Source organism: Rhinoderma darwinii, chromosome 10 (assembly GCF_050947455.1).
Source record: "Rhinoderma darwinii isolate aRhiDar2 chromosome 10, aRhiDar2.hap1, whole genome shotgun sequence".
In the NCBI taxonomy this organism is placed as follows: Eukaryota; Metazoa; Chordata; class Amphibia; order Anura; family Rhinodermatidae; genus Rhinoderma; species Rhinoderma darwinii.
The window spans coordinates 97,863,753-97,935,841 of record NC_134696.1 but is presented as its reverse complement, the minus strand read 5'-3'; the positions used below and the strand labels follow the sequence as shown (position 1 = coordinate 97,935,841).

General features: G+C 44.6%; 3 protein-coding genes across 3 annotated transcripts in view; 2 read left to right on the top strand and 1 right to left on the bottom strand.

Moving 5' to 3' along the window:
• LOC142661617 (sialic acid-binding Ig-like lectin 16) overlaps positions 1 to 1,851 on the bottom strand; it is a 19,791-nt gene extending 17,940 nt beyond the window's left edge. Inside the window, exon 1 of the mRNA XM_075839036.1 lies at positions 1,791 to 1,851. Coding sequence (XP_075695151.1) covers positions 1,791 to 1,851 — 61 coding nt within the window. The remainder of the gene's footprint in view (positions 1 to 1,790) is intronic.
• A 26,479-nt stretch (positions 1,852 to 28,330) lies between these two features.
• Positions 28,331 to 51,006, top strand: LOC142662254 (uncharacterized). Its single transcript, XM_075840381.1, has 15 exons — positions 28,331 to 28,452; positions 34,854 to 34,944; positions 35,150 to 35,250; positions 35,336 to 35,568; positions 36,628 to 36,775; positions 36,859 to 37,014; positions 37,144 to 37,258; positions 40,054 to 40,124; positions 40,377 to 40,511; positions 42,463 to 42,636; positions 45,191 to 45,251; positions 45,787 to 45,941; positions 47,113 to 47,255; positions 49,067 to 49,158; positions 50,139 to 51,006. Exons 1-15 carry the CDS (start codon positions 28,375 to 28,377, stop codon positions 50,153 to 50,155), a joined length of 1,770 nt encoding a protein of 589 aa, XP_075696496.1. The 5' UTR covers positions 28,331 to 28,374; the 3' UTR covers positions 50,156 to 51,006.
• A 20,970-nt stretch (positions 51,007 to 71,976) lies between these two features.
• LOC142661616 (putative G-protein coupled receptor 33) overlaps positions 71,977 to 72,089 on the top strand; it is a 4,472-nt gene continuing 4,359 nt past the window's right edge. Inside the window, exon 1 of the mRNA XM_075839035.1 lies at positions 71,977 to 71,997. Within this exon, the coding sequence (XP_075695150.1) occupies positions 71,977 to 71,997 (21 nt within the window). The remainder of the gene's footprint in view (positions 71,998 to 72,089) is intronic.

The following is a 72,089-nucleotide window of genomic DNA, read 5'->3' as shown; positions in this document are numbered from 1 at the left end:
TGGAAACAGCAATGCTGTTCATCCCCTGACAAAATCTTACTAAGGCCTCATGCACATAACCGTAACTGTTTGCACGGTCCGTGATTACGGCACAGACAGGCAGCGGAGTGTCATCCGCGGGCCGTCCGCAGGCACGGACCGTACACACGCAAATGTGCATTGACTTCAATGAGTCCCGACCGCAATTGCAGTCTGTAAAATGACATGTCCTATTTTTTTTTGAGCTCCGGGCAATGCACGGACCGTGGAAACCACGGTCATGTGCATTGGCCATGTGATAAAATGTGTTCTATACTATCCGCATTTTCGGACGTGTGCATGAGGCCTAAAGGATCCCGAAGCTTGACTACTGCTCCACAGCTTCCCACTGCAGGCGCTGGATGTTTGGGTTGGCTATGCCCACCTCATGGTTGATGCCCGGATGACCTCCTGTCTTCTATGCCCTGGCTAACAGTGACATAATACCACAACGGGCGCCACGTTTTAACATCAAACCACTGATTAGATGAACTTTTTGCCATGACCATATGCCAACCCTACCCATAATCATATGTTCTTATGTCTCAGTTTTGTCTTGGTTTTCCCAGACCAGCCTGACTAAATTATGACAGACCCCAGACCAGACCCCTATTCACAGACCTTTAATATAGAGGAGGTTCTCCAATAATATGTTAAAATGTTCTAAGTAAGAGGTTGTAAAGGTGATGACTGAACGGGACTGAAGACACAACTAGCCCATGGCCAATATCACCAAGTACCCCTGACCCCATTACATATCCACTGACTGTTTCCTCATAACGGGGGGGGGGGGGGGATCCTTGAAGGCCTCATCTATATATCCGATCCACTTTAGATGGGTTGTCTGGTTCATAAAACAAATTTTGAAATACCCTTCTAAGAAATTCTGGGCTAATAGAGGTGGGGGGGGGGGGCGGGGTCAATATTTTGGGATGTTCATCAATTAGCACAGGAGAGAGTAGCAACAAAAAGTGTCCCTGGCGGACCCAGCACATCCATTACACAGACAGTGCATTGACTTCAAAGAGATCCGGGTAATAGTTCAGTACCCCTGTGGTGACACTGCATTCAATAACAGCAAGCAGAGATCTTGACTATGGTAAGGAATAGATCCAGAAAGTATAATAAAAAGTTGCAGAACTTTTTATTCATTTACAATGAGAAAATGTGTTTTTCCTTCAGACAGGCCATTATTATATGAAACCTGGAATTACCTACGCAAGTGACTTGCAGATTGTGCATCCTTTTCTTTCCCTCTTTGCTGCTTTATGTAAATTTACAATTTCTCTCTACATGATTGCTGAGTGGTTGGTCTCTTCCTGGTGTTTTGCCAGAGCTGCGCTGTGTGCTCAGAGCCAATCAGATGTCTCCCCTCCCCTATGTGAGCGAGAAGCTGCAGCAGCATCCCCCTCCTCGCCCTCCTCCCTTCCTTCTGTTTATTCTTCATAGGAGAGCTCTGAACATTTACAGGGAGACTGCACGCAGGGAAAGCGGAAGTACAGGCTGCCGGAACGTCAGGAGATAACACTTTTACCCTAATTAGCTATAGGAAAATATACAGTCCACAGAATAACTAACCATGGTCTCATATATAGATATATATATAGTGTCATCGTTCAAGACACGTATAGAAATGGTGGGGAGTGTAAGGTCTCAGATGATGCTATGGGAAATATTTCAATAGAAAACATAAAGCAGCCGCATGTCACAAAATATTACACTGGATTTGGAGCTCAGCTATGTTTTAATATCTTATTTTATGCAATACTCACCCCAAATTTGTAGTACCAGCAAGGTAAGACCCAAATAATACTCAAGGTAACATAAAATCATTCTGATATCTAGTCTTGTTTAGTCGGGATTTACTGAAGCTCCATCTAGCACAACGTCACTGCAACAGAATCTAAAAAATGTATAAAAATCATAATAAATATAATATAGAATAAAACACAATGCTAAAAAGACAGGGAGGTAACCCCCCCCCCCCTCCCACCATTTAAGATTAACCACAAATCGGGACTATGGATGGCACAATTTCCAGGAATTTCTTTATTAATTTCATCCTTGGCTGAGCAGTATTTAATGTCACAAGTGTGTTTAAGGCTTTAATTAAAGAGTTAATAGAGGGCGTCCCTCAAATAGCCAGAGATGAAAGCTGCAACAAAAAGTGTCTATTTTGTTGTTTTTTGAGGACCCAACACATCCGTGTATTGCAATTCATTTGAATTGGCACCATGTAATGCCTATTTTCCCCTGTGGCGGCACTGTAGGGGAATTAAACACTTCCTACTGCAGATTACAGCTCATCGCTGGGGGTCTCAGTAGCAGGACAACCTGTGGTCAGCTAGTTTTTTTTTTCTTGTTTTTTTTTTTACAGCGTTAACCAAGTAGGATAAATAATATTATATTTTAATTGTTTGGATCGTTACAGACTTGGAAATACCAATTTATTTATTTTTTATTTACATTATTTTATGTAAAAAATTTGAAAAGCGTTGTTTTTTTTATTACTTTTAATATTTTTTTTTTCATATATTCTTAAAAAATTTGTTAAGCCTCTATAATTTTTCACCTATCCACTAAATAGTTGAAAATGTTAGATTGGTACTGGAACCCCACCGATCGCCAGAACAGGGGTCCCTGGTACCTTGTTCCTCCTAGCCACAGGACCGCCAATCAAATAGACTGCACCAACCATACCTGGCTTCTGCTCCATTCAAATTCCTCCTAGTCGCCATCTTGTGGCTGGGGGATCGAGGAAGAGGGGTTCCGCCTTTCTGGCGATTGGCAGGAGTCCCAGCAGTCGGATCGCCACCTATCTAGCATTTTTCCCCTATCCATGTAAAAAATTCTGAAGGCTGGAATACCCCTTTAAACTATTTTTTACATATTTTTTAAAGCTCACTAGGGGACTTGAACATATGACGGTTGGATTACTTGCCCAATAGGCTTTGTATTGCAATGTATTGTGCGTTTTGCATACTCCTATTAATTAAGCCTCGGCCAGGTCTTAATAGAAGTCCAATATGGCACATATGGGGCCTCCATTGCATAACAACCCATTGCCCCCTCCCCCATGATCGTGTCGCAGGGGGGGGGGCAATGAGGTAACAAAGGGGGGACTTCACTGTCTCTAACAGCCTAGATGTGGCATCTAAATAGTTAAACGTCCGGGGTTGAAGTTATCTATAATCCTGGTCGTTAGAGCGATAATATATGGCTGACACATGCTCCCCTCCACTTCCCCCTACTATATGACATACTAGGGAAGGGATTAAAGGTTTTGTATAGGATTAGATAAACATGTCTGATTTCTTCAAGAAACAGCGCCACACCTGCTCTGGAGTTACGTCTGGTATTGCAGGTCAACTCGATTGAAGTGAATAGAGCTGAGCCCAATACTGCACAACCTGCGCACCTTCTGTACAAAACCCTTCATGAGTAAGAACTATCAAGTTCCACTTCTTATGGAGAAATAAATCCTGTAAGGAATGTTATGGGTTATTGCATATGAATGCCCGTAACTTGACCAAGGAGGACTCTTTATAAATGCACCTGATACATGATATGTGCAGCTGAAAACTCTTAATTCACACACAGGCAAGACGGAAATTACATTAAGAAAATCCCATAAAAAGCTATTCTTTAAAGCATACCGGTCCAGAAAATCCCAATCCCCTACATATAGTAGCCAGAAATGATGTATCTAATCTGTAGATGTTGAATTTTGTAGTTGTACTGTTTTGTTTTTTTCGGAGACTACAATAAAAGGTCCCACCAGGGACCCCCATCTGTTAGCCAGAGTTGGGAGCCACTAAATAAGAACTGCTTTCAGATCTGGTGGACCTGGCACGTCCATGTTTTATATGGTTGAGAATGCACTTGAATGGTTAGCATGTAATACTACATTTCCCCTGTAGTGGCCTCTGCAGAGAAAATGTATGGCTGGTAACAAGACAGCTGATCGCTGGGGGCTTCAGAAGATAGACCCATGGCAATCAGCTAAACAGCTAAAGAGGGGTTGTCTTTAGGCTTTTTAGGTCTCTTTCACACGGCAGTTTCTACTCCAAAACCAGGAGCAGAAAAAGTATAATGGAAAGATTTGCGCTTATTTCGTGTTGTGGACTCACTCCTGATTTTGGCTTTCAATTACTGATGTAAAATACTGTCGGGTAAAAATTGCCTTAAAAATTATTCAGAACTAGGAATTCCTTTAAAAAAATGACAGTAAAAATTGCTGGTGTTATCAAATGTATGGCCAAAACATATATCCCCAAAAACATCAGTTGATCGCCAGGGCTTTACACAATGATCAAATGGTCACTGGAGCAGTTGATTTTAGATGTGGTTGTGTTTGTGAGATAACTCCTTTACCAAAAAAAGCACACAAAAAAACCCCATAAAAAACATGACAAAATTTAATCAAACACAAAAAATGCTCCAAAAATACAAAAATTCACATATATATCATCATGTCACAAATCTCGTTACCTTTATTTCCATGAATGTTCTGATCTTGATGTGTTTCTTTCTCGTTCTCTCAGTGCAACTGCCACAAGTTCTCTGTCTGCTCCGTTTACATTACAAGCAGAGGTAATGAGCTACAAAAGCAGAAGTTCCAACGAAAGAAAGGACAATAAAGAAAAGTCTGAATTTGTTGCTCAACGTACCATATAAGTTTACATGTCAGTAATCTCGCTGCCAGCCCTTCCTCCTGACAATATAGAAAATGTATGTGTTCCTTATACAGCAAGTCCAGTCACATAGAAAAAGTTCATAGTAATCAGTTATATTCTTATACTTGGGGGCAGTATTATAGTAGTTATATTCTTGTATATAGGAGCAGTATTATAGTAGTTATATTCTTGTATATAGGGGCAGTATTATAGTAGTTATATTCTTATACTTGGGGGCAGTATTATAGTAGTTATATTCTTGTATATAGGGGGCAGTATTATAGTAGTTATATTCTTGTATATAGGAGGCAGTATTATAGCAGTTATATTCTTGTATATAGGGGCAGTATTATATTAGTTATATTCTTATACTTGGGGGCAGTATTATAGTAGTTATATTCTTGTATATAGGGGGCAGTATTATAGTAGTTATATTCTTGTATATAGGAGCAGTATTATAGTAGTTATATTCTTGTATATAGGGGCAGTATTATAGTAGTAATATTCTTGTATATAGGAGCAGTATTATAGTAGTTATATTCTTGTATATAGGGGCAGTATTATAGTAGTTATATTCTTGTATATAGGGGCAGTATTATAGTAGTTATATTCTTGTATATAGGGGCAGTATTATAGTAGTTATAATCTTGTATATAGGATGCAGTATTATAGTAGTTATATTCTTGTATATAGGGGCAGTATTATAGTAGTTATATTCTTGTATATAGGGGCAGTGTTATAGTAGTTATATTCTTGTATATAGGGGCAGTATTATAGTAGTTATATTCTTGTATATAGAGGCAGTATTATAGTAGTTATATTCTTGTATATAGAGGCAGTATTATAGTAGTTATATTCTTGTATATAGGGGCAGTATTATAGTAGTTATATTCTTGTATATAGGGAGCAGTATTATAGTAGTTATATTCTTGTATATAGGGGCAGTATAATAGTAGTTATATTCTTGTATATAGGAGCAGTATTATAGTAGTTATATTCTTGTATATAGGGGACAGTATTATAGTAGTTATAATCTTGTATATAGGATGCAGTATTATAGTAGTTATATTCTTGTATATAGGGGCAGTATTATAGTAGTTATATTCTTGTATATAGGGGCAGTATTATAGTAGTTATATTCTTGTATATAGGGGCAGTATAATAGTAGTTATATTCTTGTATATAGGGAGCAGTATTATAGTAGTTATATTCTTGTATATAGGGGGCAGTATTATAGTAGTTATATTCTTGTATATAGGGGGCAGTATTATAGTAGTTATATTCTTGTATATAGGCGGCAGTATTATAGTAGTTATATTCTTGTATATAGGGAGCAGTATTATAGTAGTTATATTCTTGTATATAGGGGGCAGTATTATAGTAGTTATATTCTTGTATATAGGGGACAGTATTATAGTAGTTATATTCTTGTATATAGGGGGCAGTATTATAGTAGTTATATTCTTGTATATAGGGGACAGTATTATAGTAGTTATATTCTTGTATATAGGGGGCAGTATTATAGTAGTTATATTCTTGTATATAGGGGACAGTATTATAGTAGTTATATTCTTGTATATAGGGGGCAGTATTATAGTAGTTATATTCTTGTATATAGGGGACAGTATTATAGTAGTTATATTCCTCTGTATAGGGGGCAGTATTATAGTAGTTATATTCTTGTATATAGGAGCAGTATTATAGTAGTTATATTCTTGTATATAGGGAGCAGTATTATAGTAGTTATATTCTTGTATATAGGAGTAGTATTATAGTAGTTATATTCTTGCATATAGGGGCAGTATTATAGTAGTTATATTCTTGTATATAGGGGGCAGTATTATAGTAGTTATATTATTGTATATAGGGGGCAGTATTATACGAGTTATATTCTTGTATATAGGGGGCAGTATTATACGAGTTATATTCTTGTATATAGGGGCAGTATTATACGAGTTATGTTCTTATTAGGAGCAGTATTATAGTAGTTATATTCTTGTATAATGGGGCAGTACTATAGTAGTTATATTCTTGTATATAGGGGACAGTATTATAGTAGTTATATTCTTGTATATAGGGGTAGTATTATAGTAGTTATATTCTTGTATATAGGAGGCAGTATTATAGTAGTTATATTCTTGTATATAGGGGGCAGTATTATAGTAGTTATATTCTTGTATATAGGGAGCAGTATTATAGTAGTTATATTCTTGTATATAGGGAGCAGTATTATAGTAGTTATATTCTTGTATATAGGAGTAGTATTATAGTAGTTATATTCTTGCATATAGGGGCAGTATTATAGTAGTTATATTCTTGTATATAGGGGGCAGTATTATAGTAGTTATATTATTGTATATAGGGGGCAGTATTATACGAGTTATATTCTTGTATATAGGGGGCAGTATTATACGAGTTATATTCTTGTATATAGGGGCAGTATTATACGAGTTATGTTCTTATTAGGAGCAGTATTATAGTAGTTATATTCTTGTATAATGGGGCAGTACTATAGTAGTTATATTCTTGTATATAGGGGACAGTATTATAGTAGTTATATTCTTGTATATAGGGGTAGTATTATAGTAGTTATATTCTTGTATATAGGGGTAGTATTATAGTAGTTATATTCTTGTATATAGGAGGCAGTATTATAGTAGTTATATTCTTGTATATAGGGGGCAGTATTATAGTAGTTATATTCTTGTATATAGGGAGCAGTATTATAGTAGTTATATTCTTGTATATAGGAGGCAGTATTATAGTAGTTATATTCTTGTATATAGGGGACAGTATTATAGTAGTTATATTCTTGTATATAGGGGGCAGTATTATAGTAGTTATATTCCTGTATATAGGGGCAGTATTATACGAGTTATGTTCTTGTTAGGAGCAATATTATAGTAGTTTTATTTTTGTATGTCTGTTGCAGTATTTTAATAGTTGTATTAATTTACATAGGGGCAGTATTATCTTGATGTCACATGTTACTGTATGTAATTACACTGCCCTTTATACGATTCATACTTATTTGTGTAGCATATTATAATGTGATTACATCTTTATACATTAGCAGATTGTGTCTTTATGCCCTTATAATTGCCAATATACATTGTCACTGTTTCCTTACATAGCAGGAGAACCTATGCTCGTGCTTTGATGTCCGGCTTTAGTGTCCTGGTGTCCTGTCACTATCCGCTTTTTATCTATCTATCTATCTATCTATCTATCTATCTATCTATCTATCTATCTATCTATCTATCTATCTATCTATCTATCTATCTATCTATCTATCTATCTATCTATCTAGCCACATGTAACAAGTACAGAAAAAAAATCAAACCCTGTGGGCCCAGCGCTGTTGACAAAGAAGATGACGGATGAAATGGGGAGATGTTTGGGAGAACGCAGTTGGCCCTATAACACCTCCCTACAGTATCTGCTGCTATTAAATGTCAGTTAAAAGGTTATTCAGCAATTTTCCGCCTTCTTCTTCTTTTTCTTATTTCCTCAAACTTCTAAAGTAAAGACCCCACATCTGTTTTCTCCACTGAGAACGGCCCAGGCCACTTTTTCACGGTCGCTTTCCTTTACATATATACAGCTGTGGCTCCGCTCGAATACAGATTGACTTGCAATTGGTGGCAACAGGTAACTAATATTTTGACCACGGCTCCTTCATTCTAGCAATCAAAGAGGTCACATCGTCGGACCCCTATCAATCAGCCGGTAATGGCGTACCCTTTCCATATGGGGTGTCTAAGGCGGGATTCACACGACAGGGTTTCCCGGCCGGGTGCCGGCCGTTCATAAATTGGCCGGCACCCGGCTGCATTAGGAATAATAGACCCCTAATGGGGCTATTCACACGACCGATTTTTTGACGGCCGGGAAAACCGGCCATCAAAAAATAGGACATGCTCTATTTTCGGCCGGGTGCCCGGCCGCCCGGCTCCCATAGAAGTCTATGGGGCCGGGTAATACACGGCCATCACCGGAATGTGTCCCGAGTGATGGCCGGGTCTACCGTCGCTCGCGCACTCTCTCTCCTCCTCCTCACAGTGCAGAGTGCATGTGAGGAGGAGGGTCTTCTATTGCTCGCTGTAGGAGTCGGAATCCCCAATCCCCGGCCGGGGATTGGGGATTCCGCTCGCTACAGGAGAAGTGCGTGACTGCACTGTCCATATATGGACACAGCGAAGTCACTCACTTCTGCAGCAGAATCCCCGACTCTATGGCTGGGGATGCCGCTACAGGAGAAGTGAGTGACTACACTGTCCATATATGGACACAGCGAAGTCACTCACTTCTGCAGCGGAATCCCCGACTCTATGGCCGGGGATGCCGCTACAGGAGAAGTGAGTTACTACACTGTCCATATATGGACACAGCGAAGTCACGCACTTCTGCAGCGGAATCCCCGACTCTATGGCCGGGGATTCCGCTACAGGAGAAGTGAGTGACTACACTGTCCATATATGGACACAGTGACGTCACTCACTTCTGAAGCGGAATTCCCGACCTGTGGCAGGGAATTCCTCCTCAGGAGAAGTCAGTGACTACACTGTCCATATATGGACATTGAAGTCAGTGACTTCTCCTGGAAGGGGGGGGTGGGTGCAACCTACAGGGGGCTGTGTGACATCGCCTACAGGGGGCAGGGTGGCATCGCCTACAGGGGGCTGTGTGGCATCGCCTACAGGGGGCAGGGTGGCATCGCCTACAGGGGGCAGGGTGGCATCGCCTACAGGGGGCTGTGTGGCATCGCCTACATGGGGCAGGGTAGCATCTCCTACAGGGGGCAGGGTGGCATCGCCTACAGGGGGCAGGGTGGCATCGCCTACAGGGGGCCGGGTGGCATCGCCTACAGGGGGCCGGGTGGCATCGCCTACAGGGGGCCGGGTGGCATCACCTACAGGGGGCTTGGTGGCATCACCTACAGGGGACTTGGTGGCATCACCTACAGGGGACTTGGTGGCATCACCTACAGGGGACTTGGTGCCATTACCTACAGGGGACTGGGTGGCATTACCTACAGGGGACTTGGTGCCATTACCTACAGGGGACTGGGTGGCATTACCTACAGGGGACTGGGTGGCATTACCTACACGGGGCTGGGTGGCATTACCTACAGGGGGCTGGGTGGCATTACCTACAGGGAGCTGGGTGGCATTACCTACAGGGGACAGGGTGGCATTCCTACAGGGGGCTGGGTGGCATCGCCTACAGGGTGCTGGGTGGCATCGCCTACAGGGGACAGGGTGGTATCGCCTACAGTGGGCTGTGTGGCATCACCTACAGGGGGCTGTGTGGCATCACCTACAGGGGGCTGTGTGGCATCACCAACAGGGTGCTGGGTGGCATCACCTACAGGGGGTTGGGTGGCATTACCTACCAGGGGGGCTGTGGCATTATCTGCAAAGGGCTGTGTGTGGCAACAAATTTAAATTCAATTCATCCGATTTTAAAACGGACAGGGAAAAAAACGGATGCAAATCGGGTCCAAATCGGCCGGTAAAAACGGCAACTCGGCCCGAACGGAATCGGAACGGATGCAAACCGGATGCAAACCAGCCGGGAAAATCGGCCAAAAACGGCCGATTTTCCCGGCCGACACTCGGACCCTGTCGTGTGAATGAGGCCTTACTATGATTGGTGTACCCCTTTAACCCCTTAAGGACCCAGACATTTTTCATTTTTTCTTTTTCGTTTTTCACTCCCTGCATTCCAAGAGCCATAACTTTTTTATTTTTCCCTCAATAGAGCGGTGTGAGGTGTTTATTTTTTGCGGGTGGAGTTGTAGTTTCTATTGATAGCATATCAAGTACCATAAAATGTACTGGGAAACTGAAAAAAAAATATTTGCGGGCTGAAATTGGAATAAACTGTGATTCCTACATTGTTTTTTGGTTACCGTTTTTACGGTTTTAACAGTGCAGTAAAATGACAACTTAACTTTATTCTGCGGCTCAATACGATTACGGTGATACCAAATTTATATAGATTTTTTTTATATGTTACTACTTTAAAAAAAACAAAAAACTTTTTGTTCTAAAAAAAAAAACCTCTTTAGGTTTCACCACATTCTCAGAGCCATAACTTTTTTATTTTCCGTGGATTGACCGGTGTGAGGGCTTATTTTTTATCACTTTATATTACATTTCGCTACTAATACTTAACTAAATTTTTTTTATTTGCACAATTTATTAGTCCCCCTAGGGGACTTGAACCAGCGAACATTAGATCGCTGGTACAATACTCTGCAATACTAACGTATTGCAGAATATTGTCATTTTTACAGGCTTCTGTTAAGCCGTGCCAGAGACACGGCTTAACAGATGCACACATAAGGCAGCCCTGGGGGCTTTCATTAGGCCCCTGGGCTGCCATGACAATCATTGGCAATTGGTCGCGATTGACTGTAGCATTTGAGGGGTTAAACGGCCAGGAACAGCGCGATCACAGTTCCTGGCCATTAGTCCCAGGTGTCAGCTGCAAGCGCTCCATACTTCCCTATAATGCTTATCACGTACATGTAAATACTATGTACAACTTTGAAAAACTTTTTATTTTATTTTTTTTAATAAAAATGTCTATCAGTGTGTTTGGTGCAACTTTCTAAATACTTTTTTTTTTTTTAATGATTTTTACTTTTTGAGATACAGCTGCTTTGGATCCTGTATACAGAGCAGCTGTATCTAGCACTGAAACCTGAATCCGTCAGATCAGCCGGACTGACGGGTTCAGTGTCAGCGGGTCCTGCGTGTATCTAACACGCAGGATCAAGCTGTTACCGATCACATCTAATTTATGAACTTAGATGTGATCGATAACAGCTTCATTCTGTGTGTCAGACAATGAACCCGTCAGTCCCGCGGATATGACAGATTCAGGTTTCAGTGCTAGATAAAGCCGCTCTGTATACAGGATACAAAGCAGCTGTATCTCAAAAAGTAAGAATAATTAGTAATAAAAAGTAATTAGAAAGTTGCACCAAACCCACGGACAGACATATATATATATATAGTTTTCAAAGGTGTACATGGCCTTTAAGTGCATGTAACTTATCACGAGGAATACATTAAAGACTGATATGTATATCTATCTATCTATCTATATATATACATATATACAGCACACAAAAAATGACGACAGCACTCTGCGAGCACCAATGTCACCTAAACCGTTAATATAAATAAATATGCATTACTGCTAGATCTACTTACAATAGGGAGGTTCTTAGTGCATATTTTGATCAAATTGTGTGAGCCCACCTGCCACGACAAGGCGACCTCTATGAGGTAGGAACCTACGCTGCACATATACCCAGAACTGGGACTTATCCTAAATATTTTTGGGGATGGTAGGAACCAGCAGTAAACTAATTAAAATCACCCAGGGCAGAATGTATAGGTGTGTGTATATATATATATATATATATATATATATATATGATATATATATATATATGTGTGTGTGTGTGTGTTAACACAAGCACAATTACTGTTCCTGTCAGCTTTTTCTGGACTTCAATATCAATGTACTTTATTTTCTAGTTCCCCTTTCTGATGGACCTTCATTTCTCAGTTTGCCTGACGACATCTGTTGAGGGGAAAGTATTGTTGTCAATTCTACTTAATAGAAGTTCTGAGGTGACACGAATCTCTGCATCCGTCAGACAAGTCCCAAGGGGCAATTTGTCTAATTTAAAATTTTATAGAATATGTCCTCATTACCTGGAAATATCAGTTGTTCCAGAGACGTCTTCTTGTGTGGAGTGTAACATGCATGGCCGCGGACTGCCGGAATTACTCACCCCTCGACAGCCGCAGACATGGTCCGCTAAGCGCTGGCCCGCATCTCCTCCACTCTGCAGTGTCCCGTAGGGTGCGCGCCCACGCTCGCGCCCAGCCTTAAAGGACCAGTGTGCACACATGTAAAACATCAGCAATTAGCCCATGATCACCCTGGACTATAAGAAGGGCCCTGCCCCTTTTGTTCATTGCCTGAGCGTTGTTAGTATTCCCATGTTAGTCTTTGCAAATGGTCCCTTAGTGTTTACCTTGTTCCCATTGTACCCGTGCCCTGCTACCTGTATCCCGTGCTTTGTCCTTGTTCCCGAGCCTGTTAGTATTTGGAGTTGTGTCCTACTGCACCTGCTGTCATCTGCCATGTCTGGCGGAACCTGCTGCACCTGCTGTCATCCCCCACGTCTGGGCAACCTGCTGCAGCTGCTGTCATCCACCACGTCTGGTGCAGCCTGTTGCACTCACCTCCATCCGTGCTAAAGCCTCTGCCACTGTCTGGACTATTCAGTGCGGGACTTTGTATTGATTGGGTGCTCTATTGTTTGGCCAGTTGCCTCCCCGCTATGGCGGTGCGGCCTAATGGGTCCACATACCCACAGACCGTGGCATGGAGTCTTCGTATATTCTATTCATCTGTTTCTCACTTGCCTTGGTCTTCTCCATGGATGACGGATGTTAGGTGACAACCACTAATGGCCACAAAATGATGGACAATTCTGCAAAACCCAATGGAACCAATTCTAAGTCAATAAGGTCCATCAGGCACCACGGTGATGTCTGTCATGTTACAGAATCGGCAAAGCGTTGTGGCTTTTATCTGCCACAAATCTGATGTAAGCAAAGCCTAAATCTGCAGTGTTATGGATTAGAACCAGTCATACCACGTAGATGAAACCTATATCGGAGAATAAATTAATTTAATTAATTTAATTTTAGCCAAGTGGATGAACTAGTGACTCATGTTTTTAGGAAAATTTCACAATTTAGGAAGACATAGTGTTAATAATAAACCATTCAAGTTATTTAAAGTGTAAGTTCAATTTTGAAGTTCTGCAGGGGGCGCTGTAAGGTATCACTGTGGATGGTATTGACAGTGGGACACTGTGGCTGGCATTTTCTGGGGCACTATGGCAGGCATTTTTGGTGGGTACTGATTGTGGAAGGCATTGTCAAGGGCAGACAGTGTGAGATGACACTGGCTGTCACTGTCATGGATGCATGGTAGCAGTCATTGCCACGATGTGGGACAAGGGTACTCTGGCTGGCATTGTCAGAGAGGGCACTGTGGATTGCATGAGCAGGGGGCACTACAGATGGCATTATCAGCGGTGCACTGTGGCTGGCATTGTTGATGAGCTCTGTGGATGGCTTGGGGGGCATTGCAGCCAGCACTGTCGGGGATGACGACACTTTAAAGCGGAATAGGTCTAAAAGGGGTGGCATAGACTGGGGACTACCGTGAATCTGTTTGCCCACATGAGGCTGGGGCCAGCTACATTAACATTACTAGTCGCAGTTTATATTCCTATGATAAGTGAATGCAATAAGACATGCAGAACTGTCCTCCTCTTCATGTAACACCCTGGATGGTGTTAGGGGAGGGAGAAACGATCAAGTCCTGACTCCCCAAGTTCAGCTTAATTATAAAATCAACCTTCATCATTATTTCCTGGGACTCGCTGCACTTATAGGAATAATAGCAGTGACATCTGACACTTCTGAAACCCAAGATTATTCTAATTCCGGTGTTGTTGTAGATCAGCATTTCAAAAGTTCTTGAGCTCAGTACCCACTACTCCCAAAAAATTACGTCAAAGTACCCCCAAGACTATCGTTATACACTGTTATTAGACGCCTAAACACAGTATGAGTACATCTTAGAGACATGCCGCGTACCCCATGGGGAACATGTATCACAGGTGGAGGTCCTAGGTTGTAGTTAATGCTAAGCACATACACCAGGGATCATCACATGATAGTCTGTACATGTAGCGTGGGGTTACTTGAGTGGTCCTGCTTAAAAAGAAACAAAATCGCAGGCCAAATAAATGTTGAACAAGTATCTCGACCGAATACACAACTGATATTACAGTGACACTAGCATTTGGTTACTTTCTCTATAAGAGGCACGGCGAGCTTTATGGTTACAAAACTTTAAGTCGAGCAGTGGCTTAAATGTTACTAAATCGTTAAACAAAGAAATTTTTTTTAAACAAACTTTCTCCTTGCACGGGTCTCTGTCTATCATTTTGAGACCATCCCCGGCTGTGTTACTCCACACCACTATCCGCCTTCGCCTCAGCTTCCAGTCTTTTTGTCTGTCGCCTCTCTGTCCGGGCTCTGCGCCTCTCTACACCTTCTGACTCTTTTCGTAGAGACGTACGCAACCTCGTAGCTTCAATCCCACCCTTCTAGGGCAATGTTCCACAGGGCACCACTGTTCACTCCTTACATTTCACACCCGATAGGCACTTCTACTAGTCAGTCTCCAGATCCAAACCAGGTCTCCTTCCTTACACTTCTAGTCACTCTAGGATCCAGGTAGTCTACCCACCAGGACCCTACTCTCAGGCGTCATCTACCGTCACCTACTCCGAACACTTCTCAGTAGTGCAGCCTTTCCCAGGACTACAGTCACCAGGCCAGATACTTAGTTCTCTCTCCATACAGATGTAGCAGAGCAAGATGCGGCCAAAGTTCATATAACCACTCTTATTTGCATTGCCGGTAATCACTACTGTTGACATTGGAATAAATGTCATCAGATCGTTTCCATCATGCTCATCATGTGTGGGATACAGGTACAGGTGATCATCATGTGGGGGATACAGGTACAGGTGATCATCATGTGTGGGATACAGGTACAGCTGATCATCATGTGGAGGATACAGGTACAGCTGATCATGTGGGGGATACAGGTATATTTGCTCATCATGTGGGGAATACAGGTATAGCTGATTATCATGTGGGGGATACGGGTATATCTGCTCATCATGTGGGTGATACAGGTTCAGCTGATCATCATGTGGAGGATACAGGTACAGCTGATCATCATGTGGAGGATACAGGTACAGCTGATCATCATGTGGAGGATACAGATACAGCTGATCATCATGTGGAGGATACAGGTACAGCTGATCATGTGGGGGATACAGGTATATTTGCTCATCATGTGGGGAATACAGGTATAGCTGATTATCATGTGGGGGATACGGGTATATCTGCTCATCATGTGGGGGATACAGGTTCAGCTGATCATCATGTGGAGGATACAGGTACAGCTGATCATCATGTGGAGGATACAGGTACAGCTGATCATCATGTGGGGGATACAGGTACAGCTGATCATCATGTGGGGGATACAGGTACAGCTGATCATCATGTGGGGGATACAGGTACAGCTGATCATCATGTGGGGTATACAGATACAGCTGATCATCATGTGGAGGATACAGGTACAGCTGATCATGTGGGGTATACAGGTATATTTGCTCATCATGTGGGGGATACAGGTATAGTTGATCATCATGTGGGGGATACAGGTATATCTGCTCATCATGTGGGAGATACAGGTACAGGTGATCATCATGTGGAGGATACAGGTACAGCTGATCATCATGTGGGGGATACAGGTTCAGCTGATCATCATGTGGAGAATATAGGTACAGCTGATCATCATGTGGAGGATACAGGTACATCTGATCATCATGTGGGGGATACAGGTACAGCTGATCATCATGTGTGGGATACAGGTACAGCTGATCATCATGTGGGGGATACAGGTACATCTGATCATCATGTGGGGGATACAGGTACAGCTGATCATCATGTGGGGGATACAGGTACAGCTGATCATCATGTGGAGGATACAGGTACAGCTGATCATCATGTGCGGGATACAGGTACAGCTGATCATCATGTGGAGGATACAGGTACAGCTGATCATCATGTGGGGGATACAGGTACAGCTGATCATCATGTGGGGGATACAGGTATATCTGCTCATTATGTGGGGGATACAGGTATATCTGCTCATCATGTGGGGGATACAGGTATATCTGCTCATCATGTGGGGGATACAGGTACAGCTGATCATCATGTGGGGGATACAGGTACAGCTGATCATCATGTGGGGGATACAGGTACAGCTGATCATCATGTGGGGGATACAGGTACAGCTGATCATCATGTGCGGGATACAGGTACAGCTGATCATCATGTGGAGGATACAGGCACAGCTGATCATCATGTGGGGGATACAGGTACAGCTGATCATCATGTGGGGGATACAGGTATATCTGCTCATCATGTGGGGGATACAGGTATATCTGCTCATCATGTGGGGGATACAGGTACAGCTGATCATCATGTGGGGGATACAGGTACAGCTGATCATCATGTGGGGGATACAGGTACAGCTGATCATCATGTGGGGGATACAGGTACAGCTGATCATCATGTGCGGGATACAGGTACAGCTGCTCATCATGTGGAGGATACAGGCACAGCTGATCATCATGTGGGGGATACAGGTACAGCTGATCATCATGTGGGGGATACAGGTACAGCTGATCATCATGTGGGGGATACAGGTATATCTGCTCATCATGTGGGGGATACAGGTATATCTGCTCATCATGTGGGGGATACAGGTATATCTGCTCATCATGTGGGGGATACAGGTACAGCTGATCATCATGTGGGGGATACAGGTACAGCTCATCATCATGTGGAGGATACAGGTACAGGTGATCATCATGTGGAGGATACAGGTACAGCTGATCATCATGTGGGGGATACAGGTATAGTTGATCATCATGTGGAGGATACAGGCACAGCTGATCATCATGTGGGGGATACAGGTATAGTTGATCATCATGTGGAGGATACAGGTACAGCTGATCATCATGTGGGGGATACAGGTACAGCTGATCATCATGTGGGGTATACAGGTACAGCTGATCATCATGTGGGGGATACAAGTACAGCTGATCATCATGTGGAGGATACAAGTACAGCTGATCATCATGTGGAGGATACAGGTACAGCTGATCATCATGTGGAGGATACAGGTACAGCTGATCATCATGTGGGGGATACAGGTACAGCTGATCATCATGTGGAGGATACAGGTACAGCTGATCATCATGTGGAGGACACAGGTACAGCTGATCATCATGTGTGGGATACAAGTACAGGTGATTATCATGTGGAGGATACAGGTACAGCTGATAATCATGTGGGGGTTACAGGTACAGCTGATCATCATGTGGAGGATACAGGTACAGCTGATCATCATGTGCGGGATACAGGTACAGCTGATCATCATGTGGAGGATACAGGTACAGCTGATCATCTTGTGCGGGATACAGGTACAGCTGATCATCATGTGCGGGATACAGGTACAGCTGATCATCATGTGGAGGATACAGGTACAGCTGATCATCATGTGCGGGATACAGGTACAGCTGATCATCATGTGCGGGATACAGGTACAGCTGATCATCATGTGCGGGATACAGGTACAGCTGATCATCATGTGCGGGATACAGGTACAGCTGATCATCATGTGCGGGATACAGGTACAGCTGATCATCATGTGGGGGATACAGGTACAGCTGATCATCATGTGGAGGATACAGGTACAGCTGATCATCATGTGGAGGATACAGATACAGCTGATCATCATGTGCGGGATACAGGTACAGCTGATCATCATGTGGGGGATACAGGTGCAGCTGATCATCATGTGGGGGATACAGGTACAGCTGATCATCATGTGGGGGATACAGGTGCAGCTGATCATCATGTGGGGGATACAGGTACAGCAGGTCATCATGTGGTGGGCATAGGTAAAGTTTTGACAGTGGGGCACAGAAAACCTAAGTTATGCTTCGAGCCTATGGACACTCAATGGAAAGTTCATGTACAGGGAATTATAGAATGATCTAGAACAGGAACTTTTGGTCAATTTACATTTCTGGAAAAAATAATGTTTCGTAAGACTTATGTAAAAGGCTCTTTGTCTGTGCAGTCTTGTGTATTTACATAAAATCAGACATTTTAACAATATATCACTTTACACTTGAAAAAATAGTATACAGAGGAAGAATATTGGGCAACTTTCAAAGAATGTCTCAAGAGTGACTGTGAGCTGCTTTATGTAAGTCTTGTCCCTTACTGGTATGTATTACACTTGCCGGATTTTAAGAATCAGTTTCTGGAAGACATAAGATCCAGCGTGTAAATTCTGGTTGATTGCGGCCACCACTAGAGGGAGCACGTAGCAGACAGATTTAATTATTGTAGTCAATGGGGGCAATATAAATATATATACCACAAGCAGCCTCTAATAGCAGCCTTTTGAGTCAGACGTATGTGCTCTACCAGGAAGGAAGTTATCTATTAGATGGACTTTGTCACGTAGGGTACGTGGACCCACTGGGCCATACCGCCTTGACGGTATGGCAGCTGGCCAACAGGACACAGGAGGAGTTCTATAGGTGTACCTGTGTTAACTCTCAGACAGTAGCAGACAGGCTCAGGCGGGACTTAGGCAGCAGGCAGGCACCAGGCTTGGTGTAGCGGAGCAGGCATAGACTCAGTGAAGTACAACTCCGATACCACACGACACTTTAGACCAGGATAATACGGGATACAGGTTACAGGTAGCAGGAACGGGGAGCACTGGGAACTGGAAGACACTTAGGAGACCATTTGCATAGACGAACATAGGATAACGACAACAAAGCACAGGCAAGGCAGGAAGGGGCTGGGCCCCTCTTATAGTCCAGGGTGCTCATGGGCTAATTTTGTACTTTAACTCAGGTGCGCGCTGGCCCTTTAAGAGCGGGCACGGGACCCGGCAGAGGGAAGCGAAAGTGAGCGCTGGCGTCTCCTGTGGAGTAAGTAATTAATAGGTTCCTTTTATTACAATTTTCTTTCTTCTTCTTCGAAACAATTTGCTTGGGAGAAGGGGCAAGGAATCTGGTTCGCCCAAACTAGTGTTTGTTAGTCTATATCTAGTATACAGTGTTTTTGGTTCATTGCAGGGACTTGCCTACTCTCTTTGATCAATGTAAAAAATAAATCAGCTGTCACTTGACAGCCGCTCCACTCTCTATGATTAGAGCCAGCCACTTCCTACTGTGTTATGTCAATGTGTTTGTTAATTCGCTTGGGCCTGCCATAAGAATCTTCCAAGAACAAGTCTATGATTTGACGCTTCATGAAGGAGGACCCCTAAACCTTGCACAGGCTACATGTCCACACCCTGGAGTACTATTGGTTGAATACCCATCTATATTGCACAGGGCTGATATTGATGCCAGCTTAATCCCTTTAATCCATGTTCTCTTTTTTATTTTTTTTATGGGAAAACTAATTTGGCATTACTGATAAAAATGAGGAATTTATTCATGGTCAAGAATAACATTAGTGAAGTTGCGAATAACTCCCCCCATGTTCTTTCTTCTGTAACAATGATTGTACTACTTATACTGTAGCAATATTAGGGAACTGCATTGTGTTCTGTTTCCTAATGCTTTGTGCACTTTTATTTCTGGTCAGGGGCTTCGGTCAGTGAACAAAAACCTCGGATTGCGCCTTCATCAGGAGGTTCTGGCTGCGCAATCACGAGCACACAATCGGGTCTGATTCTTGGCTAATTTTGAAGTACAGGGTATTTCATTGGTCATAATTCCCAATATGACGTACCTAGAATATCCTAACTAGTTAACGGGTTAAAAGGATAGTCAAGTCATATGTAAATAAAGCTTAAAGGGGATGTCGACTTTAGATAATACCTTTTATGTTAGATCGTTCCTTGACATTAAGCTGATCATAGCGTGACCTGTTGCTGGGACCTTCAGTGATCAGTCGTAATCCTTGGGAAAAAACTGCCAGCAAGTGTTGAATAAAACTGCAGCTCCCCCACAGGCAAACTGAGGCATTACACAATTCTCATTATAATCAATGGCCTGTCCATGTAACGTACCGAAGTCCTGAGTCCTCCAGAGAGAGAGAGAGACGCACAGTAGCTGCTTTCTTTTCTGGCTGGAAGATGAGGATCCTAAAGAGCGTCTGTCACTAGGTAGAGCTTTAGTTGTTAGGAAATCTAGGACATGCCCTACCAAGATAAATCCACACCATGCATTCATACATACATATCTACCCCCACCTATGACCCCCAATTTTCTAGATTGGAGAACCATTTGCTCTGCTGGGTGGCAGAGGGCCAATTGGTGGGTGCATATGCCCCCAGGGGCTTCACAACGAGGTCTATGTCTAGTGATAGATGCACGTTCATCATTGTATATTGAACATTTCTGCACCTTTCTAATATGCTTTGCATTTTAATTACCATGATTAAGATCTCTGCTTGCTGTCATTGAATAGGAACATTGTTATGTACATCTAAAAGCTAAAATCCTATAAGGTCTAGTACATCTCACAGCTGAAGGTTTGCTACCTGTGTACTCCTTAGAGGTGAGTTTTTGGGTTTGTCTCATAGCACTTGAGATGTATTTCGTTCAGATTAACCATCCTTTGAAAGGGTCAGAGTTAGGATAGGTCTCAACGACATAACTTCATACTGAAGTGTGGTGATCGAAGCCGGAGAACTGAGACGCCTCTGTAGTTTTCCATTGAGTGCCACATTGGGCGCTGCGGTCAAGTGGCACTAATCTGTGACCCAATCATGATAGTCGGGATGACCCAACTCAACAGATGGGTTGCCCATGCCGGGGTCGAGAGCCACAGAGTCTACAGAAACATTGCAGATGACCATAGCATGGTATTATATTGTATTTGTAGGGTGCTCCAAATATTTTTTTTCTCATCTACAGAGGGGCGTCTGGCCAGATGTCACCCCCACTTTCCTCTGTAGCAGCAGTTTCCTAAAATTTAAGAAGATTTGAGTTATATTCAGTGCAGGCGTGGGCCGATTGGTTTGGTTTTCTACTGAATAGTTATTATAGCCTCCTGGGACTTATCACATTTCAAGTAACATCTCTTTTCTTCAACACAACGACACGCATGATCTCCGTGTTCCCCTAATATGACATGCATGATCAACTTCTTCACCAACACAGTTTACACCAAGGGTTTCCTCCCTCAACTACTGCAACCTTATATTTGCAATTTGTGCTAAGCTGAACCATTACAAATGTGATGACCTTGGTCAAAAGATGAAGAAAATGTATGACCAGCGGTTTTTGGACTGGGGTCCTCAGGGTTCACTAGAGGAAACCATTCTGAGGACCCAAAGCAGGTTTTGCTGTCGTCATTGTACAAATTTATTATTACTGTCTTAAACTTGACAGCAAAATTAGACCATGCAGACAGAAGGTTCACCAAAAGACCCATACAGGTTCGTATTATAGAACTGTAGGGACCCTAGGGCGCCGTGCACAAGCATGAGAAATGAACAATATGTGGGTGGCCTAGAGGACCACATAGAGACTTTCTGGCACTATTGTAGACTCACTCAGTCATATCGGGTATCCCCTGAGTCACTTTACTTCCTCAACATCTTCAGACTTGGGGTTTTGAGTGGGCAGAATGTGGGTACGTGTCTCAGAGAAGCACTGATTTTAGTTCCTTTATCCCAATTTTGTTATATTTCTCTACATATTAAATTTTTATGTTGGGGGGTTGAGTGTTATTGTTTGTCATGAGTTTTACATTGTCTGGGTTCTTGGTAGGTGCCTCCTTCACATGTTTTCATTTCTTCTCACAGGAGGTTGTGTTAATGTATGAGGGCACTAACAGGTCTTTTTACATATGTTGTCCCATCATGATGACCCCCATTCATTCAGTGGTTCCTCCAACAGTGGGTTTATCTTCAGAGGTCTGGTTGATGGCAGTCATGAAGACCCTCTTTCATTTGGAAGCTCCATTAAAAGTGAATGGATTTACAGTGGTCCGGCTGTTTATAGTCGTGATGACCCCCTTTTAATTTAGTGGTTTTTGCAATAGTTACTTAACCCTCAGGGGTCCGGCTACTGATTGTCATGAAGACCCTCTTTCATTTAGTGGTTCCTCCAACAGTGAGTTGATGGTCAAGGGTCCAGCTGGTGATTGTCATGAAGACCCTCTTTCACTTAGTGGTTCCTTAACAGTGAGTTGTCAGGGGTCCGGTTGTTGATAGTCATGATGATCCCCTTTTCATTTGATAGTTCCTCCAACGGTGGGTTGATCTTCAGAGGTCTGGTTGATGGCAGTCATGATGACCCTCTTTCATTTGGAAGCTCCATTGAAAATGAATGGATTTACAGTGGTCCGGCTGTTGATAGTCGTAATGACCCCCTTTTCATTTAGTGTTTTTTTGCAATAGTTAGTTAACCATCAGGGGTCCAGCTGGTGATTGTCATGAAGACCCTCTTTCATTTAGGGTATGTTCACATGGCTTATTTACAGAGGTAGGTCGGGCGTTTTACGCCTGGATTTATGTCCGAAAATGCGGCTTGATAGCGTTGGTAAACATCTGCCCATTCATTAGAATGGGTCTTACGATGTTCTGTGCACACGCTCATTTTTTTTACGCCCCACTGTCGAAAGGCGGGGCGTAAAAAATACGCCCGCGTCAAAGAAGTGCCTGTCACTTCTTCAGACGTAAATGGAGTAGTTTTCCATGGAAAACCAGCTCCATTTAACGTCCGTAATGGACGCAGCAAAAAGCGCCTCAACATGCCATTACGGCTGAAATTACGGTGCTGTTTTCTCCTGAAAACAGCCCCGTAATTTAAGCCGTTACGGACGCTGCCGTGTGAACATACCCTTAGTGGTTCCTCCAACAGTGAGCTGATTGTCAGATGTCCGGCCACTGATTGTCATGAAGACCCCTTTTCATTTAGTGGTTCCTCCAAAACTGAGCTCATTGTCAGGGATTCGGCTGCTGATTGTCGTGATGACCCCCTTTTAATTTAGTAGTTCCTCCAACAGTGAGTTGATAGTCAGGGGTCTGGCTGCTGACTGTCATATTGTCATGATGACCTCCTTTCATTTAGTGGTTCCTCCAACAGTGAATTGGTTGTCAAAGATCTGGTTTATGAGTCATGAAGACCCTCTTTCATTTAGTAGTTCCTCCAACAGTGAGTTGATCGTCAGGGGTACGGCTGCTGATTGTCATGAAGACCCCCTTTCACTTAGTGGTTCCTTCAACAGTGAGTTGATTGTCAGGGGTCCGGTTGCTGATAGTCATGATGATCCCCTTTTCATTTGATAGTTCCTCCAAAAGTGAGTTGATCGTTAGGGGACTAGCTGCTGGTAGCTGCCGGTGTGTCTACATTTCGCCTGTAGCGTAGGCTTGTTCCTGATTTTATCTTTTGTTGAGCTGTGCCTTTGTGACCTCTGACTGGTAACTGATTTGACCAAACATGGCCAGCTCCTGTCTACCAGACTGCACAAGCTCAACTTTCCTAAACTTCTGTTACAACTGACTATGACTTTGCTGCACGACTTGAAACCCAATTTTGGATGCCATCCTGTTCATCAGCTGTCATCTTCTTTTCCGCCTGTGAGGCATGAACGTTCCGAAATTTTTGGATGTTAGAGCTAATTGCTAGAGTGCTGTTAAGTGGCGAAGAAGTCACAGAGTGAAGGACAATATGGGCTCCTTACCCCGTGGGGCTCACTATTTAATAACTAGGCATTTTTTTTTTATTAGACCCAAATGATGCCAATAGTTGAAATGCTCTTCTTTGGAGTAGTAAATCCGGATAAAATCATGATCGTGTTGCAATTTCAATGTTTCCCTATGCGACTATCTGAAAATTTCTGACATACATTTTTGTGATGGTCATGAGGATGCTTGCAACTTTTTTCCAATTGGAAAACATTAAACTTGTGATGTGATTTCAATCTTCCAGCCACACAAAGGCGATGTCATTTTACTGCGTAACTTTACTGATCGGTGCAGGGACCCCTAAAATAAAGACTCTGAGACTCAATGAGACACGGTGTCGGGTTTGAAGTGTGGATGTGCAAAAAAATAAATCTTAAGATGATTTAGAAGTGAACAGGAGGGCGTGAAGAAGAGTGAGAGGGAACAGGGCACAAAGTTAGATGGCCAAGCCTACCTGGGGCCATCAAAATGGGAATTTGCCACACACCCTATGTCCCCTCCCCCCCTTCCCTAGGGCAGGTACTAGAGGACAGTGCAGGGGAGGGGGGGTAACATAGGCTGTGTGGCAAATTCCCATTTAGATGGGCCCAGTTAGTCACGGGGGCGATCAATGGCTATATGGGAGTGTCAGCTGGCGGGCTGGAGAGTAGCGGTGAAAATGAGGGCAGGTGTCTCCCAAACCTTCTGAAGTTTTTTGTTAAATAAAAAAGTGTCTGATGCCGAAAAGTTTTGGTTGAATAGGTTTATTGTGTTCGTATATTGCTTGTTGGGTCTTTAATATTTGTGCCATTCAAGGGGTTGTCCCAAGATGAAATGTTACCACCTAACGACAGGATAGGTGATAACATACTGATCGTGGGGGTCCGACCGCTGGGATTCTATCTTGAGAACAAGGGTTCAGTTCCTGCAAATTGCTGGCGTTAGCCGAGTACAGCGCTCGGCTATATCCGGAGGTGCCATAGAAAATAAATGCAAACACGACCTGCTGCTCCATCCATTTGGAGGAACGGGAACCCCGTTCTCATGATCGGTGGGCGTCCCAGCGGTCGGACCCCCACCGATCAGTTTGTTATCACCTCTCCTGTGGTTAGCTGATAACTTTTAATCTTAGGACAACCCCTTTCAGGTCCTTTTTTAGAAGGCCCGACACTGGCTGTGAAAATGAGAGCCGATCGACGACACAGCAAGTCGATCAGCGCTCTTAAGATTCATTCCCAAGCAGCAATCATCGGTAATGTATGGGGACGAATGACCATTAACAAGAAGCCGTTCACTACAGATTATGACACGTCTTCAAATACAGAAATGATGCAACAATCTCAACCAACATCCTCATTACCTCCAGTCTAGACTGCGTGACAACTTAAAATGCAAAATGAACTTCTCAATTTCTTGTGGGAAGCAGTGGGAGTCCAGAGCGAGTGACCTGCACCTCCTAGAGATGGAAGACCAGCGTCCGGCGCGTACAATGTAGTGCGGGCAGTGACAGGAAAAAAAATCTGTGTTCAGCCCCGTGCAGTTTCCAGAATCTTAAGGGTGGGAACACACCAGGCGTAAACACTGCGGATTTTCCGTTTTACAGTAGCAGCAGCGGGGGTGACATTTCAACAAATCTCGTCCCCACACTGTAAAAAAGCTGCAGAAAAAAACGCACCTAAATTGACCGGCGGTGCGGTTACTTCAGCCGCCATATGTCAATTAATGCTGCGGAATCGCTGCTCTTCTTTTGCAGGTTTTCCCATTGAATTGATCGGGGTGCTTAAACCCGCAAAAAAGTGGGTATAAAATCCACCGCAAAAATTGCAAGTGAGAAAAAAAAAAGCTATTCTTACCCAGAGTTCCCTGCTTCTACTCCAGTCCCGCTGCAGCGAATCAACGGTCACATGGCCTGCAACGTCATCCCAGGAGGCCGAACCACGCACAGAAGAGAGGGAGCGGGGAAGAATGAATTGGTTTTTATTCCACCGCTGCTTTCCGCAGAGGAAATTCCGCCCAAATAAACGCAAGCGGATTTTCAGGCGGCATTGCCTGGGGTGCGCAGCTTGACGCAGCGTATCCGCCCTGAACACGCCGTGTGTGTTCCTACCCTAAAAGTAAAGGCTAAAAAGCAATTCCCTAATTCTTACATTTCAATTCCAAATTATTCCCAGCACCCATTTTTTTTACATAGTGGCACACGAGGGTATAGAAACGCCATAGGATAGCATTGGCATTGTCTGCTGACAGCCTACAGACGTGATTGCTGTAAAACTACAAAGCCCATCATTTCGATAGACTTTGGTTGTCTAGGCATGCTGGGAGTTGTAGTTTTACGACAGCTGGAAAGCAATAGGTTCCAGACTGTTGTTCAACAGGCTGCCGCAATCAGATAGGGGCAAATATAACCATACCTCCCAACGTTCAAGTACCAGAAAGAGGGACAACCGATGCAGCGCGCTATGTCATTTTTTAAATTTTAAACCACGCCTCTAATCCCACCCAATCCCCGCCCATACACACCCGGTCCAGCCCACACTGTATCATGCCCCCATAGTGCCTCCCACACAGTATAATACCAAATAGCTGCCCCACACAGTATGATGCCCCCACAGCTGCCACCATACAATATAATGCCCACACAGATGCCCCCACACAGTATAGTGCCTAAACAAATTCCCCCCTTCAGAATAATGCCCCATACAGTATAATGCCCAAACAAACTCCCCCATACAGCATAATGCCCCCATAGCTGCCCCATACAGTATAATGCCCACACAGATGCCCCCATACAGTATAATGGCCCTATAGCTGCCCCATGCAGTATAATGCCCCATAGCTGCCCTTATACAGTATAACGCCCCCAAAGCTGCTCCTATTGCCAATGCCAATATATAACGTGTCAGTGCCCTTGTACATAGTGCCACAGTGCCCATGTAGATAGTTCCCCTATTTAGTGCCACAGTGTCCATGTTGATAGTCCCTTGAAGATAGCGCTATTGGGACTCCCTCTAGGAGCAGAATCCTCAGCCAGAGCATAGGCCGAGGAGTCCACTCCTAGAGGGAAGCTCTGATGTCACTGTCCATATATGTTAGTGGCTACTCCTTGAGCGGAATACCCGTTACCGAATCTGGCCGGCAATTCGGCTCCAGTAGGAGACCCTGATGTCAACATCCATATATGGACAGTGACCTCAGGGGTTTCCTCTAGGAGCGGAATCCCCAGCCAGATCATCGGCAACAGGGATTTCGCTCAATCACTAGCTACTGACGTCACTGTCCATATATGGACAGTGTTGTCAAGGGCTTCCCCGAGCACAACGCTCGGAGGAGCTCCCTCTGCTCCTCCACTCTGAACTAATTCTGAAGCAGGGACCTGGTGGTTCCTCAGGACGCAGATACATATGACAGCGGGACATACCCCCGGCCGCCCGGGACACTGCCCGGAATCCGGGACTGCCCCGCTGAATCCGGGACGGTTGGGAGGTATATATAACGATGGATTTATGCCAGTTTTCAGGCATAAAAAAGTTGCTGATTTTGGCGCACATCATAGTTGCGTTAAATTTGCATCTTTTACTTTTCTCACCACTTCCCAAAAGCGACGAAGAAAGGGGCAAGGCTTAGATGAAGGGGCGGGGCCTCCACCGGAAAACTGGCGCAAATTAAAACAGAAATCCGGTATAGCTGGCATACATTTCAGTCTGCAGGTTGTAGCTGGGTAGAGGCCCATGCCGGGCCTCCTACCTCGCCCCCCGATCTGTCTACCCTCTCCCACATCCCGATCGGACACACAAAAAAAAAATTCATACTCCCCACACCACTCTCTTCTCCCTCTTCATTGCCGTGGTTTATTCAAGGTGCTGATGCTGCCAGACGTCACCTATGAATCGCCAGCCTTAATAAATCGGTTTTATAGTTTTCATATCCGAAGTAGGAGGATGGGGTCTAAAATCCTGATCTCCTCACATATTATAACTTATATCAGTCATGTCATTTATAGTAAAGCCGCATAATACTAAAATGGAAATAAACTGCTCTGCCCATAAAGCCTTCACCAAAATGGCGGATTAAGCCTCAAAGAGTTGACGTGAAGAAGCAGCGCCCTGGCAACCGTCTCCAGGGAACACTGTCTCAGCTTCCTATAGGAAGACGCGTTGCTATAAACATTACGGCAGTGACGTATGCCTAGCAGGCGGGGCTTCCTACCCCTGCATGAAAGCCTGGGAGCCCCCGTCCCTTCACTTTCGCCCTGACTGGAAGAATCAAGATGGCGGCGGCAGACGGGGACGATTCTCTGTATCCTATTGCCGTGCTTATTGATGAGCTGCGCAATGAGGACGTGCAGGTGAGAAGGGGCGGCCATCGCCGGGGTCTGTGTACTGCCTGCGGGTCCTGGCCGCTGGTTCGGGGGGTACGGGGTGGCCTGCGGCCCGGGGATGGTTTGTATCATCCTGACTCCAGCCGCAGATCGTTTCCACCCGGCCTTTCCTCCCTGCCGGTCCTTGTTACCTCTGTGCTTCTTATGTAGTGCGTGTTGGGAGTTGTAGTACCGCACAGTAAGGGCCCGCCACGCCCCTATTATATCTATAAGCTTGTGATGACAACACGCCCTCTAACGGCTGTAATGTAACTTGCAGACAGTGTCACACGTGATGGGATTAGATACACAGCTCAGTAGACAGTATCACACACGATAGGATTAGATACACAGCTCAGCAGACAGTATCACACATGATAGGATTAGATACAGCGGCTCAGCAGACAGTATCACACACGATAGGATTAGATACACAGCTCAGCAGACAGTATCACACATGATAGGATTAGATACACAGCTCAACAGACAGTATCACACATGATAGGATTAGATACGCAGCTCAGCAGACAGTATCACACATGATAGGATTAGATACGCAGCTCAGCAGACCGTATCACACATGATAGGATTAGATACGCAGCTCAGCAGACAGTATCACACATGATAGGATTAGATACGCAGCTCAGCAGACAGTATCACACATGATAGGATTAGATACACAGCTCAGCAGACAGTATCACACATGATAGGATTAGATACACAGCTCAGCAGACAGTATCACACATGATAGGATTAGATACACCTCTCAGCAGACAGTATCACACATGATAGGATTAGATACACAGCTCAACAGACAGTATCACACATGATAGGATTAGATACGCAGCTCAGCAGACAGTATCACACATGATAGGATTAGATACGCAGCTCAGCAGACCGTATCACACATGATAGGATTAGATACGCAGCTCAGCAGACAGTATCACACATGATAGGATTAGATACGCAGCTCAGCAGACAGTATCACACATGATAGGATTAGATACGCAGCTCAGCAGACAGTATCACACATGATAGGATTAGATACACAGCTCAGCAGACAGTATCACACATGATAGGATTAGATACAGCAGCTCAGCAGACAGTATCACACATGATAGGATTAGATACAGCAGCTCAGCAGACAGTATCACACATGATAGGATTAGATACAGCAGCTCAACAGACAGTATCACACATGATAGGATTAGATGCGCAGCTCAGTAGACAGTATCACACATGATAGGATTAGATACGCAGCTCAGCAGACAGTATCACACATGATAGGATTAGATACGCAGCTCAGCAGACAGTATCACACATGATAGGATTAGATACACAGCTCAGCAGACAGTATCACACATGATAGGATTAGATACACAGCTCAGCAGACAGTATCACACATGATAGGATTAGATACACAGCTCAGCACACAGTATCACACATGATAGGATTAGATACACAGCTCAGCAGACAGTATCACACATGATAGGATTAGATACACAGCTCAGCAGACAGTATCACACATGATAGGATTAGATACGCAGCTCAGCAGACAGTATCACACATGATAGGATTAGATACGCAGCTCAGCAGACAGTATCACACATGATAGGATTAGATACGCAGCTCAGCAGACAGTATCACACATGATAGGATTAGATACGCAGCTCAGCAGACAGTATCACACATGATAGGATTAGATACGCAGCTCAGCAGACAGTATCACACCTGATAGGATTAGATACGCAGCTCAGCAGACAGTATCACACATGATAGGATTAGATACGCAGCTCAGCAGACAGTATCACACATGATAGGATTAGATACGCAGCTCAGCAGACAGTATCACACATGATAGGATTAGATACAGCAGCTCAGCAGACAGTATCACACATGATAGGATTAGATACAGCAGCTCAGCAGACAGTATCACACATGATAGGATTAGATACAGCAGCTCAGCAGACAGTATCACACATGATAGGATTAGATACAGCAGCTCAGCAGACAGTATCACACATGATAGGATTAGATACAGCAGCTCAGCAGACAGTATCACACATGATAGGATTAGATACAGCAGCTCAGCAGACAGTATCACACATGATAGGATTAGATACAGCAGCTCAGCAGACAGTATCACACATGATAGGATTAGATACAGCAGCTCAGCAGACAGTATCACACATGATAGGATTAGATACAGCAGCTCAGCAGACAGTATCACACATGATAGGATTAGATACAGCAGCTCAGCAGACAGTATCACACATGATAGGATTAGATACAGCAGCTCAGCAGACAATATCACACATGATAGGATTAGATACACAGCTCAGCAGACAGTATCACACATGATAGGATTAGATACACAGCTCAGCAGACAGTATCACACATGATAGGATTAGATACACAGCTCAGCAGACAGTATCACACATGATAGGATTAGATACACAGCTCAGCAGACAGTATCACACATGATAGGATTAGATACACAGCTCAGCAGACAGTATCACACATGATAGGATTAGATACAATGGCTCAGCAGACAGTATCACACATGATAGGATTAGATACAATGGCTCAGCAGACAGTATCACACATGATAGGATTAGATACAGCGGCTCAGCAGACAGTATCACACATGATAGGATTAGATACAATGGCTCAGCAGACAGTATCACACATGATAGGATTAGATACACAGCTCAGCAGACAGTATCACACATGATAGGATTAGATACAGCGGCTCAGCAGACAGTATCACACATGATAGGATTAGATACAGCGGCTCAGCAGACAGTATCACACATGATAGGATTAGATACAGCAGCTCAGCAGACAGTATCACACATGATAGGATTAGATACAGCAGCTCAGCAGACAGTATCACACATGATAGGATTAGATACACAGCTCAGCAGACAGTATCACACATGATAGGATTAGATACACAGCTCAGCAGACAGTATCACACATGATAGGATTAGATACACAGCTCAGCAGACAGTATCACACATGATCTACTTATCCAGGAGTCTGTGCTCCTCCCTTCAGCGTGGCCCACGGGATGACTTTTTATCCCATGTGACCGCTGCACCCAATCACAGGCTGTAGCGGCGGTCACATGGGATGAAACGTCACCCCAGGAGGCCGGCTCAGGGCTGTGGTTTTCCGCAGCGGACGTTTGTGGTGAAGATTTTCGCCAAGGTTTGTTGCGCTTTTTCGCCCGGAATTCCCTGCGGCGCACAGGGCAGATACGCTGCGTGCTTTATACAGCGCATCCGTCCCATGTAAGCTACGCCTTAAGGCTCTGTTCACACAGTCCACAGCAAATCCGAACCAGGTTCTGCTGGGAATTCCATCTGAAGGTCCACAGCAAATAGTCATTGGTTTTGTGCAGGTTTTCAGCTGGATTTGCTGCTGTGGACACCGGATGAGGGGGGGGGGGGGGGCTACACTCCCCTCCCCTGCTCAGATCTAGCGACACATGACTCCTCCCACAAATGATGTCCGCTGCCGGCCTCCTGGGTTACGTATTCTCCCATGTGACCATCACACGGGCGGAAATGTCATCCCAGGAGCCCGGCTGCGTTGAGACCAGAAGAGGTGCCCGGCAGGTCAGTTCCTGCACACATTTTCTGCAGCGTGTGAATGAGGTCCACTCGGCTGCTGCTATAATACGCTGCAGATTTTTTTTTTTTGGGCAATTCTGGTCGGAAAATCCACAGCAATTACGCTACGTGTGAATGAAGCCTAATGAGGTTTTCTGGGACTGTAACGTTGATGGCCTGTTTTTAGGGTAGGTCCTCAATATCAAATCGGTGGGGGTCCTACTCTCAGCACCCCTGTCAGTCAGCTGACTGAAGGAGCCGCAGTGCCGGAGAACCATATCCTCTTTATTGTTGACTGTTCCTGGTGCTGCAGCTCCGTTCTAGTCATTTGAATAAGACTTGAGTTGCAAAGAGCTGCAGTACCATTCACGTCCACAACCAAATCTATGGCGCTGTGTATCTGTAAACAATGAAGACGACTCTGCCGCTCTCCACCAGCTCTCCCTAGTCTCGCTTTCTAAACTCTGACTTGTCATGGATTGGGGATGATTCTAAGGAGCCTTGTGGCAAACAGGGACTGCTGACTTCTTTTTTTTTTTGTTCTTCCGTTGAGTTTCGGGGTTGAGATTGTTTTATGTTAAAGGGAAAGCTACGCATTGATTATAGAGCAAATGTCCATCAAAGTTAGTTTATAGTTACTTTTTAGTTCCTGAATGCTCTGCAATGTAAACATTCTTACGTGGAAACCATCAACAAGCTGCTGTTGACAGATCTGTTATTCTTATTATGTATCTATTTGATACATTAGTACACAATGGTTTCTTCGCTGGCTCGTTTACACAGCGGTGTATCAAAGGTAAAGTCTGATTGGTTTACACCAGTGGGGGAGATCAAAAGAAAACCAAAGAGATGATCTGTGTCTCGCTCCGCCCCCTAAGTCCTGCACTAGGGTCTAACACAGGGCATCGGTTTCGCCTGGACTGTTCCTTTAATTAAAGGTATAGCTGCACAGCGCACCCCTCAAACAATTTGTCAATATGAATGCATGATGTGTAGAGGGGATGTGGCGTGTACGACATGGGTATAGAAGTATTCAGCAGGTACACCTTTGGGGTATGTTCACACGGCCTATTTTCGGCTGAAAATTCGGAAGCACGGGGCCTTTTTTACGCGGCCTTGTTTAACCCCTTCCCGACATTTGACGTATGGTTACGTCCTAGCTGGGTAGGGGGAAGTATCGAACGGGCTCACGGAGTGAACCCGCTCCATACGATGCGGGTGTCGGCTATATGTAACAGCCGACACTTCACAGCAACCAGCGGGATCCCGCTCATTTACCCCCTTAAATGCCGTGGTCAATAGCGACCGTAGCATTTAAATCGTTAGAAAGAGGGGGCGACCCCCTCTAGCAGCTCATCGTGCCCCCCCGCAATGCAATAGCGGGGGGGGGGCGATGGTTGCTATGGCTGCCTGGGGGCCTAATGAACACCCCTCAGGTCCACCATCTTTGTGCTCCTACTAACCGCTGCCTCTGGCCTGTCAGAAAGACGATATAGTGCCATACATTAGTATTGCAGTATATAGTGAAAGCGATCTAATGATCGCTGGTTGAAGTCCCCAAGGGGGACTAATAAAAAAAGTAAGTTTTTGTAAAATATATAAATATTACAAAAAAAAATAAATACATTTTTCCCCCTAGAGCATAGTAAAAAAATAAATAAAGAAACATAATTGGTATCGCCGCGTCCGTAAAAGTCTGAACTATTACAATATATCGTTATATAACCCGCACGGTGAACGCCGTAAAAAAATTATAAACGCCAGAATGTCTATTTTTTGGTCACCTCATCTCCAGCAAAAAATGTAATAAAAAAGTGATCAAAACGTGGCATGTACCCCAAAATGGTAGCATTAAAAACGACAGCTTATCCCGCAAGAATATAATCCCTCATACCGCTTAATCGCCAGAAAAAAAAGAGTTCTGGCTCTCCGACTTTGGCGACACAAAATTAATTTCATTTTTTTACACTTTTATATTTTGCTACTTTTACAAGTGAAAAAAACTAGAAAAAAAACGATTTATATTTGGTATCGCCGTAATCGTAATAAAGTGAACATGTTGTTTTAATTGCACAGGGAATTCCATAGAAACGAAGCGCAAAAAACCCATGGAGAAATCAGGTTTTTTTTTTTATTTTCTACCGGACAAATAATAATTTCCCCATTTCCTAGTACATTATATGGCACAATAAATGGCGTTTCGAAAAATTACAACTCGTCTCTCAAAAATCAAGCCCTCCTAGGACTATATCCATGGAAAAATGAAAAAGTTATGGCTTTTGGAAGGCGGGGAGGAAAAAAAACGAAGATTAAAATATGAAAGTTGTTTACGACGGGAAGGGGTTAAAAACGGCCGCGTAAAAAAAGCCTCGTTCGAAAGGAGCGCATGTCAGTACTTGAGCCGTTTTTTGAGCTGTTTTCACTGACTCGATAGAAAAACAGCTCGAAAAAGTCCGCAAAAAACGCTAGTTGCTGAAAATCAGAGGCTGCTTTCCCTTGAATACTGCTCCGTTTTTTGTTAAGCGTGTGAACATGGCCTTACCGGCACAGTCACCTGGTCTCCTGCCGCTTCTCTCTGAGAGAAGTCCTCTGTGGCCACCACAATTAGGGCTTTATGGTAATGAAGATGGCAGCGGGTTCAGGGATTGGCGACCAGCATGGGTACATTCTTCTTCCGGCTGGAGTTCTTCTTTAACGTGCTGGACCTGATATACTCCAGGTAGTGATCGGTTCAGTTTCTTGCCTTCTGAATGTGAACTGTTTTTCTTGCAGCTTCGTCTGAACAGTATTAAGAAGCTTTCCACCATTGCGCTGGCCCTGGGTGTGGAGAGGACCCGCAGCGAGCTCCTTCCTTTCCTGACAGGTACGTGTGGAGAAGATGGAGACGGATCTCCTCGTTCTGTATTTGCAGGAACCGTCCATTTATTATCCCCTTAGGCCGCACACAGCGAGAAGTGTTGTGGTCACCGCATGAAATGAACTAATGCCGTAGGGCTGCAAATAAGTCTCCGTAATGCCGTTGATTTCCGGTGGACGCGCCAGTAAATCGTGTCATTTGACTTTTGCAGATACGATCTACGATGAGGATGAAGTGCTGCTGGCCTTGGCTGAACAGCTGGGGACCTTTACGACGCTGGTTGGAGGACCAGAGTTTGTGCATTGCTTATTGGTAGGTTTTTGTATTGAACCATTGATGATAGACCCTTTCCACCGGTGGATGTAGAAGGCCGCTCTGACCGTTTCTTGTCTTGCAGCCCCCGCTCGAGAGCCTGGCCACAGTTGAGGAGACCGTGGTGAGGGATAAAGCTGTGGAATCTCTTCGGGTCATATCCCACGAACACTCCCCTTCAGACCTCGAGGCGCACTTTGTTCCCCTAGCGAAGCGCCTGGCCAGCGGAGACTGGTTCACCTCCCGCACGTCCGCTTGCGGTCTGTTCAGCGTCTGCTATCCCCGGGTCTCCAGCACCGTCAAAGCAGAACTCAGACAGTGAGTAATTGTATTGATCACCAGTACGTGTACCTTAAAGGGATTTTCTGGGTCTTCAATGTTGATGACCGATCCTTAAGATAGGTCATCGATATCAGATGGATGGCGGTTCAACTGCCGGCACCCCCGCCGGTCAACTGATTGAAGGAGCCCTTACATCTTCATTGTCTACTGGGCACAGCGCTGTACGTTTTGGTAGTGGCTGTGCCTGGTATTGCAGCTATGTCCCAATCACTTCAATTGGGGTGAAAGGGTAATTAAACCTTTGATCGGTGGGGATCCAAGGACTGAGACCCCACCAATCACTAAAACGTGGCGCTTGCGTGAGTCCGTGTCTCTTCGTTTCTGATCAACTTTCTTCGGAACCGTGTACCGGCTCGATAGACAGCCTACGAGTGCGTACGATCAGAAGCGGCGCGGTGCTCACCCGAGTGCTTAGTTTTAGCTATGGGTTTCGGGTCTGGCTGCTCGGACCCCCACTGATCAAAACTTCTGATATGTCAAATGTATTTTAAAAGTTTTAGTTAACCTTGAACAGAAGTAAGCTGCAATCCCAGGCTCAGTTACTACCAAATACATGACGCTGTGCCTGGTAAACGATGAAGAGGCCGGAGTGCCACAGCTCCGACAATCAGCTGATCGCTGCTGGGTCTGACCCCCCCCCAATGATCTGGTATAGATGTCATCACTATCGAAGTCCTGGAGGGACCCTTCTTTTAAAGCCTAACTTCACAAATTTTGAAAATTCACTTATGACTCCCTATAACCCCAATATCTGCCCCCATCCCACACACAAGTGGTTTGAGGAAGCTGAGATATGGGGGGCAGTTTGGTGCTTGCATTGTAGAACTGCAAGAGACAGTCACCGTGGCAGCTAAATCGCCAAACAGCTCCTCCTATCTCTGCTTCCTGGTCTCCTGTGAGTGTGAAATGGGACAGATAGAGGAGCAGGAATATGGAATATGGTGAGGAATTGAGCTGCAGGAAGGGGGTTATTACTACATGGGGTGTCGTCGTCTTCTTTTTTTTTTTTTTATATTTCTATTTCTTCCTCTTTAGACATTTCCGTAATCTGTGCTCGGATGACACTCCTATGGTCAGACGAGCCGCCGCCTCTAAACTGGGGGAATTTGCAAAAGTTTTGGAGCTGGAAAATGTGAAGAGTGAAATAATCCCCATGTTCTCCAATCTCGCATCTGATGAACAGGTATTTATTCTGGTGACTGTAATACAATATATCCCCCGTACCTCACGTAAAGGGTTTCATTGAGCTGATTTTTGCTTTCCCAGGATTCTGTGCGTTTGTTGGCCGTGGAGGCCTGCGTCAACATTGCGCAGCTTTTACCTCAGGAAGAGCTGGAGCCGCTGGTGATGCCGACGCTGCGACAGGCTGCCGAGGACAAGTCTTGGCGCGTTCGTTATATGGTGGCGGACAAGTTCACGGAGGTAGATGATACACGGCGGGTTTTGGCTGTTTTGCTGACCCTTGTTTCTGTACCGGACGCCCTCGTGTTACACTTTATTGCCTTCACCGTTTCTAATTCCATGTTGTGTCTTCTCTTTTTTTTCTTTCAGCTCCAGAAAGCCGTTGGCCCTGAAATCACCAAGACCGACCTGGTTCCTGCTTTCCAAAATCTGATGAAGGATTGTGAGGCTGAGGTGCGAGCTGCAGCTTCCCACAAGGTCAAAGGTAACGCCAAGGATTTACTACAAGAAAAACTCCTGACGACTCCCATAATTCTGCCAGCTATCCGATATATAATCCCTGATCCTATCAAATCTACTTTCTGATATGTTTTTTCATATCCAGCAGCAATGTGTTTTTTTTTTCCTTAGTGATTTCTCTATTTCTGCTTCGTGCTGGAGAGACGCTGCAGTAGGACTATACGATCTATGCCGAATTACCAGATGCCAGTACTATCTGTGCCCACATAATTTATAGGGGGAGACAAGGAGGCAGTACTACCTGTGCCCACATAATTTATAGGGAGAGACAAGGAGGCAGTACTACCTGTGCCCACATAATTTATAGGGAGAGACAAGGAGGCAGTACTACCTGTGCCCACATTATATTTAGGGAGAGACCAGGAGGCAGTACTACCTGTGCCCACACTATTTAGGGCGAGACCAGGAGGCAGTACTACCTGTGCCCACATTATATATATAGGGAGGCAATACTAACTGCCCGCGTTATTTATAGGGAAAGGAAAGGAGGCCGTGCTGTCTGGGCACACATTTAGGCTCGCTTCACAAGGCCAAGTTCAGTCCGTGAGACACCGTTTTTCCCAAACTGAACACCGTTCAGGGAGCCGGACTCCTAGTATCAGTCATCCATGTTGCTGAGTCACTGCCACCCTGCAGGACTACTGTCCCGTATTGAAAACATGATTACAGTATGGGACAGTAGTGGCGAGGCGGTGACTCTCCGCAGTATGAATGACTATGTTGCTGGGAGTCCGGCTCCGGGAGATGCAGCCTTCATACGGTTCATATCTTACGGACCGAACACGGCCATGTGGAGCAGTCTTCACTCTTCAGTACAGATAGTACTGACTCTCCATTTACAGGGATGGGGAGAGAGACGGAGCGTCTGTGGTCACAATGTTCAATGACCCCCACTGTTACTAAATAATAATGCAAAAAGTGCAACACCGCTCTGGTTTCATTCATGGAGTGTTTCATTCATGGAGTGGGTTATATTACAGTGGGAAAAAGTTTGGCTGTAGTTTTGCTTTGGTTTTTATTGCTTCTGGACAGATCTTCAATTCTGTGTGTGGATTTCATCCCTCCCTCTTTATCCTCGTTGTTTCGGCTCCTACTATTATCAGTCTATTTGATCTTTTCTTATTGTTAGGCCTCATGCACATGGCCGTGCTCGTAATCACGGTCCGCGATTGCGGGCACGGCCGTGGGCAGCAGTCCGTGTTTTCGTCACGTTTTCCCATACGAAGTATGGGAGCACGGCCCGTAAAAAGCAAACGATAGGACATGTCCTATCTTTTGTGGTACATTTCTATGGCACGGACACCTATCCGCAGCGATACCGAAAAGGTGTCCGCGGCCAATAGAACGGAAAGGGTGCGTAATTGTGGACCTTGTTACGGTCCACAATTACGGAGAATTTTTACGGTAGTGTACATGGGGCCTTAAAGAGGCTCTGTCACCACATTATAAGTGCCCTATATTGTACATGTGATCGGCGTTGTAATGTAGATCACAGCAGTGTTTTTTATTTAGAAAAACGATCATTTTTGACGGAGTTATGACCTATATTAGATTTATGCTAATGAGTTTCTCAATAGATAACTGGGCGTGTTTTACTTTTTGGCCAAGTGGGCGTTGTACAGAGTGTATGACGCTGACCAATCAGTGTCATACACTTCTCTCCATTCATTTACACAGCACATAGTGATATAGCTATACCGCTATGTGCAGTCACATAAACACACTATAATGTTACTGCATTGTCTGGACAATGAATATACATTACCTCCAGCCAGGACGTGATGTGTATTCAGAATCTCGTGAGATTACGATGTAACCTGTCATTTCAAACGAGATTATGCTTACCCTGCTGTAAATCTCACACAGACTTGTCAGGATTCTGAATACACATCACATCCTGGCTGGAGGTAATGTTTATTCATTGTTGGCCATTGTTTTATGTAAATGTTATAGTTAAATCTGCTGGGGACTCTTTCTCAGAGTATAACAAAAGATGTCCCCAGGAAAGACGAGCCGAGCCGTCTCACACTGAGATCCTGAATCTTAATTTGACATTTATTCAAAAAGATAGAACTGAGAGGACGTTTCTGCCCCTTCAGGCTCCTTCACCAGCGTGACGCCCTGCGGGGTGCAGTCATATGTCCATTATGACACGTTGCCAGTTTCTTCACCCCAGAAAGGGAGGCTCGTTAGGATGTCTCCTCTTGGTAAAGGTCATTAAGCCCTGGTTCTACGAGCGAACCCGCTGAGAGGACGGGAGAAGCTGGAGGGCCCGGAACAATCCTCCAGACAGACATCAAACAAACTTAATATTTTATTTCCTCGTGATTTAAGTTGTAGCCGCTTCCAATTTTTTTTTTTCAATGCGTAGCCAAGAAGTCCACTATGATCTCCTCTCTCTGGTCACGCCATTGCCTTGGCTCTAGATTGGTGAAATCTGGGTTTGTGACTAAACTAATTGATCTGTTCAGCAATAAACCTGAGTTCTGTAGAGACTTTTCCCACAGGAATGCATCGAGCGTCACCCAATAAATATTTAGCGCAATTTTTGGCAGCCGCGGAGGATTTCATCATGACCATTGCACAGATTTTGTAGTGTCATCCTATGGGTGCCATTGCCCTTGCTAAGGCTTGCGGGGGTCTCTAAGAGAAGCCGTAATATATAAGGAGCGAACGGCTCCGACATTAACACTTTTTCTTCCCGAAGTCTTTCTATCCCACCGATCATCAGGTACAAAATCTTCTCTTCGTTTGTTGCAGAATTTTGTGAAAACCTGTCGGCTGAATGTCGCGAGAACGTGATTATGACGCAGATCCTGCCGTGCATCAAGGTAATTGTAGTCAACTCTACCTGTAAAGGGTTACTGTGTGAGGCCTGAACACCCCCTCTACATCTCACAGGCCCCCGCTATCATCAGATCACACTTGATCACTAGGTAAAGCAGCTGGCAGGTGAGATCAATCGGTCGATCGAACCGCCTGTGGCCTGTCCCAGCGGGTGCAGCTGCACAGATCTTGGGCAATTTGTAAATGGGCAACGTGTCGCTGACTTGTGTTTTTATGCTTTTCTTTTCTGTCATCAGGAGTTGGTGTCAGATGCCAACCAGCATGTGAAGTCTGCCCTGGCCTCGGTCATCATGGGCCTGTCTCCTATCCTGGGGAAGGACAACACTGTTGAGCATCTTCTTCCTCTTTTCCTGGCCCAGCTGAAAGATGAGGTGAGTGTGTAGTCCTTATCGAGCTGTCTGCAGTACGTGCCTCTATTGTGTGTATTTGAGCTGAAAGATGAGGTGAGTGTGTAGTCCTTATCGAGCTGTCTGCAGTACGTGCCTCTATTGTGTGCATTTGAGCTGAAAGATGAGGCGAGTGTGTAGTCCTTATCGAGCTGTCTGCAGTACGTGCCTCTATTGTGTGCATTTGAGCTGAAAGATGAGGTGAGTGTGTAGTCCTTATCGAGCTGTCTGCAGTACGTGCCTCTATTGTGTGCATTTGAGGTGAGTGTGTAGTCCTTATCGAGCTGTCTGCAGTACGTGCCTCTATTGTGTGCATTTGATCTGTAAGGCAATACTCTGAAAGTATTGTGAGCCTTCATACATCAATGTATTTTGTCATCAGGTGGATCTGTCCACCAGTGTTTATTCTAATCCTTCCACCAAATGTAGTGGATAGGCCATAGTAAAGATGGGTGGTGTCTGCCACCTGTATATTGGTTGTACTGAACGATGTATTCAGCCAAGGTGTGTGTATATATCCCTGTAGATCATGTGCACATGGCCCGTCATAGGACAATAATTGTATTTACAGCCCTTCGCTTTTGGTTTTGAATGATGATGACGCATTTTAGGTGCTCTCTGCTTTGCCCCTTTAAAAAAATAAATTTTTACATTTCCTCTTTTAGCCACTTGGGGGAGCTTTATGCATGAATATAATGATAATGAAAACTTCAGACGACGCACACACGGGTCTTTACCAAACAGGAGCAGCTACGGGGGGTGGGGGGGGGGGTATTTATCAACTTTTCTATTGCAGTTTTCTGGCTTAAAGTCTCAAAGCCCCAAAAGTTGATACTTTACATTTAAAAACTTTGACTTATGGCCTTTTTACCAAACCCTTGACACTTGTTGAAGGGCGTGGCTTACAAAAGGCGGCAGGGCCGCTGCTGCCAGACATTTATCGTAATTTACGCAAAATTATAGCAGAAATCCTCCCCCGTTGAACAACTAAGTAAATAAACTATTCTCCCCTCCAGGTCCCATCACTGCTATCCACGGCTCCTACAATGTCCTGGCGCCAGGCAACGTCAGGATCTTGTCTGAAACGTAGCATTTGGGGGGGCCTGGAGCGAAAAAGCGAAGAGCTGTGGGGACTTGGAAATGGATGGCGCACGGCCGCGGTTGTCACAATTGTGGTGCACGGCCAGCATAACGATACAATAGCTTGCGCCTCTTAAGAAATCTTGTCAACCCCTTACTCAAGGGGAGCAGAAAGCGAAGGCTGGCGTATGAATCTCCAATAAATCTGCCGCAGTATATCCTGGGGACGCTCTGCTCGCAATGCCCCATCATCCGGCTACAGATCTACTATAGAAGACTAGTGGATATTTTGACACCTAAAAATGTCTCGCTATAAAATAAACATTTGAGTAGTCGGATCAGAGTTCTCTATGAACCCGACCGTTGCTGCTGGATGTGGATTGTGAGTCGCAGATATTGCTCCTTCATGTGCTGTCGGGAAAGGGTTAAAAAATGTACACGCAGAACTAGGAAAGCTTTAATGGGGAGGTCTCACCACGACAGCCCCTGTTAAGGCACATGAAGGTCATAGAGGATGGGAGGGTCGTCGTCCCCGCTCGGGACCCCCTTCTCTGTGCCAGAACGGTGAGGCACACTGGAAAAGACTCGGCTCTGGTGGAGCCGGCACGTTACTGCCATTTATCTGCTGCTCCCGACCAGAACTGATCGCTAGTGGTTCGAGAGGCGGGACCTGCGGCGATCAGACCGGCTGCTTTCATGAGATAGATGCAGCTTGTATCTTGTATACGGTTTTGCCTCAATGTTTGTTTGTTTTTACAGCTTGGCTGTGATTTCTGTTCCTGCGGAGCTTCAGATTGCCGGTCTGTAATGCTGCGCTCGGTGATTAGTGTCACATCTGTTTCATCTCTCCCTCCAGTGCCCAGAAGTCCGGCTCAACATCATCTCCAACCTGGACTGCGTCAACGAGGTTATCGGCATCCGGCAGCTTTCCCAGTCACTCCTGCCCGCCATTGTGGAGCTGGCGGAAGATGCCAAGTGGCGTGTGCGTCTGGCCATCATAGAGTACATGCCTCTCCTCGCCGGACAGCTGGTAGGTGCTTCTGCAAACATGTTGTACTAGTGGTTTGGCCTCTAATGAAATAAACCTTGTCCGTCGTCAAGCGTGGAAACCGTTCGTTGGAGAAATGCAGGAAAAGGCCACAGATCTAGGACAGATCAATAGGCGCGCATATATATCTATAGCAAGTCTCAATGAACGTTAGTGCAGTTGCTCCTGTGTAGCTGCAGATCCGCATCTCCTGCACGGCTGACTGGGGATCTTCACGTTTTCTTCAGCAGAGTATAGGTTAGTGTTTATATAGCAGTCTGACGTCTGAATGAAAGGGTGAATGTGTAAAAGCGACCCGCCGGTCCCTGGACAACATTTTAAATGTGATGTTGTATACGGAGTAATAATATTTGATGCCCTCCGGCTGTGTCCCTCTGCCGCGGATCTGCCTTTTTAGGGTCCCCCCGTGCTCTCCAAAAATGGCCGACACGCTTCTTAGATTACAAGTCTGAGGCACTCCCACTGTCACGTGAGCAGTTCCATCCAATCCGTGAACAGAGGTAGTGTCTTAGATTTATTCAGAGAAGCGCTGCAGCCATTTTGGGATCACACAGGGGACCCTAAAAAGGCAGATCCACGGCAGAGGGGGGGCAACTTGAGGAGGGTACCAGGTAACATTACTCCATATACACCATCCCATTTTATAATTTTCCCTGGGACCGGAGGATCACTTTAAAGCCAATGATAGATGAAACCATGAGCACATATTTCTCATTATTTAAAAGGTGCCAACGCATTCTGCAGCCATGTACACAGAATCCGATCCATCTTTCCTGATGGACGCCACGCTCGGCCTCTGCCACGCTCGGCCTCTGCCACGCTCGGCCTCTGCCACGCTCGGCCTCTGCCACGCTCGGCCTCTGCCACGCTCGGCCTCTGCCACGCTCGGCCTCTGCCACGCTCGGCCTCTGCCACGCTCGGCCTCTGCCACGCTCGGCCTCTGCCACGCTCGGCCTCTGCCACGCTCGGCCTCTGCCACGCTCGGCCTCTGCCACGCTCGGCCTCTGCCACGCTCGGCCTCTGCCACGCTCGGCCTCTGCCACGCTCGGCCTCTGCCACGCTCGGCCTCTGCCACGCTCGGCCTCTGCCACGCTCGGCCTCTGCCACGCTCCACCTCTGCCACGCTCCACCTCTGCCACGCTCCACCTCTGCCACGCTCCACCTCTGCCACGCTCCACCTCTGCCACGCTCCACCTCTGCCACGCTCCACCTCTGCCACGCTCCACCTCTGCCACGCTCCACCTCTGCCACGCTCCACCTCTGCCACGCTCCACCTCTGCCACGCTCCACCTCTGCCACGCTCCACCTCTGCCACGCTCCACCTCTGCCACGCTCCACCTCTGCCACGCTCCACCTCTGCCACGCTCCACCTCTGCCACGCTCCACCTCTGCCACGCTCCACCTCTGCCACGCTCCACCTCTGCCACGCTCCACCTCTGCCACGCTCCACCTCTGCCACGCTCCACCTCTGCCACGCTCCACCTCTGCCACGCTCCACCTCTGCCACGCTCCACCTCTGCCACGCTCCACCTCTGCCACGCTCCACCTCTGCCACGCTCCACCTCTGCCACGCTCCACCTCTGCCACGCTCCACCTCTGCCACGCTCCACCTCTGCCACGCTCCACCTCTGCCACGCTCCACCTCTGCCACGCTCCACCTCTGCCACGCTCCACCTCTGCCACGCTCCACCTCTGCCACGCTCCACCTCTGCCACGCTCCACCTCTGCCACGCTCCACCTCTGCCACGCTCCACCTCTGCCACGCTCCACCTCTGCCACGCTCCACCTCTGCCACGCTCCACCTCTTCTGACTTCCTGTGGATCTTGAGCTTTTATTCTGCAATCAGGCTGAGTAAGCAGGGCTGCAGCATAAAGCATAGCGGGCAGAACTGCAGCTTAATTTCCTGATTTAGACAGACGGGTTTCACACTACATTACCATCCAGTAGACAAGGCCGCTTAGCTGGAGGCAAAGTATGCTAATTTGGAATCCGTGAAACGAGCAACACCTCTCTAGTCCGTGTGATTGCATAACTTGGGTCTGCGGCTATTCTGGCTGTTTTTCTAGAAACAGTGTTAGGCCTGTATTTCCGACAGACTCTGTACAATAGAAAGCGTTGGGCCGTGGGTATTAAGGAGTACTCAATTACCATAGCCCGTGGAGTCGGCACCCGATACAGACTTGTCATTGGTTTTGAAATGATCTACTTTTTTTGGATAGATTTCTGTTTTTGCTCTGGTAAAATGTCACCCATCCGGCAGTGGAGATTTCCTCCAAGAGACTGGAGCTGAGGCTGTTGGGAGTATTACTCTATATATTTAGTTGTCTGGGATATAGATTGTCGTACGTAATTAAATGGAGACGCAAACAAACGACCGGCCGGGCTGCAGCCCTACATCAGACCTTCACCGTGACACACACATTAATTCTGTGCCGCCACAGTTGCTGTTACCAGTAGGGGGAGCTCTTGTGCACTATAACTTATTCCCTATTTTTTTTTTTCCTGCTACGGCAATTATTTTTTCTTTTCTTTCAGGGTGTTGAGTTTTTTGATGAGAAGTTAAACTCTTTATGCATGGCGTGGCTCGTCGATCACGGTAAGTAATCTTATCCGCATGTTTCTAGGTCTTGGGAAGCAGCCCTTCCGCAACGGTGACAAACGGAAGCCATTTGCACGGATCAGTCACCATTAAAATCAATGGTGATACAAACGGAAACCTACGGTTTCCATTTGGAATTCTATTCATGGCTTCCCCTGACGGAACCCATGAACGGAGCCAGACGCAGATGTGAACGAAGCCTTAGTCAGTGTCGTGGCTCTTTAAATTGGCGCTGATCATTATTCTTACTTACACGTCACATTCTTCCCCTGTCCTGGCCTGATCTGTAGGTTGGGCCCGATGGAAGCGGAAGAGCAGTGTAAACCCAGACCAAGACTGGTACTGTTTCGGGCCCTTGTGCTAGGATGTCCTAGTCTAGCGTTGATATTGGGGTGTGGTGACTGTGCAGCCCCCCGATGTTTCTGGTCGGCCGCACTCCAGTACAAATTACCCGGATCTACGCCTCTGTGTGTAACATGGCCAGGACCGCATTGCTGATTCATTCTGTTGCTTCAACTTTTTCTATTTTCAGTGTACGCCATCAGAGAGGCTGCAACAAGCAATTTGAAGAAGCTGGTGGAGAAGTTTGGCAAGGACTGGGCTCAGGCCACCATCATCCCCAAAGTGCTGGCCATGTCCAATGACCCAAACTACCTGCACCGAATGACCACATTATTCTGCATCAACGTAAGTGATAAGCGGCTTCTCTCCATTTCCACTGATGTCGCTTATCAACTCTTTATAACCAGCAACGTTTTTTTTATTATGTGTTTTTTACTTTAAGGAGTTTTTTTGCAGGAGGAAAATTTTGTCCTTCCTGCGCGGTTTTCGCCCCTGGCCATTGAGTGCTACGGGCAAAAAACTCTGCGAAATACGCTTTCTCTGCCTCCCATTGATGTCAATGGGAGGTCAGAGGTGTAAACGCGCGAGGATAGGGCATGGCCCTTTCTCCCGCGAGGCGGTTTTACCGCTCATGGGAGAAAACTGCCCCCGCCTCCCATTGAAATCAATGGGAGGCATTTTCGGACGCTTTTTGCAGAGCGGATTCCGCTCCAAAAAGCTCGTCAAAATACTCAGTGTGAACAGGGCCTGAAGGGGTTTCCTCGTGACACTGATTTATTTCTAGGATATGTGCCGCCAATATCTGGTTAGCAAGATTCTTACTGAAGTCACTAGAACAGTTCAGCACCACTTTGTCTCCTCTTGGACCCACTTGCTTTTTTTCCTCAAGTGGCCACATGGTGAACCATTGTCTATAAATGTGCCAACCATGTGACCCCTGGAGAAAGCCAAGTGGCGATCAGGTGGCACGGCGTCTCTTCCACTATGCTTAGTGCAGCAACTCACATGTTAAAGGGAATCTGTCAGCTGACTATTACAGGGACCGGTCCATTCTCCTATTGGCCAAAAAAATGCAGAAGAATACACCAGACTCCCCCCCCCCCCCCCCACCCCCGTCAGTGATTGACGGTCAGCGGTGTATAAAGTCAGTCACCGATGAGGGGCCGGGGGGTAGCGCTCCCCTCATGAATACACCAGACTTAGGAGTTCGCTGTATTCTTTAATCCCTCCCATTAGCCAAAAGGTATAACAAAAATTATTATTTTTTATTTTTTTTGAGCCATTTTGTCTAATAAGAGCACAGACCGGTCCCTGTAATATTCCGCTCTTACCTGGGGAAGCGTATTCAACTGGAAAATCTGCTCTAAAGCTCCCCCTGCCCCGTGTTCTATATTACACGCTATACATATATACGATCTACTGTGTACTGCACCGCCGGGGTAACTTGGTTGTAAGGAATGTTCCTATTATATGTTCGTGTCTTTTAACCTGGACTCTGATTTGAATCTATCTGCAGGTTTTATCAGAGGTTTGTGGACAGGAAATCACTACCAAGCACATGCTGCCGACAGTGGTGCGGATGGCCGGCGATGCTGTGGCCAATGTGCGTTTTAACGTTGCCAAGTCTCTGCAGAAAATAGGACCCACGCTGGAAAACGGGTAAGATTGGTAGCACGATGCCATACGTAGACTATACACTGAAGAATGTATGATAAAGCAGAGCTGCAGTGTAAAGCATAGGGGAAGTCACTGGTCATAGCTGTTAATTAAAAAGTTTACATCGAGCATCGGCTGCTTTTGTTTAGATTTGCTAATCTACCTTTAGAGTGTTCCTCCAGAAATGATATTAGTGTGAAACTAGACCCGGTAGTGTTCAGAACAGGGCGGTGTGGTGGCAGCGAGCCTCTCGTAGCCTCGGCAGGATATGCTTGAGACTCCCTTGTTGGATAGAGCAGCAGATTGCGGGAATCCTGCCGACCCTTTTTCTTTATGGGTTATCACGATGCCAGAATTTGGACTTGGATACCGATACTTTGTGTAGTATTGCGATTCTCGATACCAAAGCGATACTTTGCCAACAATAATAGAAAAAAAAAAAAGTGCTTCCATTTTCTGATGAGGCAGGTGAAGTGATGAAATGTGACCCTCCCTGTGCCCTTCATTAATAGCGGTAATTAACCCCATCATGTTTCTCAGTCATAATAGACAACATTGTGTTAATGTGTGAGGTACATGATGGGGTTAATTATAATTAATGGGGGGCACGTGGAGGGTCTAAATTCATAACCCCTCGTGCCTCACATTAAGTGAAAAAGCAGATTTTATTTTTTTTACAGCATACACCATAAATGACGCTATCAATTTATTGTGTAGGTTATTACGACTGCGACTATTCCAAATATGTGTGTATTTTATATATTGAGCCTTTTATTTTAATGTTTATTGTATAAAATGTGTGTATATGTAGACAAGCAGTTGTTAGGGCATACAGAGGTATGCCCTAACAGGAAATATGGTCGGACAGCCCTGGGGTCCTTCAATGGACCCTGGGCTGTCTGCCCATATATGGTATGTCCTTCCATCGAGTCACAGGGATTCCCTGTGATGTAATCCAAGCGGCACCCCCGCCCTTCCTATTTTCCCTTTGAATGCTGCGGTCAACTTTGATTGCAGCATTCAAGGAATAGCGGCAGAGATGAGGTTTCTGTGATCACCACTGTTCGAGTTGGGCTGTAATACATCCATTGCCCCGCTTCTGACAACAAGTGTGAGCGCGCGGTCAGCATGAGGGGATGCGGCTGGCGCTGCACCAATGAGTGGCAGTGCTGGCACTGAAGGCTGAACATGGGGGTGTTTTGCAGTGCGCCTGTCATGTTCTCTGTCTTGAGTGCCGCCGCACATTAGTGCTGTGCCAGCCGCATCACATCATGCTGACCGCGTTCACACTTGTCAGGAGCGGGGCAATGGCTGGATTACACACCCGCAGCCCCGCTCTGACTACATTCATGCGTTACAATAATAAGCTGTGCGGCCGCACCGCTTGGTATCGAAATACATGAATTACCGGTATTGAACAGTTTGAGGGTGCACGGCATCAAAATCGTATCTATTTCGATGCATCGTGCAGCCCTATTACTTACATCTCCAGCTTTTCTCCTAGAGATTTCATTGCTTGATTGTACCAATTGTTCCTAAGCCTTGGCAATACCTGGGGCCTCCTGGTACTGCTGTGGACACTTTGAAATGAGATCTGCATCCCCGGGTGATGGTTGAGTGGCTTGTCATCATTTCTAAGTCTATGCCAGGCAGAGTGATGGAAAGCACTTGCACGTAGGTTCTCATAGGTTGGTTCTGATGGTGACTGGACTGGTCCTTGCATATCCAGATCTAAAGCTTAAGTCCCAATGAATGAATTGTAATAGTCTCCTAATATCCGCTTCGTTAATGTTTCTCCATCGCTGTTTTTGCAGAACCTTGCAGAATGATGTGAAGCCCGTTCTGGAGAAGTTGACTCAAGACCAAGATGTAGACGTGAAATACTTTGCACAGGAAGCGCTTACAGGTATGTGGCCCCGCCGTCTAATGCGTTCCTCACATTAACCTGCAACCCTGGTCAGAAAGGAGAATTCTCCTATCTTTTCAGATTCGTGTTCTTGTCCATAGGGGGCAGTGGAAAGCAGAGGTGGAGTTTGTTAGTGGGAGTGGGTTAAGTGGCTTGTTCACTTATATCCATGTCCTCAGAGTTTTGCTCTCCCTCTTGACTTGACATCGGGTGTGGCGAGGCGTTGCGGCACGCTGGGCGCTACAGTTGCCATGGCAACTGTATGACTCCTAGAGCGGATCGTGCACAGGTCCTATTTTAATTTAATGGCAGGTTGGGAGGGAGATCGCAACTGAAGGTAAGAGACGCTAAGTGAAAAGTATGCAACGTATTCGACCTAGAACCTACAGGGAATCCCGGCCAAAATCCCGCTACAAATTATGGTGCAGACTTTAAAACGGTATCGTCACTACGGAAAGCAGAGCAGAAAAGCGTCAATACTTGCCTTCCCTGGTTTGGCCATAGCGACGCGTCCCTGCTCCCCACCTCTCCGTGCAGCCAGCCTGCTGTGATGAACCTGAAGCCCATGTGACCGCTACAGCCTGCGATTGGCTGCAGCAGTCACATGGGATGAAATGTCATCCCAGAAAGCCAGCAGTGTGAACAAGGAGCTGTCGCGATCATAACGGCAGAAAAGTAAGAACGGACTTTATCTTGATTAAAATTTTAATTAAAAAAAAATAATGTTTTTGTTTTACGGGACTGAGACTCCCGTTAGACAATGCAGCAGAGCTGGAGTCGCTGATCAGAACGGTGTCCTAATGGAGTCAGAGTAAAAATATTTCCTATCGCCCCTTGTTTTTGGATTCTAATAGTATGGGATGTTGCACTTCGATATTATATTTTTGACGCTGCTTTTACGATCCCCCTCTGCTTGGGCTTTTGTGTTTGTCGCAGAAAGAATTAATGTTTGATTTGTTCTCTTTTTGTCTTTGGTCTAGTGCTGGCTCTGGCATAAGAATATCCATTTTCGGAAGCCCGTGGTGACTCTGCCACCCTTGGGGGTGACGCTTTATGTTCTTCTTTCTGCACGACTTCCACTCTTGTTTGTGCTCCTGGCTCCACGTTGTACCCCACTCTCCATCACATCCCACCCGATGGTGTTTGGTCTCGCCCAGAGCCTCCTGGATCTCTGCGGCCTTCCTTTTATAGTGCTGAACATTACTTCAAATAAATCTGTGGCTTTTAACCCTCAATATGCTGTTACTCTGTCCAAAAGGACTCCGAAGGGGATCATTACGTTCATACCAGGTGCTTTGTTTTTAGCGCAAGGAGTAGTCTAGGTATACCAGGATGGGAATATGGCAGCTTAGGATTTTTGTGAAATATTGCTTTCAGATCCTTGCAATTATGTCTATGCTATGCTGTTTCGTTTTTTAACATTGTGTAAATTATTGGACGCACTCTGTCGGTGCAGCTGGTGCTGAGCTCCCGGGGTAATGTGGTCTGCAGTGTTGTATTCGCTCAGCATCAGCTGCGCTGACAAAGGGATGCCAAAAACTGACGCAATTTAATGGAGCTTCTTGACGCTTCCTTTTTTCTTTTTTCTCTTCCTTTATCTGACAAAACTATTACCATAGACCTTCCACATTCAAGCTACTGTGTCTGTCCTTGGGTGGGAAAAAAATAAAATTGTAGTAAAGTTTTTAATTGGTTTCAAACTGACGCGTTTCAAAAACATCTGCGATAGGAGAAAAATGAGTTTCTATCCAAACCCCTAGCCAGCCGTCCAACTTCAGTGAATTATTTGATGGTTTATCAATGAAGATGCCTTGATTGTCAAATCACATTAATAAAAATACAACCATTTGTCGAGGTTTTATTTTTTGGTTTTGTTGAGCGAATTTTTGTAACCGTATCAGACCGGAAACTAATGAAGCTTCCCGACCTCCAACTTCAAGATTACTTGGTTGCTGCCCATAGGTCATGACCCGTGGAGTCCTTCTAGCTAGAGATGTTGCTTGGGTCAGGGTCCTAAGTAGAAGAGCTGCATCCGTTACGACAAACGTGGCCTGAGACCACGTTTAAGAAGTTGACTCCATGGTCAACACCTTTTTAAAGAGACTTAGAAGGAAAGCGCCATATCGTTATTACCAAAGAAGACTGCTGCTGCTGGCACTAATGTAGAAGCTGGAAGGGAAATGTTGGTTGACATGACGCGTTTCTTCTATTTTAGAGCCTCTAGGATTTATACAATGACTTGGAGGGCTTCTATGTCTCGGAAGAACAGAACTAGACTTGGGCGAATCAGTACTGTACGGTTCAAGGTTCACAAATAGAACAGACTGATTCTACGGGCTGGTAGATTGGGCTGAATAACGGAGTTCAACCGGGCAGTCTGCTTGCTGCATCTTTCTATGGGGTTGTCAGGCAACGAGTCCATAGCAACCAGTCTGTCCTGAGATTACTCAAGTCTTCTGCTCAAAAATGCTCCCGTAGGCTTGGTTGTGGATGAACCTCCTAGCGCGTTTTGCACCACATGAATCTTATACGGTAACCACTCTTCAGAAGGAGTGGTCACCTCGAAGACGACTGGTATACATAGGGTGTGAGGGAATTGAATATCCATCACCGGAAAATTTTTGGTCTAGATCAGGAGTGGTGTTTTGGAGACTCTTTAAAAATATATAACCAATGGCAAAACTTGGTATCAAATGGAAATGGGCGCAACCAATCTAAAATATGCAGAATTTTTACTCCAGTATATCCTACAATCTGAGATGGTGAATTCGAAATGAGAATTTTTGTAAGCACGTCTTTGAAACAAAAATTTCTTAAGAGACTTTAATCTTGTATACTCCCTGTTACAGGCTGTGTTACGTTGCAGTCCGTTGCCAAATCGGAACTGGAATTTGTAATTGAATGTAGATTCACAGTGGATGCTCCTTGTTTTAACACATTGTTAATCGCAGTTGTTGCATGGCACGAAACCTCCGAGACCGAAGCTCCTCGACAAAAAAAGTTTAGATTTCGGCTTCGATCTTCTTCATGTCTGAAGTCTAATATTCAGCTTAACTTTGCTCGCTGCTCGTTACGTCTTGTCCGTATTAAAGGCCCCGGCGTCCGGTGACTGAGCTTCATGTCTTAACATCGGTGTTTTGAGTTTGTGACTTGGATGAAATGATGACCTGTAAATTCAATTTGTATAAATAAAGTTTAATGGAAATCATCCGGTTTAATCCACTCGTACTGATTATAGATGTTGTTTTTGTGTATTCTTTAAAAATCTTCATCTCAAATTTTTTTTAAAAAGGGGAAACTAAACAAAGCTAAATGTTTCCCCAATACTCCATTAAAGGGGTGTGAACTTTGTAGAGCGGGGTCACGTGCTAGGGACCATAGGCAGAGCCGTTCGCGCAGCTTCCGTTGTGGCAGACTCGACCCGTCCATGTATCGAGTGGACGGCCATTCATCTGGCCATGGCTTCCAGCAAAATCTTTTGTGCGCAAAGAGCCGGACACAGCGACAATCTGCTGATTACCGTGTCTGCCCCCAAATAAACGGGACCCCTTTTAAGGAGGAGTCTGGTATGTTTTCTTGCGGCTTCTGTTACTAGATGTTAAGTCTAACACTCTGGGACGGATGCATCGCTACAGTCTGAATCTGGCTTCGGTGTGTCACTTAGGCCCCATTCACATCGCTTTTTAGGCCTTCTGTCAGATGTATACATCGGGAAGACCCCATACATATACTCCGACGAAGGCCTAAATGTATCTCACTTTATGGCATACAGTGTATATGTCGCCCGGTGACCGGCCCTTGGGAGAACTCGTAAAGTCACTATCCCTATATGGACAGTAAGGTTGGGGAGCTTTCTCAGGGCTTGGGTCCCGGGGCAGAGCATCTACTAGCTCTCCTGGGGTCGCTGTTCATATATGGACAAGGAGCACTCATCAGTTTTTATTTTTTATCTGAAAGAAAGCGTTCATGTCTGACCTTGAGCTTTGGTATCATAGGTGAATGCAGCTGAAATGCAATACCAGACACAGCCTGTGGACAAGAGTGGAGCTGTTTCTGGAAGAAAGCGGTCGTGTTCTTCTAATCCTATACAAGTTATAAAACCCCTTTTCAGTGGATTAGAAATGTTGTTTTGCATCTTCTGGATTTCAAGGATCAGAAAACTCCTTTTATGGCCGGGGCTCCGTAGCAATAAATCACACGTAATGGATCCTTATGGGGTTGCATAAGATCACGTGTACGTGCGATATTACAAAATACACAGTGTGTGAATTCAGACTAAAAATAAAAGGCCTAAAGGTTTTTTGCTTTTTTTTTTTTTTTTTTTTTTTTTTCTTAAGATGTGTTTTTTTTTTGCCTTTTTGGTAGTTACCCAATAGCTGCACTTCCTTTCTAACTTCTTACTTTACCCAGCCCCTTTTATTAATGAGAAAGTAGCAGCCAGAATTCTCATTTTAAAAGAAACCACTGCTCCGATATCTTCTAAAATGACTCATTGCCTTGTATAGTGAACGGGGACTTTCATTTTGATTTTGCAAAACTTTTTAGACTTCACAGGTCACAGGTAAGACTGTTCATTTTATATTACCGAACTGCTACTTATACCTGGTTAAAGAAACATTTGAGGCAAAACTGATACATTGGGGGGTTTTACTAAGTGTGTATGGATTTCGGCACAAATTGGACCAAAAGAGTGATGTACATGGCGTGCGCCATATTTGTTGTTTAAGACACTTTTTGCACCTTCCGAAACAATTTTGGGTGCCAAAAAAAAAGGGCGTTGCTAAGAGGAGTCACAAAATGTGCCTGATTTAATAACACCCTGCCATATTTTTTTGCTGCAAAATTTCGGCGTAAAGTGCACCAGCCGTGAGGTGATGTAAGGAATAAAAGTGTCTAACACGTCTAGGAAGTTGCACCAAATTTTATCATACAGTGTGCGCCACTGATCAATTTGGTACAGTTTCTGCCTCGTTTTACCCTGTCTACCTTTAGGCCAGGTTCCCACGGGTCGGATACGCTGCGTGAAAATCACTCCGCGTGTCTGACCGCAGTACACTCCATCTGAAAAAACGCATGGAGTGCTTATACTTACCCCCACCCTGCTTTGCTGTCCACTCTGGCCTCCTACGATGACGTTGCAGGCAATGTGACGACGCAGCCTGTGATTGGCTTCAGCGGTCACATGGGATGAGATATCTTTGTATTTGTGTCAGTATATACTGCTCTTGGGCATTGTATTCATACATATCAAACCTGCTGCATCCCTCACTGTCCTACTACACTGTTGATTCTTATTGTCTCAAGTGTGTATGGATTAATAAAGAAGATATTTATATTCTCTCATTTAGTATAATTTTTGGAACTATGGTTATAGAGCTTGGCTGTACACTGTAGACAGCCCACCATAGAACCCCCTGTAAATAATGCCACTCACACTTAACTTAAAAAAAACAACTTTACATACTCGCCTTATTCTGTTCCTGCGCCATCCTCTAGCAATGCAGGCCTGCGTCATTGAAAAGTGCTGAATGGCAGGGAAGGAAACTAATGTACAGCACATACATATATTACACACATATGCACATTACACATACAGTACATACATGACACATACAGTACATATATACACATACAGTATGTACATTACACAAATGCACTATACACATACACACTTACCTTTAGTGCATATGGATCTTCTCTTGCTGTGCAGGGAGACTCCAGAGGAAACCGCTAGCAAGCGTTGGTGAGTCCATCATGGCAGGATTTCCCTTCAAGTGCAGAACAGACCCCTTCCCACCTCCCTCTCCGTCCTGACACTGAGCAGGATCTTATTATAGAAGCTCTGCTATTGTAATGACAGCAGAGTGGGGGGCAGGGGGCGTTATTAAGGTGGCAGCACATCTTGCAGCTGCTTAGTGGAGGGAACCTCATCCAGCAGCTCTGTAACGCCGCCCCCTCTGAGACTCTACAGGGTGCTGCCAGAGGCTCAACTCTCCTCATGGTAGGTGCGGCCCTGACTGCAGCCACCCGTTCTGCAGATAAAATTTGGTATTCCATGGCTACATTCAAATGTTGGAGCTGATTCCTCCGGGAAACGGAAGTGGTTCTTTCTGTATATCCTAATACGGCCCAAAGACCAGGGTTGGCCTGATGAGACGACCCCTTCGTTTTAACCTCCATTAAAAAAAAATTCTCTACGCCGTTCCAGCTATAAATAATCAGAGTAGCCAAAATTCAAAAATGTTGACGTGAATGTACAGGAGTTCGTTCCAATAGGATGTATAAAAAAAATAAATCGGGATGACTGGATTTATGTTTATCCTTCACAGAACACCCAATGGGTGAAACTTTTGCTGCCGACGTTCTTCTGAATGATCCTAGAAAAGCGTAACATTCAGAAATCACAACGTCCAAGTTAATTCCTTCAGTCGTCTTGTTCATCACCTTCGTAATTGGACTAGTGGTGAATATTCTTTATTTGTGGATCGTAATGTTCAGGATAAGCCAAACTATCAGCAACACCTGGTTATTCCATCTCTTCATCACCGATTTTGCTGCCTTTTGTAGCAGTACAAATATTGACGGAGCCTGAATGGATATTTGGAAAATTTTGGTGTAAACTCGTCAACTCAATGTTATCTCTGTGTATTTATGCATGTGCCTTCTTCATCACGGCCGTCAGCCTTACTCGTTCCATTGGACTTAGACATGTGAAGCTCCATTATGCCTCCATTATTTATTTTGGGTTATGGGTTTTAGCCTGGTGTAGCTCCCATTTCTTCATTCACCGGAAGAACAACTTAACAATTTGCGAGAGCGATTTTAACCTATCGGGAAAGTTTGGGGAGGTTTTCTGTTTCTGTTTCTTTGTAAGTTACCTACTACCTTGTATTGTGTTGACCTTTTGTCACTTCCAAATTTTTCTTAAAGTGAAGCAAGAACGAATGACCCGGTCAAATAAGCGTTACAAGATAATCTTTTTGAGCATAGAGACCGTAATTATCTTATATAGATATAGTGAAAAGGAAAGACTTGTACATGGATGGTGTACCGGTCGGAGGGTTACAGTAAGGCTGGATTCACATGAGCATGTTTGGTCCGTAAAGGACGGAACGTATGTGGGCTGCAAGTCCCGGACCGAACACACTACAGGGAGCCGGGCTCCTAGCATCATACTTATGTACGACGCTAGGAGTCCCTGCCTCTCCGTGGAACTACTGTCCCGTACTGAAAACATGATTACAGTACGGGACAGTTGTCCCGCAGCGAGGCAGGGACTCCTAGCGTCGTACATAACTATGATGCTAGGAGCCCGGCACCCTGCAGTGTGTTCGGTCCGGGACTTGCGGCCGAAATACGGTCCGTCCTTTACGGACCGAACATGCTCGTGTGAATCCAGCCTAAGGGAGGTAAAAAAAATAAGGGAGGGGGGTGAAGGAACGTAACCTGAAGCATGATGGTCACCAGACCAAAAAAAGGGTATTTAATTTGTCTAATATTGTCAGACATTAGTCAAAAATGAATCTGAAACTTCGCGTATCAATTCACCACTGCTTCCTAATGGCCGGAAAATTGGCAGAACTCGCACTGGAGAAAAAAGTTTGCTTAGCTCTGGTTTACTTTAGGCAAGCCATGCTATCCAGTTATAAAGGTGGTATGTGTTTTGAGACCTTTCTGAAACCATTATAGTGTTCTGTCGATGGGAGAGGTTATAGAGTGAACCAACGGCAGGAGATTAATAGACGTGCAATGGATAAAAAGGGACTGAACGCTGATTTTGAGATTTTGTTTGAATGCGGGGGACAAGGAAAGTAAAGCCATCTGTGGAGAACAGGAGTAACCGAGGTGGCAGATTAGATTGTCTTTGAAATTGTCTTAGAAACTTTTTTTTTTTTTTTGACCATAGCCCCGGATGTGGAGTAAGAGCTGGCCGGTGCAATTCCCCCTTCTGGAGTAAATTCTCTGGAGTTTTTTACCATCTGGAAATTATTTTACTTTAAAGACAATTGCTTTGATGCTCAGACGTGGGAATGAGCGTGGACGTTTCTTGATGTACGATGAAGCTTAATGCAAAAAGAAACAAGTGATCGATTCATTCCTTACGTAGTTACAACCATCTGAATATGTCGAAATCGAACATTAGATTGTATGGTTGCATTGCAAAGATTTAAATTGGGGCCGCTTTCCAATAACTGGTTAACACTGATGTACCCCTGACTCGCAAAACTATTGGTCATTAGTCAGACAGTGAAGTTTAGCTGATCAGACAACCAAACAATTCTACACGTCTTACCGAGATGGGATAGTCTTAGGCTTTATTCACATGACCGGGTGTCAAATCGGCCGTTTTTCACGGCCGTCTGAATTGCCTCATAGACATAGATTGATTTTAAAGCAGCCGTGTGACGGCCATTAAAAACACTGTAGTCATCCGGCTGATTATCCCTGTCGTGTGAATAAGGCCTTACGCTATGCCCCCTTCAAGTCGTGTGAATAAGGCTTTAAATTAAGCCGCCTTCGAGTCGTGTGAATAAGGCCTTACGCTATGCCCCCTTCGAGCCGTGTGAATAAGGCCTTAAGCTATGCCCCCTTCGAGTCGTGTGAATAAGGCCTTACGCTATGCCCCCTTCGAGTCGTGTGAATAAGGTCTTACGCTATGCCCCCTTCAAGTCGTGTGAATAAGGCCTTACGCTATGCCCCCTTCAAGTCGTGTGAATAAGGCTTTAAATTAAGCCGCCTTCGAGTCGTGTGAATAAGGTCTTACGCTATGCCCCCTTCGAGCCGTGTGAATAAGGCCTTAAGCTATGCCCCCTTCGAGTCGTGTGAATAAGGTCTTACGCTATGCCCCCTTCAAGTCGTGTGAATAAGGCCTTACGCTATGCCCCCTTCGAGTCGTGTGAATAAGGCTTTAAGCTATGCCCCCTTCGAGTCGTGTGAATAAGGCCTTAAGCTATGCCCCCTTCGATCAAGTAATTTTGTATTGATTCATTAAAAACATGAAATACTAATAAATAGCTGCTTATAATATCATTATGGGATATACATAGTAAATATAAAGGAATCCGGAGCTCATCAAAATTCAAAAAATTCAAAATACTGTTGATGTGAGATGAGATTTTTTTTTTCTCCCTTTAATCATATATCACAGCTTACACTGGTGGTATAGCATGTATTGTTTGTACAATGGTGTATTTTATAATCAATGGACAGGACGTCAACAGATTCAATATGATATTTCAGCTGTAGATGGTAACATACCTAGACACATCGAGTCCAAACAATGACTATTAACAATGATTGTGTAGAATAACGTCTGTTTGGCCAGTGGTCCCCAACCAATTCTTGTAATCAACTTTCAGGAACTTGGGTTCCTGGGTATTTGTTATGTCCTGATCGGCCTCAAAATTAGTCCATAGAACCGTTCAAATTGGTTGTTTTTTTGATGTTTTTTTTTTAGTTGTGGCCTCCTATTTAATTTGCTGGACCCCCTACGACGTTCAAAATGGATAAGGGCCGATTTCGAGAGGACACCTTACAGATACTGATAATCCTTACTACCTTCTTTACTCGTGGAAACTGCTGCTTTACCCCAAACTTTTTCACTTCATTGTGAACCGTTTTAGTAAAAAATTCAGGAAACTATTGCAGCATCTCATCAGCTTCGTGCTCCGGTGAGGGATCGCCACCAGATATGTCCAAATTCAGTAAATCTATTTAATATTGTGTTGATGATAGAATAATTATGTTCTCTGGTCCCTTCCTTGAAAAGGTTTCTCAAACTTGGGTTTCAGGACATGTTATCAGACAGATAGTGATGATCTGATCTCTGAAACTACCCCCGATGCTCGATCCAGGTCATCAATGGCTAAGCATGGGCAGTCGTTCTTCATTGAAATTAACGGAAGTTACTAAAATTGTTGAGTGAGAGCAATGGGCGGCTTCCATAACTCCCATTCGATGGACTAAGACCGAAGTTGACCTTTTCTGAGGACCCACGACCGATCAGAGTGTCAGAACAAAACTGCTCCTCTGCGTCTACCTCTATCTCAGGATCAATGAGGGTCCCATCCAGGGCCGCCATCAGGAATTTCAGGGTCCCCTACAGCTAAATTTTCTGGGCCCCCCTACCGTGGCACCGCCTGTTAACGGTACTCCGTCCAGCACTATATCATGGTACCCAGGGCCTCCATCAGAGGGGGTATTAGGGGTACTGATGTGAGAGGCCCGGCCAAACCTAATAGAAAGGGGGGCCCGGCAAACTGCCGCGACTTGCCTTTGGTAGAAAAAAAACAGGCCCCTGCAATGGGGCCCGTTTTTTTCACCAAAAGAATGTCGTGAGCTGCGGGCCCCCCTTTCAATTAGGTTTGGCCGGGCCCCTCACACCAGTACCCCTAATACCCCCCTGATGGCGGCCCTGGTCCCATCATTCGAACCTCAACTGATCACAAAGTGATAACATGTCCTAGCGATATGCCATCACTTTGTTTGATAGGAATAACCCTTGAAGGCCTTTATTACCCTTTTAGGCCTCCATCTGCCTCATAACCTGGGCAGAACATCCAGTTAAGCTAGGTGATGTGTGAATATGGCGACCGAGTGCAATGAACAGGTCGAGAAAATATCTCGATGACATCGCATCAAAATGCAAGGTAAGATCTGAAAGCAGAACTATCTCAAAGATACGATTATATTTTTCAACTTCTCAGGAAGTGTCCGAGTCTAAATACTAGAAGTGTTTACCGCAATTTTATTTATAGAAACAAAAATGAGTTATAAGAAGACACACCCAATTTCTTAGAATTAATACTCCCGCAACTTCATATATTTTTCTTGTGACTTTAATCAGTTAGGCCTCATTTACACGAGCGTATGCGTTTTGCGCGCGCAAAAAACGCTGCGTTTTGCGCGCGTATGCATGGCGTATGCACTGCGTATACGCAGCCTTGTTGCGTTTTAAACGCGCAAAAGGCATTTGACAGCTCCGTGTGTCATGATGCGCGGCTGCGTGATTTTCACGCAGCCGCCATCATAGAGATGAGGTAGTCGAGGCCCGTCACTGTCCAAGGTGCTGAAAGAGCTAACTGATCGGCAGTAACTCTTTCAGCACCCTCGACAGTGAATGCCGAACACAATATACACCAACCTGTGAAAATAAAAAGACTTTCATACTTACCAAGAACTTCCTGCTTCCCCCAGTCCGGGCTCCCGGCCGTTGCCTTGGTGACGCGTCCCTCTCTTGCCATCCGGCCCCACCTCCCAGGATGACGCCGCAGTCCATGAGACCGCTGCAGCCTGTGATTGGCTGCAGCCTGTGCTTGGCCTGTGATTGGCTGCAGCCTGTGCTTGGCCTGTGATTGGCTGCAGCCTGTGCTTGGCCTGTGATTGGCTGCAGCTGTCATTTGGACTGAACTGTCATCCCGGGAGGTCGGACCGGAGTTATCGGTAAGTCAGAACGTCTTTTTTTTTTTACAGGTTCATGGATTTTCGGAGCGGAAGTCACTGTCCATGGTGCTGAACCAGTTTAACGCTTTCAGCACCGTGGACAGTGACTGTCTCCTGACGTCGCGTACCCGAACATTTTTTACCGGTTTCGGTCAAAACGAGTTTGGCCGAACCCGGTGAAGTTCGGTGCGCTCATCTCGAATTTGACACTCCGTTTGGATGTTTGTAACCAGAAAAGCACGTGGTGCTTTTCTGTTTACATTCAGGAGTTTGACAGCTCTTGCGTGATTTTCGCGCATGCAACGCAGGACCGTCAGTGTGGCATGCGTTGTTTTCACGCACCCATTGAAGTCAATGGGTGCGTGTTGCGTGAAAAACGCAAGAATATAGAACATGTCGTGAGTTTTACGCAACGCACTCACGCAGCGCAAAATTCACGCATCATCTAAACAGCCCCATAGACTATTATAGGTGCGTACGACACGCGTGAAAAGCACGCGCGTCGCACGCGCGTATAATACGCTCGTGTAAATGAGGCCTAAGACTGAGAAAAAATTACATGGATTGTCCAGGATTAGGAAAAAGGGTCTGTTTGTTCCAGAAACAGCGCCACCCCTGTCCATAGGCTGTGTGTGGTATTGCAGTTAAACCCTATTCTTGTGATTGGGGATGAGCTGCAATACCAGACACAGCGAGAACTACAACTCCCAGCAAGCCCTGACAGATGAAGTTTTAATGTGTCTATGAAAAAGTTCTGCAACTTTATAATATACTCTGGGGGAAATTTATTTTCAGCTTTACGCTACTTTAGGTTCCATTCACACGAGCGTGACTGATTTGCGTGTGCAAAAAACGGTGCGTACATCCTTTTTTTTTCCTCTGTGTTTCTTTAATAATTGATGCGTGAAGCACAGACAGCACACGGAGGTCGTCCATGTGCTGTCCGTGATTTTTACGGACTACAATGGGCGACAACGTCTGCAAAAACGCACTAATATAGGACATGCAGTGAGTTTCGTGCAACGGACGCTCGCTGCGTGAAAACTCACACGCAGAGCCAGACTTGCAGTTCTGGCATCTGTCAGATGGGCTGGTGTACAGTGGGCTGGTTGGCTGCCACCCACAGTTTTTTGTTTTTTTTAAAGGGGTTTTCCCCAAAATCATAAATGATCACCAATTTGCTTATCGCTACGGACCCCACCGATCGTGAGACCGAGCGTCCTGAACTCCCAGATCCTCCTCACTGCTCGACCGCAGTGAGGAGGACATTGAATGGAGCGGCGGTCGAGCTTGCGCGCTTCCACTCCATTCATTGTCTATTGGAATGACTGAAACGGCCGTGTACCGCGCTCGGCTGTTTTCGCCATTCTCATAGTCAATGGAGCGGCAGGCGCATGCTCGACTGCCGCTCCATTTAAGCTTTTCACTACGGAGGTGCAGTGAGGAGGATCTGGGGGTTCAGAACACATGTTCTCATGATAGGTGGGGGTCCCAGTGGTTGGTTTGCCGGCGATCAGAAGATGAACACCTATCCTAGGGATAGGTGATAATTTATGATTTTGGGAAAACCCCCTTAATTATAGTTACGGACTGGGTGTCCGATCAAACTTATGTGTAAGCGGCTGCTAATACTCAGAGAGATGCCAAGGGGAAGAAGTGGGATGAAATCTGCTGCCTCTGTATAATCCAGCAGCAATCAAGTGGTAAAGAGGCAGCAATGCATCCAGAAGTGAAGAGTCTGCGCATCAGCCCAGCATTGATTACTCCACTGTTTCGTCCATGAGGGTGGAGTCGCATCGGTAGATTTCTCAGACATTTTTAGTAAGAGCTGTAAGCAGCCACTGGACCTGGGATACAACAGCTGCCCAATACTGCCAATCTCTTTACTATTGTCTACAGTAAACCAACACCCCAGTAGCTGCAGAGAAGTTATGTTCTGTTGTCATCTGCGTCAGAGCGTCTGTCGCTGTTTCTATCAGATTTGACGGAAAAAAGCAATGCTACTTGTTGCACCACGCTATGGCCCGATAAAACTCATTGTAAGTTAATGTCCTAGGTTTCAGTGGTGTGTGTGGCATGTGTACGGTATGTGTTCTATGTGTGTGTGGCATGTGTACGGTATGTGTTCTATGTGTGTGTGGCATGTGTACGGTATGTGTTCTATGTGTGTGTGGCATGTGTACGGTATGTGTTCTATGTGTGTGTGGCATGTGTACGGTATGTGTTCTATGTGTGTGTGGCATGTGTACGGTATGTGTTCTATGTGTGTGTGGCATGTGTACGGTATGTGTTCTATGTGTGTGTGGCATGTGTACGGTATGTGTTCTATGTGTGTGTGGCGTGTGTGTGGCATGTGTTGTATGTGTGTGTGGCATGTGTACAATATGTGTTCTATGTGTGTGTGGCGTGTGTGTGGCATGTGTTGTATGTGTGTGTGGCATGTGTTCTATCTGTGTATGGCACATGTGTGGCATGTGTTGTATGTGTGTGTGGCATGTGTACGGTATGTGTTCTATGTGTGAGTGGCACATGTGTGGCATGTGTCCCAGGTTATTCATGTGTACAGTGCACAGTCCTGGCCAAAAGTTTTGAAACTGGTACAGATTTTTGTTTTCACAAAGTTTGCTGCTTCAGTTTTCATAGTTTTAATTTGCATTAACTCCAGATTGTTATCACGAGTGATAAGACGAATTACAAATTAATTTCTTGCCATGAAAATTAACTTAATCACAAAAACCCAATTTCCGCCGCATTTCAGCCTTGCAACAAAATGACCTGCTGACATCATTTCAGTAATTGTCTTGTTAGCTCAGGAGAAAGTGTTACAGAGGACAAGGCAGCTGATATCACTATGTCATGCTGATTGAATTACAACAGCAGACTGGCTGCTTTAAAAGGGGGATGGTGCTTGAAATCATTGTCTTTTTTCTGTTAACCATGGTTACCTCCAAAGAAACGCGTGTAGTCAAAAGGGCTTTACAGGCAAGGAAAGCAGTGGTCAATCCCCAAAAAGTGGACAAACAGAAACAAAAATAAACTCCAAGCACTGATTAGGTAAGAATGAGTTATCATCAGTCAGGATTTGGCCCAGAAGATGATATCCAGCACACCAGGGCAAATCAAAGAAGGGTCAACACCGTAAATATTGAGTCTTTGCATAAACAAGATGTATTTGTCGTTAAAAGTGTAAAAACTTATGAAATGCTTATAATTGTGTTTTACAGCTGACACCCAGGACTAACGTCCAGGAACAGCGATCGTTCCTGGCCGTTTAACCCCTTGGATGCTGCGATCAATCACGATTGCAGCATCTAAGCCGTTAAAAAGAGGGGGCGCCCACTTCTGACAGATCATCGGCCATACCGCAAGGCGATTGTGGGGTGCCGAGGGTTGTCATGGCAGCCCAGAGGCCTAATGGAGGCCCCTAGGACTGCCTGCCTATATCTCCTGTTAAGCTCTGTCTCTGGCAGGGCAAAACAGGAGCCTGTAGAAATGACAATATACTGCAATACATTAGTATTGTGCGATCTAACGATCGCTGGTTCAAGTCCCCTAGGGAAAAAAAAAGTCCTTAAAAGTCTGAACTAAGATCGACTTACCTGCAAACGCTGATGTTGCTGCAGAATCAACTGTAGCCTCTGGTGCCGATGTGGCCGTCACGATGCAGGACCTGTGAGTGACGTCACAGATCTGCACTGCCAGAAGCTGGGCGTTCTGAAGAGAAGTGGATGATACTTCTCATCAGATCGCCCAGCTAGTAAAAGTAGTAAAAACGCCCCGATGTACGCACATAATACACGCCCACTTGGACTTTTACTTTTAAACACACCCACTTGGACTTTTGCAAGCCTCATTTGCATAACTACAAAAATGGTCATAACTTGGCCAAAAATGCTCGTTTTTTAAAAATAAAAACGTTACTGTAATCTACATTGCAGCGCCGATCTGCTGCAATAGCAGATAGGGGTTGCAAAATCTGGTGACAGAGCCTCTTTAAGCCAGAAACGCTTCAGTGTTAGCGCATGTCCCTCCCTTAGGTCAGTTAGGATCACTACTGGATTTTAAGAATGTGACATGTCAGAATACTCCTAGAGATAATGATTTATTTAATCTCATTCCCGGTGGCTCAGAAGTTTACAGAAGTTTGTTTTTTCAATTCTATTTTTATTGAAGTTTTTTATAACAGATAAAAAGACAAACAATCGAGCACAAAACCAATTGCTGACTACGCAGGGCCACTTAAAGAACAAATTATATCTCAAAAGCCTGTGTAGGTAAGAAATCTAATGTACCAATAACAGTAGCTGAACAAAAGCAAAAATAAAAATACAAAAAAACAAAATTGTATAGACATATATTTTATATAGTACAGAAGACAAAATACAAAATGTGGTAGAGACCAGACCGCTTAATAAAACATAATGAAAAGAAACAAATGCAAAATAAAAAGATGGAGGGTTACCACCAATCAAGGAGTAGTTTTTCTTTTTTAGAAGATTATTAGAAGTAGTAGAAGGTAAATATGTAGAGGCAATAAACATAGAATTAGAATACCCAAAAATATATCATCTAATGTTGATATATGAGTAGGTGAGAAGTGTGGCATACAGGTTATAAAACAATCAGCCTGGACAGCGAGAGAAGGAGCATGAGGGGTCCCATTCTGAAAATTGTTCTACTTAATCTATCTGTCCCATGTGCGGAGGAACTTTTGTCTATTACCAGATTCCCACCCCAAAAATTCTTCGAAACTGTATAACTGATGGATCTTTTCCCACCAATGTTGGATCGAAGGAAGTTCTGTGTCCCTCCAGTGTAAGGAAATAAGCAGTTTAGCTGCTTGCACCAGCCAGGCGACCAAACAATGCGTGGACGGTTTGTAGTCCGGGGAGGGGACCCAGAGGAGGATCGTTTCAGGACTAAGAAAAAAGTTAACATCACAGATCCCGTCTATCTCCTTCTTAACTGCTTCCCAGAAAGCCACTATTCCAGGGCTGCTTAACCAAATGTGAGATAATGTACCTGGTGCAGAATAACATCTCCAGCAGAGATTAGAGTCTCAAAGACTAATCTTGTGCAAAAATAGCGGCGTTCTATACCAGCGAACTCTCTTGAATCTTAACACCCCTCGAGAAATTGTGTAGAGTTAGACGGGATGGTTTTAAGTTCAAACTCTGGGAATTGCTTAACAAACTCGTTTTCCCATTTCCTTACATCGCGTGGTTTTGAGGCAGAGTTCTGTAATAGCAATAAAGAGTAAATATGGGATAGATGTGGCTCGAGGTGAAGTATTGTCAAGGAGTTTCGCCAACCAATTCAAATTTCTAAGTGGAGAAGTTGTAAGAGGCAGGAACCTCCGAAAAGATTTTGTCAGGTCTAAATTGACCTTAATCGTGCCCCAGTCCTAGCACAGAGTGCATCCCGTTTCCGGGGATTTAATTTTGAGTTCCATAGAAAGGGGACGGCTCGTGATCCTAAGAGCTCTTTTCTATATCTACATGTATGGGAACAGGAGATGGAGAGACCAAATCCAGCCAACGGGAAGTATGATTTGCTTTATAATACACATTTTTCTGAGTACGGCAATACCCCATATGTGACCCTAAACTGCTGTTTTGGCACATGGCAGGGCTCAAATTGGAAGCAGCGCCATTTGGCTTTTGGAGCGCAGATTTTGCTGGATTGTTGTTCGGGCGCCATGTCTCATTTACAAAGCCTCGGAGGTGCCAGAGTAGAGTGGAAAGCCCTGAGACGTGACCCAATTTTGGAAACTACACCCTTCAAGGCATTTATAATTTGCCTGGACATATGACAGGATTCAAGAGTGAAAGAGCAGAATGCGCATTTGAGACCTATTTTATTTATTTTTTTTAACATTGATTTTTATTCAAAATTTTTCAAGCTATACAAGCGCAATATGAAAATATAAAGAGTATGAGTCATAAGTCAGTATAATATCCAAACTTGCTTAACAGTAAAACAATAAAACCATAAGTGGGCGGAAGAAAACGTACAAAATTTAGAAATACATTAGAAATCAAAGTGCAGACAAATCTTTCAGAATGTTGATGAATGTTGTTGAGCTTTCGAGCCAAAGACTCCAATTGGAACAAAATGTTTGTTATTACGGGCGTTAGTATACATCAATTCAAACCATCAGTGGTGGGGAGTTATTCTCTTTCCAAAATTGGGCAATTTTTAATCTCGATGCAATGAATGCATGTGACAATATATTTTTCTGGTCTGGGGGAAATGAGTCTAAATCAAGGCCTATCAGGGCCATTTGGGGGTTGGGAAGTATTTGCCGATTTAGGATAAAATGTGAAATAATCGGGACCAGATATTAGAGATGATAAAATGTTCCCACCTCCTTCTTACATTTCCAGCATAGGTTTGAAAATCTTGGGTAAATCTGGCTCAATTTTATTGGTGTCAAATACCAAAAAATAATAAAATTTTTACCGTTCTCTAGATAGTTAATACATTTGGAAGCTTTAGATATAACAGAATGAACACTTTGCCGTTGGTCCTCAGAAACAGAAATTCTTTTTGACATCTTTAGATGGAACAATTTTTGGGTCATTTAACAATTTGTAGCATTTTCGATATTACTTTAATGTTGGTTTGTGTGGAAAGTGACCGGCCATGAAGTAGAGAAGGACATAAACTCTGTTTGAAAAAATAATAATGCTTTTAACTCCTTAACGACCGCCCACTGTCTTTTGGCATCGCTGTAGAAGAGGCTGATGAGCGCTCATCCTCTAAGCAGGTGCTATAACTTACAGCTCCTGATCTCAGAGCAGCCTGCTGAATACAGCTGGGGTCGGAAAACATTTGGACCCTAGCTGTTTAACCCTTTGATCGCCGTGACCGCGGCAAGATCAAAGGGAACTTCCGGGATTCCCTCTGCAGTCAGCACTGGGGACTTACAAAGGACCCCAGGGCTGTCTGTTCAGTTTGCCTGTTGTTCGGGCACACTATGTGATGTCATAGTGACACAGTATGATGTATTAGCATACAGGAGTATGCTAATACATTATAAGTAAAAAATATAGTTAGAAATAAAGTTATCCCTTAATGGGATTTAAAAAAAAAGTAACAAAAAAAATTAATAAATAAAACAAAAAGTGATTATTTTGTATAAAATATATTTTATTGCCCCTACACTGAATAAAAACAAAAAAAAAAAACTACACATATTAGGTATCTAAACGACCGTAATAACCTGGAGAATTAATTTAATGGGTTATTTAGCGTGAAACGTGAACGGGATAAAAAATAAACAAGAAAAACCATGCAGAGAATCGCTTTTTCTTACATTTAGGCCGTAAAAATATTTTTTTTCTACCTCCAAACGATGAAAAAAATAATACAATTTCTTCCGCAAAAAACAAGGCCTCATTCGGCCATGTCAATGAAAAAAATAAAAAAAGTTATGGCTGCTGAAATGCACAGAGGTAAAAACGGACAAATGTAGCTGGTCATTAAGGGGTTACATGTGACGAAATGGTATGTTTACCTATCAATTGATGAAAAAATAAAAAAGTTATGGCTCTTGGAAGGCAGGGAGTGAAAAGCCAAAACGAGAAAAACCAAAACACATTGATTTAATAAAAATCAAGTGACATGTCAGAAGTTTGGATTGGTGGGGGTCCGAGCACTGAGACCCCCACCAATCACTAGAACAAAGCAGCTGAAGTCCTCGTGTGAGCTCTCTCTTGTCCTGGACTCTCAGCTGATTGCTTTGACCCACACTGATGCATTGTAACAAACCCTCAGCTGTGTGACTACTGTAGGTCAGGATTGGTTTCCATATTAGAATTTGAAGCACAGGGTTTATAAGAAAGTTGCAGACCTCTTTTTTATCCGACAATGACTAAGTTTACATTCTCCATAGATCACAAAACTGCTTCCGTCACATGTACACATCATATGAGAGGAGTCATGAGAATCTCACATTCCTCTTTGGTTGGTGGGAAAATATCTGATTATCTGAATTTCTATCCAAATCAACTACAAAAGTAAATCTATACAAATGAGAACAATATGACGACTGCAACCAATAAAGCTGCCCATACACAGTTACGAACATGCAGCAGTGCAAGCGGCTGATCAATTGAGAGGATGATTCTGACAACATGCCAGACTGTACTGGCAGCTCAACGACATGGTATGTAAAAAAAACTTGGTAAAAGACTGCCCTTACTCAAAGAGACAAATGATTGGCCGTAATCAGCCAATCACATCATGCACACACAAACGGCACACGTGCCCAATGCGTCTGTAGATCCCTATGGGCCTGACTGATGCCATAAGGAGTGCCTTCTGATATCCGCCGGGCTGTTATAAGTAAGGCTGCGTTCCCATGGATCGGATACGGTGCCTAAAAACTGCAGCGTATCCGACCTGGAACCCGCAGTACAATCCGCGCGAAAAACCGCACCACGTCGTGGTGCGTTTTTTCGTACGGATTTTCCGCTGTGGAAAGCAGCGGTAAAAAAACGTTAATTCTTACCTAGGCCGTTGTTATGGCGACGTGTCCTTCTTGTGCAGTCCGGTCTCCCTGGATGACGCTGCAGCCCATGTGACCGCTGCAGCGGTGGTCACATGGGATGTAATGTGATCCCAGGAGGCCGACCCTATGATGTCATCCAGGCCGGCCTCTTGGGATGACGTTTTATCCCATGTGATCGCCGCTACAGCCTGTGATTGGCTGCAGCGGTCACATGGGATGTAACATGGGATGCAGACTTCTAGGTAAGTAAGTGTTTTTTTTTCTATTTCTGTAGTTGCGATATTTGCGGCAATATCGATGCGAATACGCCACAAAAGTCGCAGCACTTGGCTTTCTATTGCGGGTTTTGCATCCCCATTGAATTCGATGAGGAAAACCCGCAACGGAAAATCAACTAAAACGCAGCATAAATTCACATGCTGCGGAATTAAATTCCGCACCGCAGGTCAATATATTAACGTTTTCGCTGCGGTTTTTTTTCCGCAGCGTGGGCATGAGATTTAGAAAGTCTCATCCACTTTGCTGCTACTGTAAACTTTACGGAATTTCTGCACCGACTTCCGTTGCGGAAATTCCGCTGCGTTTACGCTGCGTGGGAACCTGGCCGAATACACCTTTTTTTCTCAATGCATAGAAAAGAGCTGCATGCTTCAGTTTCCTATACAGTTGAGCGCCGCAAAAAAAACGTATAGCGCTCAGTATTTTTTTTTACAATTGTGACTTATAGGTGACATCTATCACTGTATGGTATACAGCAGCATCCGTCGGAGGTATATGTCAGATGAATGGCTAAAATGGGATGTGAACAGAACCGAATGTGTATGGCTTGTCCCACAGCCGTTGTATGACCGATTCCAATGGTGCCCAATGGACCCCATTACTGAGCAGATGGTTCCGTTGTGGTTTCCATCAAGAATACTATATGAGTATTAAAGGAGCGGGCCAGGATTAGAAAATCATGGCTGCTTACTTCCAAAAACAGTGCCACGCCTGTCCACAGGCTGTGTGCGGTATTGCACATTCACTTCAATGTAGCTCTACTGCAAAACAAGAAACGTGTCATGTGCTTATTAACGTTCCTGTTCTCTGGATTTCATTTGTGTGAGCAGTAGTTTGTGCCACTCAGCTGCACTTCCTACTATATATGGGGACAGCAAATGGAAACGATAGCCGTTATGGAGGGTACACAAGATCTACAATCTCAAGAATCCCGTTCAGAAAACTTCCTTGGCGGCATCCATATTGACCCACACTTCTTTGCTGCATGCTCTGTATGGACATTGAGCAGGGTGTGTGCTTTATGGCAGCTGCGAAGAATGGGAGTGAATTGACAGAGAAATGTATATATTCTCCAGGAAGAGATGTACAGCCGCTCCCCCCAGAGACCATGGAGTGACAGGAGAGCTGCATACAGAGCCTTATCTGTGTGGATAGATTTACTATTCTTTTATCTATGCCTCAATCAGTACAATAGAACTGTTATTAACTAATGAGATGACTCTGCTCATTCTGTCTAAGTCTATACGGCAAAGCTGATATGTGAGCTACAGGAAACTGGAAACGTTATCCTATTGTGTCTGCTATAGTGGACAGTGTGAGAATTGCAATATGGAAAAAAAAATATTTATTATGTAGATAATTAAAAAAAACTAAAAAAAATATTTTTCTATTAAAATATGTTTAGCATAAAAACCTGATATAAACAAAATCTTTTTTTTCGGCTGATACAATCCTTTAAGATCATTGTTTTTTTACTTGCAAAATTAGAGCTTGTGGTTTGTTATTGGTCACACAATATTTCTTAAATCACAAGTTTTACTAATTTCAGAGTCATATGGGACAATCGTGCATAGAAATATAGGGACATAAAATGGTCAAAGTTGAAATAATTATTCCCAGACATGAATGATGGGGGGAAGGCTCTTTTTGGGAATCTGTACATCTGATTATGTGGCTGCATAATATTGGTCAACTAAAAGAATTTGTGGGCCGGCATGGGACATAACATCATAACATGGGGCATAACATCAGATCATTCATTTTGCTCATAGAGAAACTGAAAACATACTGTTGGATCACAAGGCTGGAAAAAACGTATAGATAGTTGTTTATGTATAGTTACATTTCGATAATGAAACAGATGTAGCAGAGTTGAGTTTGTCATGTGGTAAAATTCATGTTACTAATAAATGTTTACATGGAACTTTTACATAGGACTGCAATTATTGGGTATTATTGGACTAAGATATTGATCGTCCATCCTTAGGATAGGCGATCAATATCAGATCAATGGGAAGTCAGACTCCTGTCACCGCCGCCGATTAGCTGATTTTAACGCCAATGAAGGGGAGTCAGCTGATCAGCAGGGGTTTCTGGGAAGCGGACCCCCACTTTTCCAATATTGATAGGCCATCAATATTATAGTCCTAAAAAACTACATTACCACAAACAATTAAAAATAAATAAATCTAGAGATACCTGATAATATCACTCTAGTCGGTAAAAGTTGTAAACTGTATGTTCAACTTTGCAAACATTTCATTCATTGCTCCAAAATACAAAATTAAGCAAATTTGCAAATAGTCTTGATTGAAAATCTCCAACCGTTTTGTGTATACAGCTCCTATGCAGGCCTATGTATCTCCATGGTGACAGAATACAAAACAACCCTGCACAGTCAGATCTTTTCTTCTAATAGTTAATAGAGAAGTTTGATCATTTCCTGTTTTACTCTCATCATCGAGGCAGTGCCTATTTAGATTGTGTGGTTTGTTACAATGCAACGTCCTTATATAAAAAAGGAACAAGTCTCTTATATCTTGAAGACGACACTCATGATGGTGATGAAGCATTAAGCGGAGATGACCCTGGAAAACTGGCAGGTAAAGCTTCCAAAAAATATTGAAAGGTATCGTGTACTGAGTTTTTGTCTATTGTTGGGACCTATTTTTGAAAAAAAATTATCTTCATCTGC

Bases quoted from the DNA above. Each gene is read 5' to 3' on its own strand.
- LOC142662254 (XM_075840381.1), top strand. From the start codon at position 28,375: ATGGCGGCGGCAGACGGGGACGATTCTCTGTATCCTATTGCCGTGCTT. The intron at 28,453-34,853 runs GTGAGAAGGGGC...TTTTTCTTGCAG, and splicing joins TGCGCAATGAGGACGTGCAG to CTTCGTCTGAACAGTATTAA. The intron at 35,569-36,627 runs GTGAGTAATTGT...CTTCCTCTTTAG, and splicing joins GTCAAAGCAGAACTCAGACA to ACATTTCCGTAATCTGTGCT.